Raw genomic sequence first — 60413 nt, 5'->3', positions numbered from 1 at the left:
CGGCTCCAGACATATTTGTTTTTTGTGTTTTTGGTCCAATATGGCTCTTTCAACATTTTGGGTTGCCGACCCCTGGTATATACGCTTACATTTTTGACCTATGTGCTATCAAACCTCCTGTGTGGGTCCACATTACTTTTATTGTTAAACTTGTCCATGCTTAACTGATCTGTTAACACATCTCTGCTTTTCTCATTCCTCGGTTGCTTTTCTTTAACCTCTCACTCATTTCCCCTGATCGTGGATGTACGCTATTATCTTGTCACTGTTGCTCTGAGTCAAAGCATGTTTGATCTACTTCCTCCTGTAGTATTTTAGTATTTTCAGGTTTCCCCTCTCTCTCTGCCTCTGCCGCTCTCCCAGAGTCTGAGCTCTGGGAGAGCCTCTCCTCTTTTGCTTTGGTTTTCCCTTTTTTTTTATTCTTCCATGCAGCCGCTGAGGTGGCTGTCTGTTCCCACACTGATCTGAACCAGAAAAGGAACAGAAAGCAGCAGAGTTAGCGTTTTTCTGCTCTCCCGTTCTCTACGTTCCCATTTATCTACCCTCCACTTCGTGCTACATGGAGAATCGTAGCACGTAGAGTCCCTTTAGGGAGGGGAATCCTCCCTCCAGGAGTTACGCAATACAAAAAAAAACAAAAAAAAAAAAACAGATCCATGTTTCTTTCATCTGTGGGATCTGTCTGTGGAAGGTTTGCTGAATGGGCATCATGGATACGCCGCTCAGGAGGAGTGGAAGTGTAGCTGAACACTGGCGTCTGGAGGTGATTAGAGACCATTTGTTTCTGTCAGAGCACAAAGCTCCAGGCTTCTCTCTCTGTGTGTGATAGAGGAATTAAAAGAAGTGAACTTGACGGGATAAAAGGGTGACGCACTCATCAATGAAATACTTTGACACGGAGATGCTCAGTGATTCAGCTACTTGTGTTGGAAAGTATTTCTACGACTGGCCAAATCCGATTTTTGAAGTTTTTTCTTCCCTGTGTGTGTTCTCTGTTCTCGAGGACGGCCTTTTCTATTTGTATCTCGTGCTCCTGCATCCAAACCTCTTCCACTCTGCCCCTTTGTTGATTACTTTTCGTTTTCTCTCTCTCTCTCTCTCCCTCACACACACACACACACGCACACACACACACACACACACACAGAGACCCATGCACATTTAGAATAAACATACAAGTTGATGACCTGGCTAATGCTTGTTCCTTGTCTAAAGAGTAGAGATAAAGCCAGAGGGAAGCAGCGAGTGGTGCAGTACACCCCCACCCCACCCCCACCCCCCCTCCTGTCCTCCCCAAGGGGATCGGATGTTCTCAGCCGTTATAAGCAAGCAAAGCTGGCGGCCGGCAGACCGTCTGGCTCCAGTGCAGCCCGGGCACACAGACAATGCCAGACCTTCTGTCATAAGGTTTGCTTTCACTGAGGTCAGCTAAACAAGCCTCCAGGCCCTAAACAGAGCCATGTGCACATGCCCTCCTCCGTGCTCGTACAAAAAGCACATCTGAACACATTCAGTTTAACTAACTTTTTTCTCCCACCCCAGGCGACAGTGTCAGTCTCTTGTTTGTGTTGTCCGTGTCTGTGTTTGCGGTGTCACTCTGTCCTGCAGTCAATGGCCCCACTCTCCCTCGTGAACTCAGAGCAACGGCCACCGCCGGGCCCACTCTGCACACTTTGCATAACATAATGTTTTAATAAATACATTACAGCACATCATGACTTGTGTTTTAGGTTGGTGTAAGAGAAAGTGTCAGCATGAGCTAAAATAGATAACATATTCCATGGTTGGCTTGTGGAACATGAGCTCTTCCTATAGATTTAACTAGAACATTATGCATGAGGAATAATCAATATTGATCCAGTTTTTATACAATTTCAACTCATAAAGAGAGTTTGCTATGATCCAAAATGACACATTCTATATACTGTAGGTAATATCTTCATTTTTTTAGTTTAAACACTTTATTGAGGCTGAACTACGTTTATTTTTGACTCGTCCAGTATTCATCCGACTGCTTTTTCCTTCCTGAAATGATCCAAAACATTTAGGGATCTGTATACAAACTTGAATCAATAAATCTCAAACCAGTTTCAGCAGCAAAAACAAAAAAAGACTATTGTAGCCGTATTTCTTAATTTCTGTCAAATTTGAAGTTTGCTTGGACAGATTCCTGAGCTGCCTGACGGCTTTGATGCTCCAGACGCTGACTTTGTGCAATTTATCCCTCAAGTGATGCAACCGCACATTCATTCTTGGTAAGAAAAGCAAGTTTGTTGCAACTGTGTTTTATGGCAGTCGTATTTTCCTTTGTGAAGGGATGGACAGAGGGGAGAGGAGGCCCGCTGGACGCTCTTGTCTCCCGTGTTCAGGGATGCGCCAGCCTGCCTGCACTCAGGAGAGTAACATTTTGCATGTGAGTCAATCCAGCTGGGGCTTCTTTGTAGCCTGCTGCTTTTGATTTCACAGTCCATCCCTGCTCCTCTTTCTCATTCAAGCATCTCAGAACAGACCGCCACCGCTCCCTCCTCCTCTGCCACCCCTTCAATACGTCACTCGCTCACCTCACGTTCAAATCTGGCGACATGCACCACGACAGGTATTTAAATTAAAGCAACAGACTTCAAAGTGTGTTTGGTGTTTTTCTTGTCGGCAGCTTCAACAGTTAGTGACGTGCAATTTTTCAAAAAGGATCTAGCAAAGTAAGAGCAAACAGACGCTTTCCAGAATGCCTGTGATATCAGGTGTAACTCTTTAAAAATGTGAGGAAATGTTTTATTTTATTTGCGGGGTAAAAATGGATCAGGAAAACATTTTTCAAACTTAATTTCTGAACCTCCTCCCCCACATCTCAATTTCCTCATAATCTGTCAAAACTATGAGGAGTTGAGAGTAATATGTGAAACAGTGCTGGAGTCCAAAAACTCTGCTCTAAATTTACAGTTACAAACACAATCTTGACACAAAGGATTTGGCTCGCAACAACAACCCAGCCCGGGCCATTAAAAAATCTGAAGTGCCGCTTCTTGAGAAGCCAAATAACCAACACACTCAACTGTTTCTTTTCATCCTCCCTCCCCTTCGCTCCACTCCCACCCTGCTTTTTTAGTGCATCTTACCCCTCTATATCACGACATCTTCCTCCCCACCCACCCTTTTTTTTTTTAAATCTCTGAATGAGCTGCCCTTGGATTACTGAGGCTTGTGGAGGTCTATCAGAAACATGTGTGGAGGGTTGGACGCGGCTGATGGGAAGTCCTCCGTCAAGCTGCTCGCCCTTGTTTCTCTCAAAGAGCCCGAGCCAGTGGGAGAGAAAAACTCTCAGCAAGTTCAAAGAGAGAAACTTATTGGCTTTTTACAGGATATTATTTTCCACTGAATGGATAAACAGGAAAACTTCTCACCCTTAAGCAGCTCTCTGTAAAATATGGGAGCCAGTTGGAAAACTGGATGGACCAACCCCGTCTTGGAGTCGACACAGACTGCTGCTTGTCTTTTACTCTGTGATTATCCGGCCTTCTGCCTCAGACTGATCCTGGATGTCTTTGCCTGCAAATTATAAAATCACAGTCATGACATGCAGTGATTTTAGATGATTGAATATGATTGGGTATGATGATAAAGACTAATCATTAAAATAAAAAAAGTACGGGACTAAAATATGCTCCGAGCCTCCTAGGACGGGGTGAGGTCTGCACACTGAATGTAAAACTATTGTGAGTATCTGTTGGTACTGTAAGTGTGGGATGTATTTCTGGAAAAGCACCCCCTTCTCAGACTGACAAGCACTCAAGCAAATCTTACATTGCCACCCTGTGGACTCTGACTGTATTAACCCCGTCTAAGTGGATTACGGTGAGGCTTAGTGGTTAGGGAAGTTTAAACTGGAAATAAATGTAGTTGTGAAAAATAACTGAGTCCCGTCTAAAAGTCTGAGAGCTTCCAGTGCTGCACCGAATATCCCCACTTTTAACATGAAACTCTTCCCTTGTGTTACTATAGCTGCAAGGAAAAACACTGTGGGTAAGAAATTATATGTATTTAATTGTCAAGAGGAATAAATTAGAAAAGAAAGAAGTGTATTTGGGTAAAATCCATCACTGAAAATATTGGACAAGAAGATAGTTTTTGCATCCTCTCTCAACCAACACACTCCGTCTCTGTTACTATGTGTACATAAACCCGGTAGTTACTTCTCCACGAGTTATAAAAAGTTATTTTAAAAAGTCATGTCCTTGTTTATTTAGAAGCATCCTCTGCTGGAAGGAGAAAAGTTCCTCCGGGTCTCACTTAGCTGCGCATGAGCAGCAGAACGGGCCAGGAGAGAATGGAAAAATCCACGGCATTTGGGTAAAGTCATGTCATAAAGGCAACACTTAGAGCCGGAGGTTTAGGGGAGGCGGTGGGGGAGGGAGGAAATGGTTTACATATGGATTTGAAAGAGCACAAGCATCACAGCAATGTTGCGTATTTAATGGAGCAAAGTAATCCCGGTGCACATTTCTCTCGTCAGCTCTCCTCCTCTGCTCAGTCTCGCTTGTATTTATCACCATGTTCACACAGGTAAAACTTCATTTATATACAAGTGGTTCATTCAATTTTAACAAAATGGTAAAACACTTTGAAGAGGCTCACGTTGAGGGTCATGCACCACTGTATTTTCTGATTTTACTAACATTAAAAATCTTTGTTTCCTGACTAATCTCATTTGTTTCTGTTTACCAGCAATTAGAGTTTTATCTGTGGCCACAGGCACTAAAGCTAATAATTTAAAATCTATTCTGTGGCTCAGCTGTAAAAGTTCAATAAACGTATGGTAACCAGAGGCTATGCATGATGATAAAACAAAACTCTTGCTGCAGATTACAAGAAGCCTGATTGCTTTGTTTTCCTTGAGCCACATTAACTCACATTCTCAGGCACATTAAACTTCAGCACCATCGCAAAGATAATAAGATTGTAGTTTTAATGAGTGATAGGTAATACCGAAAGAGAAGGATTATTCAACTGCTTAATTTCCACATAATGTGCAGAACCATTAGGAAAAAAACATCAGTCAGGGAAATAAAGACAAACACTGTCACTGCTTTGGAATCATGTAGGTATTCAATTTTAATAAGAACCAAACTCTAAAAATCCGATTAAATGAATCAAACCATTACGGGTTGTGAAGTAACTGCAATAAAGATCTCTCAGTTGAGGGTTTATCTCAAAGACACAAACGGGAAGCAGTGGGGACCAAAACCTCATTTGTATATTTTATTGGATAGTCAGCTAATTTATCTTGATTATTTAGTTTCATCTCCAGAGATTTTTTGAGAAATCCTACAGTTGAAAGTTTGTTTGCCATAGTTATACATAGTAGTCAATGTTTGAAATGGATCAAAAACAAATTTAGATCTCCTACAAGAATGTATTACAATGTTTCAATCCATTCTAAATGTTAAATTCTCTCCCTCTCTCTCTCTCTCTCTCTCTCTCTCTCTCCCTCTCTCTCTCTTACAGTCCCCTCTGCCAATATCTCATATACTTGCTTTTATAGTCAATTGACAGTTTTTTTTTTTTATCTATCCACTATGCATCTACTGTCAAGACAATGAAAAAGTCTAGACAGACAACAACCTGAGAAGAAAACAGAGTTAATCTGTTATTCGCTGTATTTAAAACACAGTTATTATGTATTATTTGTACGCTGTGTACTTTCTGCAAAAAAAACAAGTTTTTGTTGCTATACTTGGGCAATACAGCTGACTCTGATTAAGTTGTATTTTTCTGTTATTATGTCTCTTTGGAGACTTTTGGTTCTGTTTGGTTTATTTGTAAAGCACTAGTTCAAAACTAAAGTAATCTCAGGGCACTTCAGACAGAAAGCAAACAAATTCAATAATCATACAAAATAACATTTAAATTCTGTTATTGGTGTCAGTCCAGTTTATTATAAATGAGTTTATATAATTCCAATTAAAAAGCAACAGATGTCATTCACAGGGTTTTATTGAGATCCAATGCCGTTTATTTATTCACTTATGCCAAAAGCATGATGCATCATGCTTTTGCCTTTCCGAGCGCCAAAAGGATTATTTTCTCAAATGCTTTGTTTAATATTGAAGCTTTTTTTTCTTCGATGTTTATTACGCCGCGTTGAGAAAAGACCCGCTGACCATACTGCACTAATGTGTGGGGACACTCCAGCAGTCTTGTAGGACCACTTTGTCTCACTGGAGCTGCACTCCAGCGGCGCAGGAGCTGACACGTGAACTGTTTTGTGACATGCTGCCCCCGTGTGGTCAGAATCGTATTGCTACATAAAGTAGCTTTAAAACTTGTTTTTTTCCTCTGTCTTAAAACAAAAAACAATCTAAAAAAATGTCATCATTACTTCAATGTTTAAAAAGAAAATATTTGTCCTCATGAAATTTCCAAAAACCAACCATGAACTTCCCTTGCTGGCTGTTAGCAAGGTGCAGTGATTCTTCCACTTTTCAGTTAAACTTGTGACAAGTGATCTTCTTCTCAACGTGAGTAAAACAGCTCACTCAGTTGCCCCTTTTTGCAAATATTCCAATATATTATGCTGAAGGATGTTTCACCAGCTAGAGGTAAACAACACACTTTAAACAGACTCATTTTATGTAGCTCCTTTGTATTACAAAGTACATTCACCCAATCACATACTCATCCATAGCTCTGGTGAGGTCCCGTCCAAATCTGGAGATGTTGGCAGTGGGTTCTGAGTCAGGAAAGGTTGGATTTTGTTAAAACCTTTGATTCTGACTTTGTTGCAACCTCTATACTCTGGTTGTGCCATTCCTCAGTGTAGTGAGATAATACCTTAATGTGCATGTACAGACATGTACATAATCCTGTCTGTCAATGTCCACTGAACCATGTTCCCACAATTATCAACACTAAATACAGTATTTTGATTGATGGAAAAATATATGGAAAAAAAATACAACCAAAACGCTTTTTTTAACTCATGAAATCATATTTTAATGTCGTATAGGATATCATTGATGCGGTGAAGTTTTCCACACAATAGCAGCTCCAAGGAAATGTTCATTTTAAATGTTTTATTAATTTTAAAGTAATAGCCCATACTTCCGTTAATGAAACCCAATGTTCAGGATACAGTAAGAGAATCAAAAAGTTCAGGATTACTTGCATACTACTAACACCAAAAATAGTGATTAGTCCAATAAGAGCCCTCCACTGCCTGCAGCTCTCTGAAATAAGCAAGTTTTAATGTTCAAGAGTAATGCTTAATTATCCATACATGGCCATTTACGAGCACATCGCTACAGGGCTCAAGCTTCACAACGGTCCCCAGTCTAATAGAAAACAGCAATATTGCGTGCAGTCAGAATTATTCACTGCATTACCCACGATTCATAGCATGTATTAGTGCAAGCAATTTAATGCATATGGATACATGGTTCTTAGCAGGGGAGGTCCTGATTGCTCTGAAACTAATTTCACAATCATTAGTTTGGTGGTGATGTCAATGACAGTGTATTTACTGGGAAAATGACTTGTCACACAAGCTTTTGAGTAGGAAGCTGCAAAGATGAACGCCTGATGCAAAGCTCTGTGTTTTCAGGATGGTGTTCAGTAAAATATGCTGGTAAAGCAGGTATTATTTTTAAACTTTTCATTTCCATATAGGAAAGTATTACTGTTGTACTGAAGTTCATGATACTTAAGTTGATTAAGTGTCTTATCAGGTCCCCCAATGACACCTAAGGAGAGGGCTATTCAATATACAAGGCTTAGAGCTTTAGGTGAGGGCCGAACAGAAAGCCTGTTTTGCCTGGAGGAGGAGTTAATGACTCATGGCCAAGTGCTGCATTCTTTCCATATATAAGATAAAGAGGATATTTTGCAAAGCCTTTGAATCAAGTGTATGTGGTTATGGGCCATTGTGCACATTAAACATGTAAATTGTGTTTAGGGAATAGAATATTATGTCAGTGGGTTAAAGGTACTGATTCACAAGAAACTTGAAAAGGTACATGAAAACACAAAGGAAGGAGTGAGGGGAAACAGAAAGGCATAAATCTAATTTCCTACACTTTAAATATATTAAATATGTGACACGAAACTGTTGCACTAATAAAATACAGCCACTAGGTGAGGCTATAGTATCTATTTTCTTTGTAGAGCTGCATAAGAGGCCAGATAACGATTTAACATTTCAACCTTTTTGCCTCTGAGATACCTGAACTGAAGCTTTGGAAAATTGGACGAATAAATGTAAAATAGTTGCAGCATAAATCTATTTTAATCATAAGATCAAGCTGGTATTCTTCTTAAAAAATTAAAATGTTAATCGTGAGCTTTTTGGATGACTTTATAAAACAACAGTTTATGAAGGATGTATAACTTCTTGCAATTTAATATTATATCAAAACAATAAATAATTGAACGCTAATATGTTTTGGTTTGTGAATGTGTAAAAAAAATCCCTCTTGGTGGTTACAGTCCTCTGGCAATAATGACAGTAATAGATGAATTCATGTAGATTGTCTTTTTGCTATATAGATGCAAGAAGTCAGGAACATAAAAGCTGTCCTTTTTAAAAGCTGTTTTGAAAAAGCACAAGTGAATGTATCTCTGAACAGAAATAAAGACAAATTCTCCACAATGGTACATACAATATGTTGAAAAATTCTGAGAAAAGCTCCTTTTTTTTTTTAAAGAAAAAGGGGGGAAACCTATGAAGAAGAAGTGTGGGGAGACAGGCAGAGATGAGGATGTGACAGTACCTCACTTCCATATGCCTGAAGCCAGAGGAAGAGGGTTTGAAGGAGCTTTTGTTTGAGCCAGAGGGAGGGAGGCTGGAGGAGGTCGCTGCTGCCCCGGATTTGGAAGTGCCACTGTCTGGGGAGAGATTGATGGCTGCAAGCAACAGATAACAGCTTGCAGTGTGAAGAGATTAAAAAAGAAGGCAGAGATTGTAGGGGGAAGTGGACCCCACCCACATGGGGCCGTTCTGAACAGCCACGTGCAGTTTGAACAGGCTGCAATTAGCTGCTCAGGAAATTACAGGTTTGTGGAGGGTGAATATGACCTATTCATATTCTTTAATTATATAACATCGAAGTCCCTTCCATTCATCCACCAGAATCGGTATTTGTTCTGCAACTGTCATTGTCACTGCACAACTGTGCACTAAAATTTGAGTCACTTAAATATTTATATGAAATTCAAGGTCTCGTAACATTTTAAATGTCATGACAATTTGTCCATATGGATACCCAAGAGTATTTACTCCACTATTTGTTGAAATATCGATGAAACAGCAGCCCCCGAGCTGATTGGGCCCCTTTAACATCTCGTGCGTGTTTCCCACACTACCTCACGAGTGGTCCTTCACAATGCCATTGTTATCCATCAGATTGTCTGCAGTCATTACTTATTCAACCAGCCGTCATGCCTTTTGTCCAAAATCATTCTCCACTTTGTCCCTAAGACCTTCTCCTGCCCGCTGTGGCCCATCTGCCCCCCTGTCTGACACATGCTGCATGAACCCTCCACTTCCCTCACACGAACACGTACACAAAAGCACTCCACACCAGCTGTCCAGTTCTTGTACCATGAGAAATAAAAGATGCCGGCCATGAAGCAAAACATTATAGCTGTGTTCAGGGATCTCTAGCGCATTTCATCTATCAAAGGAAGTAACATTTTTAGATGGCAGTATTGTTTCAAGCTTTGATTTTACCTGAAAAAATACTATATACATTACCAAAACTGTGAAAGAGAAAACCTAGTATATATGTATAACCTCTTGGATGCTGCAGTGTCAATCTGATAAACTTCATACTTACAGAGTTAATAGTCTTCATGCACAGCGCTTGAAGTTTTTTCCCTCCTGCTTTAGATGTACTAGATTATCTTTGCACTTTTAAAACATAACTTTGGCTGTGAGAAACTAGTAAAAGACTTGTCAGACACTAATAAGTTGAATATAATCAGTTATACAAAAAAAACCCTACAGTAATACATTATAAAAATATTGTGAAATATCTGACCCTTTGTGCAGTGGTGATGAGCACGCCTGCAAGGACATACTTGATTTACTTGATGACTGATCCACAAAGAGTTGTGAAGGTGTCCTTTAATATTCATTTTCAGGTGACACTCACAAGATAGCTGTTATATTTATCTAAGAAGGAAGTAAGAAGCCATGCCAAATACACTCTTAAAAATAGAAGGCAGTCATTGATGGATGTTATAAATAGAGAGAAGGAAGAGGGGCAGGTCCTGGAAGGGGATATTTATAGCATGGGTACATTGATGTTTACTGGAGGAGGCAGCCTGGAGTACACTCATCAATACTACTATCAAATCCCCAATATCATCAAATGCAGAGTGACCTCCCACACATAGTTCTGAAATTATGCATTTAAAGTGCAAATGTATCACTTTTATGAAGGGATCAAAGAGATTTCACTTGCAGGGGCTCTTCTATTTATGGGTACAGTAAGTGCAGTAAAAGAGTTGGATCACTTTACAGACCTGACAGGATTCTGATTAGATTATTTGCGTCCTACATTTTATTTTTATTTTATGTTGAATATTTACTACTAGGCGTTACCCAGCATATAAAAAAAGACCCATTTAAGGGGGGAAATTACTCTAGAAGATCTTTATAGCGCAGATAAGTTGATAGTAAAAGGAAATGGCCATTATTAGTCATTGATACACAATCCTTTTATTTAACCCTCGTTGTTTTAGACATGACTTCAAAAAGGAATATGGTTGTTCACCATGTTTACCAGGGTAAAACATTATTTATTTAGCGTCCTTTATTTATTTAGAGTCCTTACAAACACCAGGAAACTGGACCACATTACACCGGTCATGAAATCGCTACACTGGCTTCCAGTGAGTCAAAGGATAGAGTTTAAAATCTTACTGCTGGTCTACAAAGACCTGAATGGTCTTGGACCAAAATACATGCTGGACCTGTTAGTTCCTATGAAGCTCCCAGACCCCTGAGGTTCATCTGGATCTGGTTTGTTGTGGTTCCCAAGAACCAGAACCAAGCAAGGTGAGGCAGCGTTCAGTTATTCTGCTCCTCACCGGTGGAACAAACTTCCTGTAGACCTGAGGTCTGCTCCAACTGTCAGCTCCTTTAAATCAGGATAAAAACATTACTGTTTACTGAGGGGTACTATTACATTAAATACTTACCTGGTGTAGTCTACTGCCCTTACTTTTTAACAACTTGTGCTTTTTATTATTTTACCTCTTTTCTTATCATTTTATTTGTTATTTACTGTCTAATTATGTTTTGCCGCTTTTAATGATGATGTAAAGCACTTTGAATTACCTTGTGTTGAATTGTGCTATACAAATAAACTTGCCTTGCCTATTGGCGGCGTTGCCATGAGTGGCGACGTGATTTCGTGAAGGATTGCCTGATACAGGTGGAAAACAGACCTGCTGACTTTTTTTCTTCTTTTTTCCCTTTTTTTCTCTTTTCTTCTTCTTTTTCCTTTCCTTTTTAATCTCAACATTTCGACTTTTTTCTCAACATTTTGACTTTTTTCTCAACATTTCGACTTTTTTCTCGAGATTGTACTTCAACATTAATCTCGACATTTCGACTTTTTTCTCAACATTTCGACTTTTTTCCCGACATTTCGACTTTTTTCTCAAAGTGCATAATGAAAAAAAAATGTAGCCCCAGTTATAACTAATATTATTATTATTATTATTATTATTATTATTATTATTATTATTATTATTATTATTATTATTATTATTATTATTATTGAGCTTTATTTCGAATATGCATACTAAAAAAGAGCAATACAAAAAAGTAAAAAAATAAAGTACAAATATATAACAATATAGATACATGCAGCATGTGTTGTCTTCATTCTAAGGCTTATACAAGACTTTTCATTTTTTGCGGCTCCAGACATATTTGTTTTTTGTGTTTTTTGGTCCAATATGGCTCTTTCAACATTTTGGGTTGCCGACAGCTATACAAATAAACTTGCCTTGCCTGGCGGCGGCGTTGCACATGTTAAATCGACGCAGAACTTACGGCGTAGGGTACGCGGGCGTACACTGTAGGCCCTGCGTCGGTGTAACGCGGAAGCATAAATCAGCCCTGATACAGGTGGACAGAGCAGCTGATCCGGCAGGAGGAGGAGCAGACACAGCCTGGCTGGAGCTGCTGCTGCTGCAGCTGCAGCCTCACTCCCGCAGGCAGGACTACACAGAGCTGCTGTCCGCTCCTCTGGACCAGAGCCTGGTGGGACCAGAGTCCCGGGTCTGCTCGGGGAAGCAGCATGTCCATCCTGCCGTTCACCCCCCCGGTGGTGAAGAGGCTGCTGGGCTGGAAGAAGGGAGAGCAGAACGGCCAGGAGGAGAAATGGTGCGAGAAGGCTGTCAAGAGTCTGGTGAAGAAGTTAAAGAGGACGGGGCAACTGGACGAGTTGGAAAAAGCCATCACGACCCAGAATATCCACAGCAAGTGTTTGACCATCCCCAGGTAAAGATCAACCTTGTTGCCGGGTTAGCATGAGCTACCAGCCGGCTAGGCTAACCGGCTAGTTACCTTTAAGCCTGATTTATGCTCCTGCGTTAAATCGACGCAGAGCCTACGCCGTAGGGTAGGCGGCAACGCGCGCCGTGTGGTGCGTGGTTCTGCGTTGGTGTAACGCGGAACCATAAATCAACCTTTAGCTCATATAATCAGTTGAGTTTTATTATTTAAGCTACTTTTAGATATTTTTAATCATTTTTTAAATGTTATTATAGATATACGTATTATATTTATATCATAGTTATATTATATTTATGATAGAGCTTATTACATCTGGTATTAAACAGGTTATTTTTGTAAAAATTATATATATTTATACAAATTAGTGTATAGTATAAAAAGTAAATACAGACATATAATTTATGAAAGGGGGTGGGATTAAATAAGTTTATACTTCCCCCCACTCCTTTTCGAACATGTAACTGAAATATGTGTTTTGATGTTGTTTATGTGGTGGAATGCCCACCTGTATTTGTTTTCTTATCTTTTTTCTTGTTTTTTATACATGTTCGAAATAAACAAAACGAACGAATGGTAACATGAACTAATGGATCGACGAATTTCAGCTGACTGCAGTTTAGTTAATGTTAGCTCCACATAAATAACCTTAGTTATTTAGTGTAAACATACAATTATTGGTGCTTTTAGGTCTTCAGTACACATTAACTACGTTACTTTAAAAATAGTGATGCGTTTTCACCTGTAATTCAATTGTGTGCTGTTTTTAAATGATACTGTCCACACCGAGGACGACCTGCCGACCAACTCTAACCTGGAGTGATATAATAATATAATAATAATACACTAATCATGTGTAGGGTTGATAAGTCCCTGAGAAATAAATAAGGGACACTTCATCGGCAGCCTTCACCCTTCCTGGCGTGGGGAATGTTTTTTAGCCCCTTTTTTTGTGAGTGAAACAATTTTTTAACTCGACCCTGAATTGAATTAGATGCATATTTTTGAATGTCATGAACACATGGAAAACAAATTATTATCCAGCAATTCACTTTAATACGAAATAACAAATTGAACTGAATAAAATAAGTATCTTTCTTAAACAGAAACCTGTCCTGCTTAACTTAAAATTGTATACATTAATATAAAACAATAGAAAGAAAGCAGAACATCCATTTTGTAATAGTGCACATTTTTAGTGCAATAACAAAAGTGCAAACAGAAAGTCTGTAGAAAACTTGTAAACATATTTGTGCCTCAATGGCCATGACTGTAGACTACAGTTGTAGTAAAACAGAAAAAAATAACTTATGAACTCAACAGCTCAATGCCATTGTCATTTTATGACTATTTTTTTTGACTCTCACAGTAATAGTGGACAAAGTGCGTCCCTTTTCAGCTCAATACGGGGCGCATACTTTAGTACATAAATACAGGACGATTCAGTTTTTCAAGGGACGGCAACCCTAATCATGTGTATCAGAGAAAATATGATGAAAAGCATTAATATTATTGAAATAATCAAAGCCTTCTTTTGAAATGTTTAAAGGTTAATGTGATTTTTTTGAATTGGTTTAAGTGCACCCGTTGCTGCAGGAGCATGTCAGCAGTTCACGTGTGTGGTAAACAGGAGTGATCTGACAAGGCTGAACTCACTGGGGATGTTTACACTGGAGTCTGTACACTCTGGGAAAGTTGTATTAGGAGTTCAGTTTGGCATTCCCCATATGGGAATAGTTTATCAGACAGGTGGGGTGGACGGAGGTGCAGAAATGTGCAAACATAAGCTGTGTTCTGACTGTTTTGGAGGAATGAACAGAACTGTGAGCTGATAAATTAGGTACTTAGTCTTTATTCATCAATAATTTTGAAAATAAACTTAATCCAGTACACAGAAAAATACTCTTCTGTGATCCCCCATGAATTTTCACACAGTCTATTTGTAGAAATTATTGTGAATAGAACTGGGATTTTCCCATAATGGCATGCATAGGTCAGAACATGAGTAGTAACCTACATTAAAACATATTCTCACTTCTTAGGAATGTGATCCAGGCCTTTGGGAGGGTGTTGGCCACTTTTGGGATTATGGTTCAGTCTCAGTGGCTTCTACATGTGGCACCTTTAGAGAATAAAAACCGTTTTATCTGTGGGTGAAATATAATTGTGATTAATTTGTATTTTTTTATTTTATTGATTGATTTATTTTTCCTCCGAGATATAAAGCTTGTCATCTATTTAAGAGTTCAAGTGCATGATTGAGTTATTTAAAACAGTTTAACCAGCAAGACATTTGATTTTTCCATGGTGTATTATGTATATGTAAAATTGGTCCTCCTATAAGACAAGTAAATTAGTGTCTTTGTTAAGAGTATTCAAATTTCAGCCATTTATCAAATTGCAGAGCAGGTAGTTGATCCAGGATTCAACATAACACTAGAAATATCAATACCTTTCAGTTATTTAAAAAAAAAAAGAAATATACTTATTGTTTATCATAACTTATTGTCTTAATATGAACAATAGTTGGTTTTGGCTGTCAAATTCCACATGTATGCCTGTACATATCTATATCGGGGTGTATTGATAGAGGTCCCTCAGTAAGTAGGCCAGCGGTTGCCTTGTAAAAAAAACTTTTTATTCTGTAGATATTCTTTGCATATGCTGGGAATGAAAACTGCACAGTGTTTTGGTTGTTTGTTGAGCTCAGTTTTTGCCACTGTTTGCTTTCTCTGCCCTTCAGGATTTTTATGTTACAAGGGTTGCTGGACTTGCGCTGGGATGCTTATACATTTCAGGTTGGCATTTGTTTTCTCTTTCTGCTGAATAGTAAGGTTAGCTAAGTAAAGCTGTATGTCAGGGTGACAAACTAGAGGCAGGACATAGCCCAGGGAAGATTTAGCAGTGACATGGGAATGCTGACCTCAGTTTACCCTGTAAAGCATCTTTGCTGGAGCTGATGCTGCAAGATGAGCTTGAACCTATTTCTTTTGTATGGCCACTGATGAAGTCAGAATGCCTTAAATAAAATATTTGAATATAAGATCACTATGGTGTCTGTGTTCTGTGGTGTTGGTTTGTAGCTTTGAAGAGAAACAGGATTTAGGTATTGTTTTAAAATGCTTGTCTAGAACTAGAGATGCCTCAATTGACGAGTTTGTGATCAGAAACAGACCATTTTTTTCTGATCAGTATTGGCCAATATTGGTTGCAGAAATCGGCCAGTACCCGGGGTTTTTTTTGTTTTTTTTTTCTTCCCATTTCATTAATTTATCAGATACATAGCTTTGAAAATCTTTGTTTATTTCAGTTTTCAGTAAGTGCCTTAATTTAAAAGCACAGTACGCACAACTTTCTAGTAACAAAGTCACTAGAAAGTTGCTTGGAGGACATTTTTCACTGAGTGCAGAAAATGTGAAAAAATAAAAGTAATGTTTTACTCATTAATTACTTATTTCTTTATGATCATTAAAATAAAGTAATTTGTACAGGCTTTTAGAAAACAACTTACTTTTTGAGTAAATCAAAACATTTGAGACAACAAACTCAGGCGCTGCTAGCCTTCGATTCCTGAAGTTATTGCGTGTTGTTAAGACAGCATGTTTCAATCATTTTAATCATACTTTACATTGCATGAGCTTAGCTAAAGGTGTCTATGCAGGGATACTTGTTTGTTCTACTACCTTTGTACTTTTATCAGTGAAGCATTGTAGAGCTGTGGATTATATCAGATCTTCTGCAAAGTGCTTTAGAGTTTTAACTACTGAACTGCCCATTTAATCAAGACTTTTGATAACTTCAGTTAATGATGTCAAAGTGCATGAAAAATGAAACTAACACTTTACCTGCAAGTGAGGGTTACCAGAAAGACAAATTTGCTAACTAAAAGGAACATTATACTAAAGCATTTTCACAGTGAACCCATGGGCAAAGACCAGGTATCTCTCTTAAGAAGTTTCTCTGAAGAGAAGAGATTTTTTTTTTACCCAGGACCAATTTTTTTCCCTTGGAAAAAAATTATGAAGTAAAATATTGGTTTGTACCAAAATCTTTGCAACTGAGGTTATGCTGTGGGAAATGTCTATGATTGGTAACTGCTAATCAGATGAATTAAATGTTGAAAGCGTATGCATACATGTGTATTTATCTTCTATGTGTGGGGAGATGGATTGAATATGAATTATAGTGACATGACCCCCACCCCTAGTCAAATACAGACACTGTTATTTTACGTATTCCAGCCTCAAAACTGTGACTAGAAGAGGTGCAATACAAATGAAAAAGATTGGTTTCTATTGTCATCTGCTGTGCCAGTTTCTAATAATGATGAATAAAACTGTTAGTTATTATTTTCGTAGGCATCCTCTTTCCAGATTAAACTATCATAAAAGCACAATATTTTACATGTCAGAGGGCTGGAACATGACAACTGCATGGTTGTTGTCTAACAGCTCAAAGTGAAAATGAGATTTTATTGGTCATTAGTTCTTGGGAAAATAAGGAGGAAAAAACTGAGACTAACAAGTTTCTCCCATTAAAGTCTTTATTTGTCTTAGATGGTCATACATTGTACAAACATACAAATACTTATATCAGATTAACTTTTTATGTGTGCACCAATTAACACTTGATCCACAGTGACTCCAGTTTCAGCTATTTAATGACCGATATGTAACATAATCACAAACATGCACTGTAAACGTAGATTTCTGTCGGCAATGCTTACATTATGTATCAGTAGAAATATCAGTAGATGTTGTGCTGTGTCCAACATAACCTCTGTAAACTGGGTTTGGGTTGCACAAAATACATTTTGTGATGCATTAACTCCTTGTACATGTTCAAAAAGCTCACCCTGTAATAGGGCTGTTCGATTTTGCCCAAAAATAAAATCTCGATTTTTTTCTCTCAAAATCCGATTTTCGATTACGATTACGATTATTTTGTGAATTGACAAAAGGCAAAGAAATGATTTCAAATATGCAGTTTTTTTATTGAACATTTGCCCCATTGGGCTTTAAGTGCAAACTTTGCTCTTATTAAACCAAAAATAAATGAATAAAGTGCAAAACTCTGTAAAATAAGTTGAAAAAAAGTTTTAAAAAATATAATAAAATATAAAGTTTTTTCTCTGAAAAAAACAATCAGCAAATCAGCACTTGCAAACATACAGTAAGTTATATTTCCAATTAAATAAAACAAGACATTTTCTAATTAAACTAAACTGGGTCTTTGCATGCTAAATAATAATGCAACCCATGAAGGAGGTAGAGGTGTGTAATGTCAGTCATTACATTTGCTATTCACATTTGCAAGTTTTTTGCAAGGAACACGAGCCGGTCTACCGCATCTGGCTTGAGGGATGCCCGGTGGCATGTTACAACGCCCCCTCCTACACTAAAGCGCCTCTCCGATGGGGCACTTGTCGCAGGTATTGAGAGGTATTTCCATCAATCATTAATATGGTATCAATCATTAATATGTGTGCAGAGACAAGGTTAAAAAAAAAAAAAAAAAAAAAGTGAAAAATCGATTTTACGAGTTTCACGTTTTAACATCGTTCTTTACATAATCGCGATTACGATTTAAAATCGATTAATCGAACAGCCCTACCCTGTAACCTTTTACAGATCTACAAACCATTTACAGGTCCTGTCTTATAAGTGTTAACGAGGTTTAAGTAAAACTGTGAGAAAAGCTGCATAAAACGATTATATTTCATCAGGATTTGCTGGTGGTGTATTTCAGGTCTTTAGATGGACGCCTCCAGGTCTCCCACAGAAAAGGACTTCCTCATGTGATCTACTGCCGCTTGTGGCGTTGGCCAGACCTGCAGTCTCACCATGAGCTGAGGGCTGTCGACCACTGTGAATTTGCCTTCCACACAAAGAAAGATGAAGTGTGTGTCAACCCTTACCACTACCAGAGGGTGGAAACACCAAGTCGGTGCAGTTGGTTCCTATTTTATACATATTATTGGAATGCGTTGATAAACTGTACAGAGCTGAATTGGTCCTTTGTTTGTCTCCAGTTTTGCCTCCAGTTCTAGTGCCCCGCCACACAGATATTCCCACTGATTTCCCACCGTTGGATGACTATAGCCCATCAATCCCTGAAAATACCAATTTCCCTACTGGCATTGAGCCTCAGAATAACTATATTCCTGGTGAGAGAAATGTTACATCTCATTTTCAGTCTGATAAATCTTTTTCTTAGGATTTATTTACATTTTGGCTTATGTGTATCGGGCTTGTACTTTTGGTATGTTTAATGATGTGCAATTAAGATGGGGACAGTTAAACAAAGGGCTTGGCTTTAAGCAGAATCATCTGTCTGTCTTTTTAAATACAGTTCATACATTCATATATTCTCTTTAAATGTTACCTGTCTTAAATTTAGCCACAAAAAGTATTTTTAAGTTGTTCAAAATAATTTTGTTGGCAGTTTTTAAATGTTATTCTGAAAAATGTAGTGTGACCTTTAATCCTAGTACATGTTTGAAAATTGCAGAAACTCCCCCACCAGGCTATCTGAGTGAGGATGGTGAGACAAATGATCACCAACTCAACCATAACATGGACACTGGTGAGTCACATGCCCGTTCATATCGCTGAAGAGCATACCGCTCTAATTACAGTTTACCATACTCATAAACTATCCCTCTATTACCGCTTTCTTTTCCAGGTTCACCCAGCCTGTCACCCAATCCTGTACCAGCCATAAACAGTAATCTTGGTAAGGAAAAAAAGAAAGGGTCAGCTTTTTCTACTAATCATATCTTTCTTTATGCACATTTATCTGATTAGTAACAATGATATAAGGCAGTGTATGTAATAAAATTATAAATATTAGTCATAAATTTGTAACAAACTAAAGTTTATGTTGCATCTCAGGTTTTGGTGCTTAAATAACATGTGGCTGCAGTCCAAACATTTAACAAGAGAAAGGCCTACGCTTGTGTACCAACATAGGGCTGTACTGAAGAATGCTTACCAAGTATAAAGTAGAGTATATATCAAATTGTAAAATGAGTTTTCTTTCTGATGTCTAAGCAAAGCATTTAACTTTCCATTTTGTCTTAACTGCCATTCACTGATGACTGCAGTCAACTTGGTTGAAGCATCTACTCTGATATGACCAACTTGAGTGATGTGCTCAGTACGAGGTCTTGACTGTGTGCTCCTCTGGCAAAAATACCATTTTTATTTATTTTATTTTTTTTTCATACAAGGAAATTTGTTACTAAAATGGTCTGAAATTTAGTGAACAGCACTAGAAAAAGATGCAAAATTGGCAGGTTTTGCATTGTTTATTATCTGCATGAACCTTGAGTCATAACTGACTCACTCATTGAGTCAGTTATGACTCAGTTAGAGCCAACACTGCAGTGTTTTGTTTCAGCTGGCTAAAGCACACAGTGTATTCATATATGTATTTGAATTAATCAGTGCAGTGAGCAAAATGTTTTTTTTCTTAGTGAGCTTGTTGTGAATGTAAGTCCGGAGTATAGGTTTACAGTATTTACAGGTGAGTTAATGACATGAATAAATGTGAATAACAAGCAGTGAGTGGGTGACGTCTGAGAGGCGTCAGGCAGGAACAAGTGTGGTGTAAATGGAGCCTCTGTCTTAGGTTTGTCCACGTCTGTGGAAAATGAAGAGTCTTGCAACCCTAATAGTAATAGTAAATATCTGGTTGTGAAATTATTCTGTCCTTGTGAACTGCCCACCAAAAGGTTATCATTAAAAAAATTGTCTTTTTAATTTCTCTCTGGGATCATCAGCATTGTGGAGAGAAAAAAAACCTTTAGAGAGGAATTCAAGTGAATGTTCAATTCCTGTTTGTGTCCTTGTAATAATTTTTTACAGACCTAACTTGAGCTTGCACCTGAAAGTGTTTTATCTCCCCAAAATCCAGATTTACAACCTGTGACATACTGTGAATCTGCCTTCTGGTGCTCCATCTCCTACTACGAGCTAAACCAGCGCGTTGGAGAGACCTTCCACGCATCCCAGCCTTCCCTTACAGTAGATGGATTCACAGACCCGTCCAACTCTGAGCGCTTCTGTCTGGGATTGCTGTCCAACGTCAACCGAAATTCAGCAGTAGAGCTCACACGCAGACACATAGGTACTCATTTCATTTTAGGGGGATGATATAACCTGATTAAATTTGCCTTTTTATATTTTTGTTTGACATAATCAGCAGGTTGTGTGCTGAGTTACAATCTTTTTCTGTTCCCTTTCCAGGACGGGGTGTGAGGTTGTACTACATTGGGGGAGAGGTGTTTGCAGAGTGTCTTAGTGACAGTGCCATCTTTGTTCAAAGTCCAAACTGCAACCAGCGCTATGGTTGGCATCCTGCCACTGTGTGCAAAATACCTCCAGGTCAGTGCAAAATTGATGCATAGAGACATCTAAAACTCTTCAGAGGTAATATGACCAGAGTTTGAGTTCTAACAAACCAGAAACACTACGGTAATTATCTTTCTGCTCTGCACTTATAAGCCTAATTATAAACCTTTTGTCAGGCTGCAACCTTAAGATTTTCAACAATCAGGAGTTTGCCGCCCTCCTCGCCCAGTCCGTCAACCAGGGCTTTGAGGCCGTCTACCAGCTTACCAGGATGTGTACCATTCGGATGAGTTTTGTTAAGGGTTGGGGAGCCGAGTACAGGTAAATATTTTGCAACAACTTTACCCAAAGTCATTCAGATACCTGAAGTTGTAAGCCTTTATTCACAGTGCAGACAGGAAGTGGGCATAGAGAGAGAGAGAGAGAGAAAATGGGGACGACATGCAGCAAAGGGTCGCAGGCCGGGACTCGAACCTGCAACCGCTGCAGGAGGACTGTTAGCCTCAGTACATGGGGCCCTCGCTTTAACCACTGGGCCACCCAGCAGCCCAATAATTTAAAGAATTCCTGAATTATTATTAATTAATTGCTGAGTAGAAATCCAATTAGTCAAAATAGGGTATTTTTCATATATATCCTCAGTTATACTGTATCTGGCAGTGATCATGTCAGTCCTGTGGTTGTGTAATAACAGACTTGTTAAACATAAGAGGGTGATGGGGGAAGGTGCAGCTATGAGTTGGCAACAGAGAAGAATGCTGCAGGCATGCAGGGCTGTAAGGGACATGAGTAGGAGGGCGAACATATTTCAGACTCCCTTTGCAAAGGGGGATTCCCACTGGACTTTGAGTCGTGCGTGTTATATTTCTGGCACCAAACACTTTGGAGGAAAAGACTTGAATGACTTCAGAAATAGTCTGCACAATTGGCCTAACTGTTGGCTCTACAGACGTTGAAGATTCCGGGTGTGCCGTTATCTTTAACAATGACATGTCCGGCCCCGGATAGCTCAGTTGGTTGAGCGGGCGCAACGTGTTCAGAGGTTATCGTCCTCATGCAGGCGGCCCAGGTTCGTGTCTTCCCCCCTCTCTCTACCCAAGTTTCCTGTCTAGCCAGTTTAAAAAAACTAAATGGAACAATGACATATCCAAAAGTGATTTAACAGGGGCAATAACTAATGTAGCAATTAAGAAAATATCAACAGATGGATTGATCTTGTGCTTCTGTTTACCCTGCAGACGTCAGACGGTGACCAGCACCCCCTGCTGGATAGAGCTGCACCTGAACGGTCCCTTGCAGTGGCTGGATAAAGTCCTCACACAGATGGGCTCTCCCAGCATCCACTGCTCTAGTGTGTCTTAGGAAGACAAGTTCTCTTCACATAACTGAATGCACACCACAAAGGAAAGTCAAACATTTTTCTCTGATAGCAAAAGCAGACGTTGTTCATCAACACAACAACCTTCTTCTATGTGGACAGTTGGTTATGTTCTTAAGTTTTTATGTGCTACATGATATTTGCTGTAAGTTAAAGATAAGCAAATTTTCCTCATCACCTCATTATGCCTACACTTAGTATGTAGCTTTTATTTCATAGATTGAAATGTTTGTTCCCCAAGTTGAAGCTATGATATAGTTTCAGCTTGACCATTTTCTACGACTTTCAAGAGACTTGATTCTATGAATTGAGATTAAGAATATGCTTCTTCCCAGAATCTCTTCTTAAAGGCACTGATTTGAAGGCTCGTCAATTGAACCATAAAATATCAAATACAAATGTGATGTCCTCTATTAACTTCATAGAATTTAATACTAAAAGTACAAAGTACTTTCCTCTTTAGTGATTTACCTGCATTACGGCAGGTATCAATGATGTAATTGATCATTTAATTGGTATTTTCTCTACATGAAGAAAAAAAAAAAAAGCACCATTGTTTCTGTAAGAGAACCCTTGTATGAAAACTATTTTCTTCAGTGAAAGAGGCATTTTATAAGTTATTTTTGGATATTGTTCTGCATGGGAATATATTTTTATTATTGCCTTAATATGGTTGTACATAAATATTTATAGCCTGTAATTTCATGTATATGCATTGCTTGAAATAGTGGACCTGACTTACCTCTGTTATGGAGCTGACTTGCAATATCACCCAAATCATGGCCTGCTTATACAGGTGTTTCTAACTCAGGTCGACTGGTTCTACAACGTTAAATACAGGAATACTGAATCGGCCATTACTGCTACAGCCTAAATTTAAAAAGTTGAAATAGTATGGGGAAATACAAAGGAAAAAGGGTGTGTTACATTTTCAGATTTCGCTGCCTACATACGTTTTCACAGAGATGATCCATCTCAGACACTTTTAAGCCCAGAGTAGTTCACCTCAGGACAAAGTTAATCCAAAAAGTCACTTATTTTTCATGGAAAAGTTTGAAAGAGCATTTACAAATGTAGCTCTGTGTTGTCGGACTTGACAAAGGTTTCTCGAGTTGTTTGTAACATGTGACCATTCAGAAATTGATATATAAAAAGAAATGAAGTTGAGACAAAATATTAAACATCTTGTGTTTGTATTGTCTGGAATTAAAGTCAATATAAATGTAAGAATCAGATGTATTTATTTTTATTTTTTGTATTCTCCACACTTTTTTTTCTGGTTGTACAGTATGCATTTTCACAATAAACTGATTGGACACCACTTGACTTAAGTGTGAAAGTATAACAATCAAGGCTACAGTTTATCTATCAATGGGATGTGGAGAAAGAGGAGAAAAACATTTTGCATTATTAACAATAACCAATGTTAAACCATGCTCCTGTGTAAATGATGCACCTCCACTTTAATGTGTTGCAATGCTTTAGTTGTAGTGGTAACCTGCTTGTCCAATAAGCACTGTATTATCAAATGTACATTGTTATGATATATGGCATGTGTAATATGCTCACTGTCCATGCTCACTGACTGATGCAACATTGTTAATCCTGCACTTAAAAGTACATAAGACTAAGTCACCAGTTGTAATGCTCATCATGCTAATACTGTGTACTACAGTACATTTAGGTGGTAGATCTGTATCAGTTCTTGTGTTCCTTGATGTTGAAAGTCAGTTTTCTGTTCTAAGTCTTACATGACCCCCACCCCCCCCCCCCCCAATGTAAGCCTAATATTTGATTTGCTCTCAAATGACCACTGTTTTAAATGTGAAATTTCAATAAACTGCAACAGACAAAGTTTTTTTTTTTCTCCTAAGTCTCTTATTCACAGTGACACAAATCAGAAAAATCATTGAACCTTGGATGCAAAGTGATATTAGTGTCCTCTTATGACTGCTGCCAGAAATTCATCAGGTGAGTCACCCCCTCGTTCATCCTCTGACACTGGCGTTTGTGAAACACCCCAGCTGTTTCGCTGCTGCTCTACAAATCTAGAAGAGAGTATTAGAAATACCAACATGCCTGAATTACTTGAAATTCTAATTCGGCATATGTGTATATCTTTTATTTGACTAGAATAAGTCGATTCATATTCACTTATCGAGGGCCGAAGAACATAACCCTCCTATCTGAAAATTTAACTTTTTTGGGAAAACACAAAAAACTGTTGTTTTGTTGTAGAATGCTATTTTTTGTTAAGGATACCTCTATACATATGGGTGGAAATAACGTACAGACAGGCTGATTAGGTGCAGCCCACCTTGTGATGTCATCTAAAGTGAAAAACACCAGTCAGACAATTTTGCAGATAGGAGGTTATGTTCTTCGGCCCTCGTTATGTAGTACGACAATGTTCACAATAAATACACCACTCTCACTAAAAAGCCTTTTAAGATAAATTACAAAGGTTTTACGTTAATTCATTAGAATTTGCATTAAATCTCTTTGAACTCTAAGGATAAGGCACATATGGAACAAATAAAAACACATCTGTCCACTGCACCTAAAGACACACAAAACTAAAAAAATTATGTTTTCTTTCCCACCTGCATTATGATCATATACAATAGTTCACCTGGGGCTAAAAGGTGAAGGATGCAGGGTGGAAGACTTAAGAGTAGGCTCACTTACTGGCTTCTCCGTCGTCATAGCATCCATTAGTTTTTCTCAGTACACTGATTGATTATTTGTAAGTATCATAAGTTTGTAAATGCCACTATGCTAACAGTACCATCTGTAAGCATTTCCACTTCCCGAGCACCAATCGGTCATCGACTGGTGCCGAGTGTTGTGCAAGCCGCAGGAATAGGAGCGATTCAGTCTTATGTAGCTGCTTTTAGCTTTCCTCACCCGATGATATCCCCTCTACTTCATCTTCATCGCCACCAATGGCCATCCAAAATGCTTTTGCCACCTGGGAAGCATAAATTGTGTCAATATCCCATACAAGATTTCCTATAAAATATGCTACAGCTCCACTTGTTGAGTTAAATCAAAAACTAGGGTTGGTTCTTACTTTTTCTGCATGAACTTTTCTTTGCTCATGTGGTAATGAAGAAGCTTTATCTGTAGTAAGAAAATGACAAAAGACTATATCACACATCAGATTTACATATATCTAAGATCCAAGCCAAGAAAACAACCAATACATGTGAAAATGAATTCAAAAATCATAAACTCTTCCCAATTACCTTTCATCTCTTTCAATTTAGTAAAGAGGCGCTCAAAATTATCCACATCTGAATCTCCTGTTGTGAGATTGGCGAGCTCCTGAATGTCTAAATCAGTCATTGCATCTACAAGGATCAACACAATAAACAGATCATGTACATGGTGTGGCAAAAGCACCATAAGACCGGAGAAAATGGCTTGACAAAATGGAATTATAAAATAAATTGAAAAAAGCATACAACATAAAATCACTCACCCACTACTGACTCCTGTGTGCCTGTGTTTTTACTACTGTCTGTTTTGTCGGTCTCCTCATTTGTGAGCAGGCTTTCTGCTGGCAAGCTGGAGGACTGCCACAGAAATTGAGTAAGAATTCACACACTTTTATCAAGCTATCAAATTCACATTTTCATTTAAATAAAAATGATACAAGTTAGCAAATGAGACGTTACATAAGCAAAAAATTACAACATCACAATAAGTGGGAAAATAAGTATAGCAAAAATAAAAATAAACAAAAAAATCTACTTACTGGTGGATCCTGGCTGTTACGTGGGTTGTTATGTCTGGCAGCCACCAAACTGCTCATAAGACCGAAGCCCTGATTGTGCCCTGTTATACAGATATAAAAACTGTTAAATGAACTCCATATGTAAAGATAAACTATATACCCAAGGGAATAAATAGTAATTTCAATTCACCATCCTTCATCTCCACACTGGACCACACATTAGCATTCAGAGCCTGCACAATTCTTTTTACTCCTGTAGATTCTGGAAAGTCATCTAGTAAAAGGAAACAATAATTATTAGTGAAAATCAACAAAAAATAATAATAAAATAAAAAGAAACAAAATATAAACTATGTCTTATATCTGGTTGAATTTCTGTTTTCTGTAGAACTCACCATCCTCATCCGGCAGCTCCTGTGGATTAAGCTCCACAAGCTCAAACGCATGAGCCAAACACCACTGTTGTGCTTCGTGTCTAGTGACACCTATAAGATGAATAAAATGTTACATGATTTCTGAAGCAGTAGTTTGTAAATTTAAAACACCATTTTTTTTCTGCACAGCAGCATACTGCACATCAATAACTAACCATCTTCACAGACTCTGTCACACACTAGAATGAGCACCTCGGGAGCAAGGTCTTCCACCACTGAAATCCACGGTTTTACCTTTTCCAGCCCATCGTTCTGCAAACACATATTAGTTTCCAGTGTGTCACGGGGCATGTGGACATTGTCGTATAGTACAACAGATGCTTCAGTTACATACCACTTTACTATCAAAGTAAGCAATGAAAGCCTGCATAGACTGGGCAATCTCTGCAGACATTTGAAAAGTACTTGGCACAGCACACAGTCGGACATCTGCTGTATAATATTTGTTGCTGATGGTCCAAGGGTACCAGGACACTGTTCCCTCTTGCTTGATCGGCTCAGGTAAAGTCTTCGAATTGAGGATTTCTGAATCAAAAACACATTTTATTTATTTTGTTACCACTCAATCAGCCACAGTAGCACAAGTTACTCCCCCTTATTGATCACGTACATTAAAGCAAGTAAAACACTGGTCTGGCAATATTGGGAATTAGTACTTATTGTTAACACGCAGGCATTTCAAAACATTTGTTGCGTTAGGAGGTTTGTTTAGGCTACATTATGCAAATTGTGCGTTACTCAACTCACGTTTTATCAGTTCTTCTTCTTTAATCTCACTGCCACAGCTGGTGACAAGGACACAGGGGAGAATGCTCTCGCTGGTTTCCTCCGATGTTGACATTTTGGTGTTATTTGATGGTATTTGAGGGACTCCTCCAGCTGCTAGCTAGCCCGGTAGCTTAGCGACTAGGATGACCTTTCAACTCTGACAGATACTTCTTCCGGTGCAACGCTGCACTCACACCGTAATGGCTGATTTATGGTTCCACGTTACACCAACGCAGAGGCTACGGCGTACGGTGCGCGTCGCCGCGTACCCTACGCCGTACCCTACGGCGTAGACTTGCGTCGATTTAACACGGAACCATAATTTAGGCTTAAAGAGCTATGATATTTCTTTTTTTTCTTTGTTTAATTGGTTAAATTTTTATTTTTCATTTAAATACATGTTTATAAACAAAAAAAAGTTTGGAGAAACTCCCAGATAGCGTTTGAAAAATATGTACAAATTTAGCCCTCTACGTTGTCTTTCAGGCTATACAGACGCACTTAATGGTATATTTTTTTATAGATTTCCAGAGAACACTAAAGATGGTCATACGGTAATAAAAATAAGGGAATTGTAGGTGTACCAAACGCTTCTGTCAGGTGTTGCAAGCAGGCGGCTGCCTTAAAGTAAATTTCCAGAACAAAATGAGCTCAGGAACCTGTCGTCGTCGTGGTTACAAGTACTGTTTCAAGAGTTTTCATCGGCGATAGTTTGTTGCCATGGTAACATTAGTTGACGCGCTGTAAAAACTGTCAGACCGTAAGTAGAAAATGTCCGACCCAGATAAAAATGAAGATAAGGCGGGAGCAGTTTTAGCTCAGGTAATGTCTTTATGCAATATTTATGCAATATCTGTCGGTCTACCTCACACTCATTCTACCTGCTTTTTTTCAGTTTTATTTGTCTTTTGCACTAGTTTTATTTCCATTGGAATGCGCATAGGAATATGCATATGCAATCCTATACTGTCTATATCTTGTAATTATATATATATTTAATTTTTTACTTTTTATTTTTTACCCCCTTCCCTGCATGTGTGTGTTAAGTGTACTGCTGCTAACATGTGAGTTTCCCCATTGAGGGAGAAATAAAGGATTATCTTATCTTATTATCTTATCTTTAGGTCCATTAGATGACCTAAACTAACTTCAGGTTAATGTCAAATTATATCTCAGAACTTGTTTTGATCATTTCTCGAACTTACACTACAACAACATCCAACTAACATGTAACTAACATGCAACTAACTTAGGGTACTTGACAATTCTGATCTGAAATGTTAATTATTCAGACTCATACCTGTATTGCAGGTACATAATGATTTGAGACAACTCAGATCTAGTCTTGAAAGGATCCCAGTCAGCGAGAGAGGCACAATGCTGGACTTTGAGGCCCTGGACAATGCCATTTGTAGGATCGAGAGCAGCATCCGGGTGAGAAAACTGCTTGCTTAATACACACTGACTGCAATTGTATGAAACAGACGTCAGACTAAAACATATTCTTACTTTTAAACAGAAACGAGCAGAGGATTATTTGAAAATAGAGTATAAACAGCATCTGGTTCTTCCAAACATTGAAGACTTACAAAAAGAGACAGTGAAAATGTCTAATTGGTAAGTGAGGAGAAGCTGAACCTCAGTTGGCACTATTTACCGAAACCATTATATTGATTTAACTATAAATGAATGTGTTGAGAGTTGTTATACGTTAAGATAATGGGGGATTTTGACCCTCAAAGAAAGACTTTACACAGGGAACCTTCCCTCAAGAGTATCCCAGATGTGTATCGACAAAAGGAGGGCCTTCCTGAAGCATCACCTGGAGAAAAGGTAGAAGCCATTTTTAGTACAAAACAGACACATCAGATAGAAAAGGTAGAAATTCAAGTATTTCAGTTTGTTACACATTTAGTCATCCATCCATCTATAGAGGGAATGCGCATGACGTCACAGATGCGACTTCACAGCTGGTTACACCCACTGAGTGGCAGAAAGACTGAGTGGCAATTTCAGTTTGAGCACTTGAAAACATCTAAAATGGGAAAGAGCTGTTGTGGGATCGACTGTACTCATAGATTTAGACAAATGGATCGCTGCAATTCGCATAAATAACTGGATTCCAGGCACCGAAACGTGGATTTGCGTTTCCCATTTTGTATCAGGTAATGTTGGATTTTTGGGTAGCGAACGTTAAACGGTCAAATCATAAAGTTCGGTGTCCTCATCACTTTAATTTCTCCAACCAATCCTGCCTTGAAGTAGGACTAAGCGTCAAGACTTTTGTATGCCTTCAAGCTTTGCTTTGTATATTTCCCCGGCGTAGAACTTAAGTACATATAAATATCAGGAAACTCGATTCGTGGCCAAATATTAATGTCCATGGACCACTGGTTCTTGGGGTAACTGTACGGGTCTCTGTCAAGTCCAACTGCCTATAATTTAAGCCCATAATCAGCTGTTATCCCGTCTTCTCCACTAGTTGCAGCTGTTTTTGCCACTCAATGCGAGTAAGGGGGCGGGGTCCAGTGGGGAAGTGACGTCAATGCATACCCTCTATTCTTTACTTCCACTTATTCCTGTTTAGGGTCACGGGATACTGGAACATGTAGGTTAAACAAAAGTAAACAATGTAGAATAAATAAATAAATATTTCTTTGTTTCAGAGAAATACAATGTTCATACTTTAAATCATTAAATTAAATGTTTAAATGTATTTTTACATGTAAATAATTTAAATCATTCAGTTTAAAATGTGATGCTGCGTAAAATGAAAAGCTTTTTTTTTTCTCACTCATCTTAAATGAGCTTTGACCGCATGGCTTATTTTCTTCATATGGTCAACTCATAACTTTAATTTGGAAATTATACAACTTATTTTGATGTCTGACGGTAGCTTTCAGAAATGTTCCTGCGTACGTGCAGTTATTTCCACTTGTAAATCATGTTTATTTTTAATGGTGTGGTGCCTGAGAGCCTGAAAATTATGATCAATCAATATTAGTATTCTTCCTTCTTGTGTAATTATCGACATTAGCTCGGAATTCCTGTTAATTACAGTAGTAGTAGTAGTAGTAGTAGTAGTAGTAGTAGTAGTATTAGTAGTAGTAGTACTGTACCATCTTAAAGATCAGGGATGATCTTTTTAATCCCAGTTTTATTTCTGACCTGTTTCGAGTTAACCCAATGAAATAAAAATGCTTGAAGTGTTTTAAGATCTTCTTACAGTGCTTCCTTCAAATACATTTTTTTTATCTGTATTGACAGCACAAGATAAATCCGCATTTGCCACCTATTCCTGCTGACTCAAACAACAGAGACGATGTGCATCAGAAATGTGCATTATCATTCCCTGATGTCCTTAAGTGGGGCCCCAGTGCAGTAAGTGACCTTCCATAAATGTGCGTTGATTTAACTGTAGATTCAAATGCATGTTCTCCATTAACACTAAATTTAACATGGTGTGTAAAAACAAGGTTCCATTTATTGACCATAGAAATGTACTATCTGTCCATATTCTTTTTATAAATGCTAAAGTTGTGATTTATTAGTCTCTCCAAATTGGTTCATAATAAACTTTTGGAACTTGCAGGTTCAATCACATCTGCCCTGGAAGCAGTGCAACAGATTTAAAAAAAAAAAATCATACCAGAGTTTGTAATAATGAATATTCTGTCTATACATGGGATGGCATTTAATTTGCATCAGTTTTCTAAATCTGAACTGCAAAGAGGCAATTTGTGTTTGGTAGAGTATGTCTTTCTTGTAACAATGCTTCATGGCCTCTTTATTTCCCTTGTAAATGGTGACACATGAGTAAGGATGTGCAGCAGAGCTGAGGAAAAATGGAAAATTGAAAGATTTGCCAAATCCTCTCTATCAATGCCTAACAACTTGTTTTGCCATTGCTGCTTGTTTGGTGTTTGGTGCTTAGATGATTGAAGTTTGAAGAAACAATACATATTTGGCAAATTAACAATGTATCCACTTAACAAACCGCTGGTCACACACCACTGTGAGGTGGCATCCCATTCTTCAACCAGCATTTGTCAGACGTCAGCCAAAGTGTTTGTGTTGGTCATCCTGGCATGAACAGCACGCCCAACCTGATCCTACAAGTGTTAAACAGGTTTGAGGTTAGGACTGCTGGCAGGCCTTTCCATCTTCTCCACTCCCAAATTCTGGAGGTAGTCTCTGATAAACCCTGCTCTGTGGGGGCGAGCATTATCATCTAGGAGGATAGAGTTCAGTTCCAGACTGGAGATTAGGGATTTACATTCATTACAGAAACTAATCTCAATATCTCTCTGCATTGAGATTGCCTTCAATGATGACAAGCCTTCTTTTTCCAGTGAGGAAGATGCCGCCTCACACCATCACGCTGCCTCCACCAAAAGATGTTACTTTATCAGTGCAGCAATTAGCATGGCGTTCTCTGGGCCTTCTCCACACTTTGACCCTACAATCCAACTCCTGTAGGCAGAATCCGGACTCATCGCTGAACATAATGTTCCTCCGCATGTTCAGGTTCCAGTGCACGTGTTGCAGACACCAGCAAAAATAGGCCTGATGGTGAAGGGCAGTCACGCAGGCCTCCTGGCAGCCCTTTGAGACCAGAGATTGGCTGGCTGCAGTCTGTTCCAGATTGTCTGGACAGAGTCATCTGCCATATTGTTCTGCAAACCTTGATTGCAACTCTGTAGAAGGCAACCTACGGTACCTAAGTGCCTGATTGGCACCTGATTGGCACCTGATTGGCAGCAACTGGGGTTACCACAAGCTCAAAACAAGAGTCAACAGCAACAGTAAAATAAGTTGTTTGATATTGGCAGAGAAGATTCGGTAAATTGTTCATGGGTGCAACCCACATCCTCAGCTCTGCTTGTCATCCCACAAATGTGAGTTCCTTACTAATGTGGCACAATTTAAAAGGGAAATAAACAGGCTTTCCTGTATAAGAATTATTGCCAAGAAGCATTGTTACAACAAAGAAGTAATCAACCAGGCACAAATGTCCTTACTTTTTGTGCTAAGTTTAGTTTAAGTGTTTGTTTTTTTTTAATTGTTTGTCTTATATATTTTGGGACAAATGTTACCCTCATGCATATATCACTGCTTCACACAAATGAGTACATGAAATATTGAACTGTAATGAGGTTATCAGGTCCTCCAGTTATTTCTTTTGTTCCATCAGATTTTCATCACGGCAGTTAGAGTCTTTGTTGATATTAATTCTATCCATCCATCCTCTATAACTGCATCATGCTATTGAGGGGTCACTTGGGGACTGGAGCCTATCCCACCTGTCCCAGGGCAGAAGGCTTGTGGGAGAAAATATTTGATAAGATAGGCTTAAAAGTTTCTTGTATAGCTTTATCATTTTCATCACCCTGATTCTAACTCCCTTAATCCTCTGAATAGCTCCTCTTTACTGGAGTGAAAAGAGATGACACTAGCCTGCATGGATAGATGCTTCAAGTCTCATGCTCAGACAGACTGCGACATAAAGGTCACTTGGCTTAGTGATGCCATCCAGCACTTATCACAGGAAACAAATTAATCTTTGCAAAGGTCGACATTAGTTTTAGATTTATTTTACACACTTTCTTTTTCAATATGTTTTTGGTAATCTGTACCTGACATGTGAAATAGAGGCCAAGACTGTCACTCTGATTCAAGAGAGATGGAAATGCTGGCCGCAGAGAGAAGAAAGCACCAGATTGCAGCACATCAGCATTCTTCTAAAGAAACAGGCGCCTGATTGCTGTGCTATGGGCTACTGGTTTACAGCTGTCTCAAGACAGAATCGACTACCTGGTCCAGCATGCCAATAAGACAGCCGTAGCTTCCCCAACTGCTAACCACTGGCTCTCTGCCTGCTGCCGCCTGCTGCAACTCAGTCTAGCTCTTTTCTACTCCATACTCGTGCCAGGAAATAAGCTTTTGCATTTTAGCAATTTTATAAAAGGTGGCACCTTTTCTCAGCCCCATCTGAAACAGATGTGTGCCTTTGAGGGGAGAATCTAGCAGCACCTGGCTCCTACCTTTGGTCTGTCAGAGAGCTCAGTGGTCTGAGGAGAACGAATGAAAGGACACGACGATGTCCGGAAATTAGTCTGGAGGAGTTTTATGAGTTGTGAACCTTTTGAATATCTTCACGGCTTTAAAGGCTTAGACATCATTTTTATGATATTTTTCAGTATATGCCACTTTTAACATGTAAGTTATAGTTTACAGATCTTTTAAGAATAAAATAAGAAAATAATAATTTTAACCCATTCATAGTAAAGTATCCATAATATTGATAGTATCTAGGTTTTTATTATTCATCTAGAATTTTTTTTTTTTCAAACTCATGGCTGTCTTAGTTTAAATGATGTTTAGTGCCTTCCTAAACTCAAAAAATACAATATATTTTGAGACAGGAAAGAAAAACTCAAATAAAATGCTAAAGCTCTCAAGAGACCTTTCATAATAATGACTCATACAATTACAATTATTTTAATTCAATTCAATTCAATTTTATTTATACATTGTCTATTACAACAGAAGTTGTCTCTGGGATCTTTTCAGAGACCAGAACATAAACCCCCGAGCAATTATTACATAAACAATGGCAGGTAAAAACTCCCCTAGTGGGAGAAAAACCTTAAGCCAAACAGTGGCAGGAAGAACTCCCCTTTAAGAGGGAAGAAACCTGAATCAAGACCTGGATCAGAAGGGGGGACCCTCTTACTGAAGACCAGCTGGGCAGAGCAGGAAAACAGAGATCAGACGGAGAAAATTTGTTTCGTTCCTGTCAACTGCTGACTTCATTACATAAGTACTGTGAACCGTTTTTGATTGGAAAGCCTATATAGCATGAAGTCACTTTCTTTATGCAATATTTATTTTTTTTAAAGAAAGGTTGTTATACCCTATAAGGTTAGCCACAATGTTAAACTATCAGTGTAAGCTTCTTATATTAAGGTAAAGCTTTGAACAAGAAAATAATTAATCGTCAACTAAAATGTTAGTATCTTGACGGGGTCTGCTTATTTTTATGTGTCAGGCCTCTGTCACTGTAAATAACATCAATATATGCAGGTAAAACTGTTTGGGTTTCACTTTTGTGGTATGTACAACCTCTGTCCATGAACATCTTCTATTTTCAGGTTAAACACCCCAGAAAACTTGTTGGTTCTGTCAGTCTGGCGTCGGCTGCCAAACCAAAGGGACATTCCTTGCTGTCTGTACCTGACGATGACACTGGGACAGGTTGACTGGCATTTCACCACCACCTCAGCTCTTTTACACTGCGGACAAATACTCATGACTACTTGGCATTTGTTTCCTATTTATGGTTCTTTTGTCAATCCAATACCTCCACATTAGTAGCAAACTATAATATCAATAGGAATCTCTTTTATTAATGTATACACAAGGAAAAGCATAATGTTTTAATCATTTTCGTGTGTCTTTTTTGAATTGTTATTTAGCTACACAATCAAACATGGTTTGTATGGCAGTCCAGCAAAAGTCTGTTTCTCTTCAACTCGGGGAGGATTCACACCCTTATAAACCAGGTCAGCACTCTAAAGACACTGCCAGAAACTATACATTATGCATGACTTTATCTCGCTGATTTATTGGGGGAAATATGTCACAAAGATACTGAAGGTTAAAAAATATACAGATGTTACTGATTGGTATTATTGTAGATAATTTAATGTTTCGCTAAATAGGAAAAAACGAAATTGCAACTTTATTTATTCACTTGTTTTTTCTCCTTCGTCTGTTTAACTCTCTTGCTGCCTCCAACTGTTTACATTGCCATTTGTTTTAACTACCTTATTCATTTTTGAAGAATAGAGACAGATTTGACTGTGGATACTATTCATCAGTCACGTACCTGTGAACCTGTCTATTTTTGTCTCATAGGATTAAATTCCAGGTACCACAAGCACCCAAAATGGCAAAGTGACTCCCAATCCACCTGTTTGAGGAACGTTGATGAATGCAGGCTTCTCGGGATCAGCAAGGCACTTCTTCACTGCAAAGCCTCCAAGCACATGGATCAAAGGAGCAAAGTGAAGGACACCAGCAGTGTTATCCCTGAATGCCCTCAGGTAGGACAACTCATTTTAACGAGTTAAATGGCTTTTAAAATGAATGAATAAAAGCAGACAAAAAAAAAAACAACATACATCTATTGGTATTGCTGTGAATTTGTTTCCCTTTCCCTTGTTTCATGTGTGCTTTGTAGAATACACTCAAGGAAGTTCCTGTAAACATCACCAAATACCCCTTCACAGTCATAAAGGGACACATCGACCCAGTGGCCACAGATTTCTGTCACTTCAAGCAGAGCTTTAGTTTGTGCTGGAGCCGTGTTGTTCACATACTGAGGGCCCTGAAAGAACTGCTCAGGGACTATTCTGTGCCTTTAGCTAAAGTGAGCGGAGAACGGCTTGTGGAGTTAAGCCATTGTTGGGATAATGGTTGGAGAAGGGCCCCTTCAGTTAACACTCTCCTCTCAGTGCTTGAAAATCAGGAGGAAGTATTAAGTCTAATTTCACGCCCCGGTCAGCGGTACAAAGGAGAGGGAGGCGTTGAGGCAGCCGCCATCCGCGTCCAGTCCTGCTGGAGGCGCTATTTAGCCAAAGTGTTGAACCTGAGCCTCCGCAGGCGCAAGTGGGCAGTGGGCGTTATCAGCATCTCATGGTTAATGCACAATCAGACGCATCGTGTCAGGAGCGCCCTGAAGGCCCGCCGGTTGAGTCAGCTGGAGAATAATCGAAGCAGAACACAGGTGATGTTTATATTTAAGCTCTATTCTGATGCATTGCCAAAGCTCTATACACAGCACATACTGTATCCTGTCTGAAAACTAACCGTACGTACTCTTAATCTTAGTAAACTAAAATACTTCAAATATAATGGGCTAATAAAAATGATTTCCTACATTTACATTCTGTTTTCCACTGAGCCACAAACTGGAGAATCGGTTTTAGGTGCTGCGTAAAGATTTTCAGAAGCACAAAGTCTTTAATGCCTCAAGAAGTGTTTTAAATTGATAAAGATGCCACAGCGACTGCTTTTAAAATACTTTAAAATAGAGATGAGTGGGAAGATATCTCAAAACACTTTGCCCAATTAGCAGAGGTGTGTTAAAACATGTAGTTGTGATATTCAATCTTAAAATAAAAAGATGATCAAAATTCTTCTTATACATCTGAAACCCTTAAAGATAGCTACAGAATCCATGATTCCTAATAGAGTGCAAATTACTCTCTACCAAGGTTAATTCAATTTAATTCAATACTGTTAAATATCACTTTAAAAAATGCTAGGTTAAAAACATTGTGGGTTCTTAAATTGTATGGCTTTTATTAATTGTCTAAATTGCTGCTAAAACAAAAGCAATAAATTCATCTCTAAATATTTAAGTTGTTTCTGTCATGACAAAATATATAATATAAAGTAAATTAAATTATTTGCATTTTGTTGCCTCAGACAGAAGGAAAGTATGTCAGCACAATTGTGTTGGATGTGTAATATCTATTCCCATTCAGAGTAGGTGTCACGTCTGTGCTGTCATCTGGCCTGAACATCTTTTAGAGCATTGACATAATATTAATTAGTGTCTACAAGTTCATTTAGTTTTAACATCCTTGCATGTGTATACATGCACTAAATCTATGTTCTCACTCTTTAAACATTCATACCCTGTTAATTAAGCCTGCTAATCTTCCCCTGGCAAGAGCATCATGTACCTTGCTGATCGAATTAATTGTGAGAAGATGTTTTCGAAGTAAACGCTTAATTTAATTATGGTGGTATTTTATGCTTGGTTCGTTTCTGTGTGCCTAGAGAGAGATTGGTTTGGTGTGTTTTATCTATGCTGCGATGTGATGATTTGTGCATGTGTGCATGTGTGTGTGTGTGTGTGCTAATGTGTATATGCTCAGCCAGTCCCCTTCCTGATTGTGCCTTTTCTCTGTCCCCAGCATCTGGCAGCCAACTGGAAACACATCCAGTCATCCAAGAGGACCATTATCCACATCCCTTCATTAGGTAGCTTTCGTTGACTGCCGCACACACACACACACACACACACACACACACACACACACACACACACACACACACACACACACACACACACACCTACACAGACACATACATTCGATATCAAAGCATTCATCCCCAGTCTCACCACTTTGCTGCCCCAGCCTGTGGCCCTGGTGCCGACACTCTGTCTTGTTCAAACGACTCTCTGCAGGAAAGCACTCACCGGATGATGACGGTCCCTCTGCCAGGGAACTGAACAATTTAGTCTCAATTGCCATTTAATTTGCAGATCAAGCTAATGAAAAACCATTACGTTGAATATATTGAATATTTACAAGAAGCAGAAAGGTTTTTTTTTCACAGCTGTAAAAAAAACCACAGGCAGGTAACGTACACATACAAAAGAGAAAAAAAAAGAGCTGCATTTTCATCTAAGTGCGTAGTGCAAGCTGTGATCAGTTTTTGTTCTGATTTCTCCACAGCACTCACATTTACGCTGTGATTAGGCATGTGCATTGTAAATCATTGAGCGATTGTCTAAAATTATTAAGGCTAATTACTAGCAGATGGAATGCTTTATTTGCACTTGGGGTGGCTACAGAGAGTGCTGTGTGAGCAAGGATAATTAGAAAGTTGAACCCCATTGTTGTTAATTAGCATGAATCCAATCATTTAATTACCTTGATTCAGTAGAGGATTCTCTCTCAGGCAGAAATCCAGACATGCATGGGCTAAAATCCTGGTGGTATCACAGGATGTAGTTCAGTTGTGGCTGGACATGGTGCAACAGGACTCCCTGCACATGACAGCCGGTGCACCTGCTAGTTATTAAACTGAATTAATCATTGAATTGCTATACAGTGTGATTAGACTTAACTCCCTTACTCCCAGGTCTACTTACATGTTTGTGAAGGTGGCTGTACAGACTTGTAGATTTGTATCCAGTTAGAGATGATTATAAGTTTGTGTGACCCTTCTCTCACAGGATACTCTCAGAGCCAGCAACTGAACGTAAGGACATATGACATCCTGCAGAACCTCCAAATAGGCCGATTGTGTGATGTTAGAGGTAAGAAGTTCTATTCAGAGGGGTCTGCCTGATAAATATGCATTTTTTAAAGGTCTCATTGTTTAATTGCAGATAAAAATGTGGATGTAATCTTCATATGCCCGACTCGTCTGGGGGATGACATTGTGCAGTATTACACCAGGCTTCTAAAGTGTGGTGAAGCTACCTATGGAGCTGGTACCAGCACCTCTCAGGCTCCACCCTGCAAGAGACGCTTTATCGTTCTCACACCCGAGGCTGTAGATTATTTCCCTGTAAGGCTGATCACATCCACTCATTTCTTTGCAAATAGCAATGTGCAATGTGTACTTCTTAGATTTGCAGCATGCCACAAGCATTTGTAGTTTTGATAAATCTCCTCTAGAGGGTAGTAGAGCGGGGTGTTCCTGGGCAGTTGTCTTAAGGGACCTACAGGGTGTTAAATATTTTTCTGTGCATTTTAGTACCTTTGAAACTAAACTTTTGTGTTGTTTTGAAGTAAACACAGTACAGCTGTATTAAATTATAGCTAATTAAAACATCTGTAATTGCCTGGAGCTGGTGTTCAGAAAATAATTAAACTTTAGCTGGTTTATTTAAGTATTTATTACATCAGGGTTGTTTTGTTTACCTCACTACAATAAAACCATAGAGTGGCTATATTGTATTTTTACATCCAGCTACTCTATCCATCCTTTTAGATCCTTATGTGCTAGGTTGAATGTGCTACATGATGTCCTCTTCTTCATTTCTCTTTATTGATTTTCCTGCTGTTTTGTTGTTAAACTGTTCCAGAGTTGTTGCTTAGATGAATCACTGCTACCCCTGGCTGGCAGCGCATTCTGCCAGTTGACAGAAGGGATAATTCCATGTGGATCAAATAAATACAGATGTGAAGTAATTAGTTGTATTCCCAAGGAGCTCGTTGGTAACACACATTAAAGATGTGAAGGATAGGGGAGGCCTCCCACAGGCAGCTTTTATCAATTCAACCTGCTGGAATACAGGAGAGTTCAAAACCCTGCTGGCTATCTCCATAATAGATCCGTTGTGTGTACAAAGTGATAAATCAGGTCAAGAAACAACCCTTTAAAGACACAAAATAATGCTTAGTTCCAGCTGTAATTTTTCCCCCTTTTTTCTCTCAGACCCATAACATGTGTCTGTCCACGCTGCTGAAATACAGTCCATGCACCCTGAAGCGTATCAAAAACCTGATACTGGGGAAGCAGGCCTACATAGTGGGTAGAGTGGCACATGCGGATGACTTGGCAGTGGCTAATGAGTTGGGTGTGCCAATCTTGGGTCCAGAACCAGCTGTTTCACAACTCTACAGCTCCAACTCTGAAAAGAGGAGGATTTTTGCTGGGGCAAAGGTTGATGTACCACCAGGTCAAGGAGATGTCTACTCACTAAATCAGGTCAGACACTAAAATGGACAATGACACGACCATCCTACTGCAGAGTAAATGTATATTAACACAGAGGAAGACTTTCTTTTTGTTTCCCCTAATTTGCGATTGTACTATCTGGTTTGTCATCACAATTTCCTTTCTTGGTTCAGCTTCATGAAACACTAGTGAAGCTTTTGACTGAAAACATCACTGTCAAACGCTGGCTCTTTAAGACGAACTCTGACCACGGAGGCCGCGGCACAGCATACTGTGATGTTTGCCATCTCAGCTGCTTTAACTGGGCCCTGCAGCAGTATCATCGTTATAGTCCTGATCTATGGGCCTCAGAATGGATTCAGGTAAAACTGTGACTTCAAGGCTCATGCATATCCTTCCTTGGCTTAAGATATTGTAAAATTCTGTAAAGCACATTTTATACAATTACATCTCACCAATTGTATATTTAATTTACTTAAATTTTGTGTTTGTGTTCATACTGTTTCCATTTTTTATTGTCTTCCCTTATTTCTCCTCCTCAAAATGTTTTTATTTTTTATTTTTAATGCTATGTCTTTATGGTTACTTCCAAGTTACTCTTGTGAGTAAAGTAAATTACTACTTACCAATGTGACCTTTGATACTTTAAAACTAGATATTTATATAACTAGATACGATAACTTTACAGTAATAGCTATGTATTAAGACTGATACAGTGTTCTTTGTTCCAAGAATACAATTAAAAAAGAAAAAAAAAAGTTCACTTCTAGCAATAAAAGACCAAAAGTGCTGATCACAGTGGGCAATGGGATGTTATTGTTTGGCCACAAATAGCTGTATCAGTGTAGCAGTTGCACTTTTTGGCTTTGTAAACCCTGCTTTGAGTGTCTGTGTTTCAAAAGGCCATTTTCTACTCCTGAGACGCACTTAGAGTTAGTGTGTTGGGGGCAATGAAAGCATAACCACTGATGGTAATACTAAGACCGAAATAGGCCATTTACATAAGTATTCAGAGCCTTATAACACTCTTAATTAACCTCTGGTAAATTTTATGTCTGTCAGTGGTCTTTGTGATGCTTGGGCAGCTTTACTGAACCCACAAGTTTCTAGATTACATGCTCATGTCTATATAAATTAGTAATTATGCATGTTGATCTCATTAACTCATTGGCAATGTCAATTAAATCGAAGTAGATGCAATTGGTCAACAAAGGATTTCCTATATATGCTATATTGAGTATAGACTTGTGTTGTGAAAGTACACTGAAAGACTAACCTTTTCATCTTTATGAGTAGATGTTCTAGTCTTAATCTGCGGTTCTTGCTTTAAACACTGAAAACTATATTTTTGTTTACCACCTGAACACTCATTAGGTAGGTTTGAGTCTTTTACATGCGTTAACACTTTTTCTCCACAAATAATGCATTTTAATTTAATTTCAGACCTTCTCAAAACAAAGAAAACATATCTAATCAATGGTAAACCATTCATTTGTTTCAGATGCAGTTTGTACACCGCTTCCGAGCCCCTGGCTCTTATTTCTCATATGCTTACAAAGTAGCCTTTGATTTTCTGTCATGTGTTAATTACCGCATTTTACCATTTAACTAGGAGCTTTGTGTAAACTAATTACAGGCTAATGATTGTGGGCTTGGAGCACAACGATTTTACTTTTTATTCCATTTGAAAGAACAGCACTCATCTCAAGCTTCTTATGGCTCACTCTGTTTCATTCCTATTAGCTTGCTCTTTGATTCGTAGTGTATGCATGGTGCGGGGCTCTAATTGTTGTAGCTTTGGTGCTGTTAATTATGGCAGAGAGTGGCTGAGCCACAGCCAAGGTCCATAATGGTGGATGAGGCTGCACAGGAAAGTAAATGGTGTTTTTTTTCACCAGCTGGGGTCCCATAGAAAGGGAAGAGTGCCGAGTCCCCCAGTGCAGGCCGACAGCCTTAGGGCTCCTGGGCCATATGGACACAACACTCTCACTGGCCTTTATTCTACACCTTGCTCTTTTAATCAAAGCAAAGCCCACATCCTGTGCTCTTCATTGCACAATTTATTATTGCAACTCTGTTTTCTCCTAAATTGTATTGAATACATTATGTTGCCCTGCTGTTGTATTAGTTGATGCTTAAGATGCCAATATGGTGTTTTATGCTGAAAGAGAACACAACATATTACTGTGTCAACAGCAGACAATATAGACACTTGTTAAAGCTTTTAAGTATATTTTGACATTTAACACTCATTAAAGTTGCATTCTACAAAAAAGAAACCCTAGTTACAATAATGATACAAATTGTGAATAAGATAGACTCACACTTCCAAATATTTGAAAATGTATTTCTAAAAGCTGTGTTCATAAAACAAGTTGTAATTTGGTGATTAATTGTAAACAAATGCTCACGTGAAACATTGTAATATTCCTTCAATTATCAGTTATTGAGGAAAAATAAACATTTACCAATAAATAACAAATGGTAATGATTAAAGTGAAAATGTTTAAATACAAGTGGTAGTTCATTCACTTTCAACGAATCATTTTAAATGCGGATTAAAGAATACAGTTGGTCCGTGTGCATCTTTTTAATTACTGCTTGTTCTGAAGGGATCAGTATGAAAAAGCCAGATTCATACAGATACCATGTGGTCTTTCAGAGTAAAAATCAACAATAAGATCCCTTCTGGCCGTGCAAAACAAAGCCCAAAAGGATACAAAAAGGAGGAAAAGCTATTTCATCTGCATTAATGGCACCTTCCACAGTAGTCCATGAAAACATGTGTTTCTCAAAATATTGAGAGGCCCACAGCTCCCGGCACAATGTTTCAGCCTGAAGAAAGCCCCCAGGCCTCTTTTAGCATTTACACAGAGAGAGGTTAAAGACATGTAGATCTGCAACCATGCAAAGCCTAAAGGGGGCCATACACACACTTAAGCGCTCACACAGCTTGCATATGGATCATTAGGCACAAGAGGGTAAAAATTACACCTAATAGCTTCAACAGATGGAGTATTTCTTTTTTTCACGCTGTGTACAAACAGATCTTGAGCAACACCTTATTTAGGTTAGGTTTGTCAACGAAATGGGTCATTTAATAATCACTAACACTAAAGAGATAGATATATATTTAATACAGATGTTTTCTGACTTAATATTGTGCAGTCTTTGATTGCATACTGAATTTTAAATATCTAATGACCTGCCTTAATAGAGTTAACTTGAATTTAAGTATTTTTTTTCTTCTTTTGAGGTAAATGGTCTCTTTTAATGCTTTGATAGGACAGTGTCACAGAAAATAAATATTCATGCAAAATGTTTAACCAGCCAGATTTTATCCTCTTGTTTCCTTGGACTTATTGTATTTTCCGAATTGCTCCACTATGCAATGGAGAGATGAAAAGGTAATCAAAGAGGCAGGGGAACATCTGTTTTATTTATGATCAGATTGCTCTGCTTGATATGGACACCAAGCAAAGGCTGAATCCTATCACAGTGCAGCGTACGCAGTTTAAGTCCAAATAATTTATTGCAGAATGCCTCTCTTTCTCTTCTTCCTGCCCCGCTGTTCCTGTGGACTGCATAGGCAAAGTCCTGGGGTGAGCTTGCTCTTCCGTTGAGAATGACAACCGTTCCCTTACATTTTTTGCCGCACCATTGTCTGCTTTATGGTTTGTGTAGTGGGAATCACGGTGTAGCATTTGACCTCGCCTCTTACAGTACTTGAATATGATGATGACTGTTACATGACTGGAATATCAACAACATAATCTCTGGTCCTGTCTCCAGTGAAGCCAGACAGCATATTCTCAAAACAAAGTAATGCTCTAGTTGGCTCAAAGAAAGAACAAAAATGTCATCTAATTTTGGATTTTTCTCATATTTCACAGATTTTTATTTATTTTATATTCTATGGGTAAATTGGATTTCTGTATAGATTTGGTACACATTATTACATAGTTAAAACTCAGAATTTATTTGAAAGAAGTAGTAAAGTTAACTAAATGTCACCAATTAAAGGGTATGGACCGGCAAATAAATACATACATTTGAAAAAATATCTTAAAAGGTTTAATGGAGGATGTGTAATTAGTGAAACTACATACGACATTGAATGAGAAAAGTGTGTACTGGAGTTACTAAACTGTTCAAAGGACAACTCAAACAAAAGTTAGAAATTAACAGCGTAATTAAGAAGTGAAACCATTATTGCATTTCGTAGTTACAGAAACAAGAGTGATATCGATCCTAGTCAAGCCCTGATTGATCCCCAGATAGATGGGGTTAGCTTAGGTATTCATCAGCTGCCCAGTGGAGAGAGTTGTTATTGAGGGCAGGTGCTTCAAGGCTGTGAGTTAACGCTATTAGGCTCCTGAGGCCTTTTGATAATAGGCTGTCACTCACAGATAGACCCTCCTGCAGTATCTATCAGACACTCACACAGAAATTGAAGCAGCCACCAAGGTTTCAGGGATAACAAGCAGTCACCAGAGTCATCCGGATAACACAGAATGTTCTGCTAGTGCGGTCGACACCGACAAAGCTTGATAAAGGGGGAGAATTAAGTAAATCTCACTTGTTATTTTGAGTCAAATTATTAGAAAAAAAAAAACATACACAATGTCCAAGTATATATTGCTACTGGGATTTCAACTAATAACTAATGTGTACACCCTGGCTTTGTTTCAATAGGAGTCTGTACAGCTCAGATTTTTAAATGTGCTTCCAGAATGGCTGGCCCGTTACGCGCAGCCAGCTAAAACCTCCTGCTATCCCACTTGGGCCTGCTTCCTAAAGTCCTTCCTCAGGCAAGGTCAGGCACCTATTGTCAAACACTGAATACTATTCACCTGCAACTCCAGCTTCATGGAATATGGGTTTTCTATGTGCTTTGTAGTTCCCAGTTGTCGCTTATGTGAACTAAAATGAAAGAATGTTCCTGGTGGTTGTTAACCAGATGTTTTATGAGTCCAGGTTGAGTGTATTTTAGCTATCTGTCTTCTGTCTCTCCTTTTATAGGTGGAGTGCTGGAGGCAGCCCCCCCTTCAGAGAGTGTCACCTATCTGACAGTAGATTTGCTGCTGGAGCCAGGAGGTGAGGTGACCATGGTGTCGTGTGGAGACCAGCTCCACGGCTCCTGTCACCTGGAGCCTGCAGGGTCCACCGTCCCTCAGACCTCTGTACATGCAGAGCAGTTGCACTCCATCTGCATGCGTGTGGGTCAGGCTTGTCTGCAGCGTCTCATTGTAGGTTATGTCTCTGTGGGCCTTGCTACCTTTTTGGACCACAGCACCCTGGAACAGAAGGTGAGATACAAACATTAAAAGAGAAGACCTTAGCTTAGGTGGCCTTGATAAATAAGACCTGTCCTGATGTCCCACATGTTGTGAGAGCTCTCTTTTTCATCATATTGTTGGAAAAGATCAATTTTAAGCTGAATCAGAGATACGTGTCTCCCATATATCCTGCTCCCTTGGGATCCAGAAAACAAGATAAGGTAAACTGTGGACACAGGGACCAAATGTGTCACAAGGCCAACTAATAAACTGTCAGGTCTTATTGTGTCGATACACCGATGCCACCATTTATAGCTTGCCCCTTAACCCTACAATACTGAAAAATTCAGAAGCAGCTATCTTTCACACAATAGGCCATTCTAAAGTGATTTGACAGCTTCACGTGGAAACACTGTCAGTGTTTAACCCCCAACTGGTTACCTGTTCAATTGTATCATGTTCTGAAAGCAAGACGCCTTATCTGCTTTGTCAGGATTAAGTTTGGTTGAAAGCTTCATGATTTATGATATTTGAAATGGATTGGTTTATGATGGTTTAACCTCTGCTCCCAACATGTGGCTACATTGACTGCCTATTGATCCAGAGCTGGAAGATTAAATGCTTTGTTTATAATGAGGTTTAAAAAAGACTAAAAATGCAGACAATGCAGAAGGGAAAACTCTGGAGTTATATAGTTTCACAAACGTGTAAAATCTTTGCTAAGGATGTTTTTTTTTTTAAAGGAAAAAGTAATACAGCAGTCTGCAAAGCCTATTGAAACTTTATAAGTAACTGAATTCATCATTCACTTGCAGCATTAAAATTGTACTTTCAACTACAAGGTAGTATCTTCTGAATTAGATGATAATTTTGCAATATGTACATGAAAATATTCTAATCTTAGCTTAACTTTATTTAGATCTTAGGTCTTGCTAGATTTAAAACCCAGAAACGTATCTCTTTCTTATTGTACGTACATGGACAGGAATACATTTATTTAAAAGGAAATTTGTAATAAAATTATGTCACTGTTTTTTTTTAATCAAACCTAATTATTCTTCTATTCACTAAGTTGTCACTTCAAAGTGGAGAAAGTGTAATTTCTTATACAGGTGAGGTCAGAATCCATCCCTTTCTTTAACTGTTGCAAATGATATGACAGTCTTAAAAATTAATATTCATCTCCAGTACCGACACAAAATTGAAAGGGATTCACTGACAGCATAAATACGGATGGACTATCAAACAGCATGTGCTTCAATAGAGGCAGGGACATTAATGACAGATTCTTAACCATCTCCCAACACACACAAAGCTGAGACGGGGGAGAGCCACACGGGCAAATGTGTCTGGATTTAAACATCAATTTAGATTCAAACCTGTTGCTAAAAGCTGCCTACTTTATTTGATGGGAAGAAGTGGGTCACATATGTTTGCCCTTGCACTCACTCCTCACATTGTGGAAGAGTGGGGCCCCAGCTGCAGCACCAGGATTTTTAATGAAAATGCAAGGCAATAGAAAACAAGGTACAATCCAGGCTTACATTTCCCACCGCTTTGTTAAGAGCGACAATGGGACATAGGAGTATGAGTTTTTCTGGAGTTGAGTTGAGTGGAGTGTGTCCATAGCTCAGACCCAGGTATGCCCGATACATAAAAACTTACATCTACCCAGTAGTGGCTACTGTACATCCACAGTACAGTAATCTGGCTGAACTCCTGAATGTGCAGTATATTTTTGCCTTTATGTGTATTCATTGCAAGACTTATACCGTTATAACATCTAATATGCACTGACATATTTGGTTGTATACAAAATCATGAAAAACTATAGACCTGTAGTTCAGAGCATAACCTCCTGTAAACCACTTTACCCAAAATGAATCTGACATCATCCTTACAAAATTGTCATACATCATTTTATTTAGTTTTTTCATTTTTCTTCATTAAATTATACGTTTTTGCTGTATTATAGCGCTGAATTAAAAATGATGATAATTAGAACTATTAACTGTAGGGCTGCGCTGCACAATGTATTTAAATTTAACATGAAACAAATTAGAGAATTTTAGATATATATGTTAAGATGTCCATGTTCTGGTGGAGATAAAGCACTTAGATTACACACGCTGTGGGTTCAGTCATGCAGCAATTTGCATTCAGTGGCAGGAGCGTTTACTTTGACAAATAGGAGCAGCTAAAGGAGGCACCCAACTGCCACTTAGTTATTAACAACTCTTTTGCTGGTGATTTATTTGTCATTTTTGAATAAAGGGCACGGCTATTAGGTTATGCTGGCAAAATGAGCCCCTTTTAAGGAGAAGGCTATGCCCATATTTGACCCCTTAATATACTTATAATGATGCCATTTACTATACATATATGAACTTTACCTCTCATCAGACCAGAGCCACGCAAACTAGCCCAGGGCCGTTTGAATCCACAGGGAAGGACTTGAACACACACACACACACACACACACACACACACACACACACACACACACACACACACACACACACACACACACACACACACACACACACACACACACACACACACACACCGCTTCCGCCTTACCCACACTCCAGTAACTTTGTTTTCCCTTTGCCCGCCTCTCAACATGGATAAAATTGTAAAGATCAACAAGTGCTGACCCCTCTCTGTACAAGGTTTGGTGGGTGAAGTGCTTGATTATTGCATTTTTTAGATTAAACTGGAATGATTACATCCACAGTCTGTTTTTTCTGCGTTCTGATACAAAGTTCATGATGTCATGTTGGCAGGTGTGGGCTATTAATCTGGACATTGCATACAGTGACCAGTTGACCATGACCCAGATCCTTCTCATGATGACTGGAGGAACTCTGAACTGGCAAACAGGATGTTTAGAACTGCCAATACCAATCAGAGAAAGACGCCAAGGTCGAGCCAAAGTATGACATTTTTGATTACGTTATTGTTTTTAAAAAAAACCAACATTGATTTTAAATGTTGTTTCTTAAAGTATGTGTCTATGAAGATTTACTGCTTGTTTTGTACTAGTTTTAGTCTGCAACAAGAAAGAAAACGTCCAGTTTTTTATTAGTCTGTGTCTTAACAGAGCAGTTGCACTACTACAGTAACTAAATACTGTAATTACGCACTGAACTCCAGTGGTGTTAAGGTTCTGAATTCATTATCATTTTGATAGATGAGCCTAAATAATGAACACATTAATAATTCATACCATTTTCATTATGCATGTGTATGCATGCTTGAACACCTCATCAACCCGGTGCCGGGCCTTAAACAATAGAGCCCTTTTATTAGCAGGATGCCTGAGTTTACGCTTGTTAATCTGCGACTTGTATTATTTTATCAAACATTCATTTAGTTGGTGGCCTGGTGCTTCATTGCAGCATTTGAGCCACTGCAGTTGTTAATGGCTTTAGCAGTGGCCACCATCAGGGACCTGCATATTACAAACACAATTAAATCCCTGCTGGACACTTTTATTGTTGTGTAAGGGCCCTATATTTGACGAGTGCAAACACAGAACCTCTACAGCGAATTATGGCCTATCTCCTGAGCTTGCTGTGGCTTAGGGCTGCTCTTTCTGTTTCCCAAAGGTGGCTAAGACCCAGCAACATTTTTATCCTCTAAAGCCATGACACTTTTAAGTAATCAACCTCTCTGGTGTTACTTATGATCAGAATCCCTCCATTATAGCAAAATATATTGTGCATTAGGTAGTCCTTTTGTGTTTTCTCAAGTTAAATGCAAAACTTTACAGTTTCCAAACGGTTGTGTCTTTGCTCGGTGTCTGACAATCAAGCTTATTTTATGTCTGGCGTGTCATCTCAGCAGCGTCCCACATGTTCCTCGTGATCATCATTCAAAATATGCATGCACGAACGCATGAGTGACCCAAAGGACGTGTGTGGATTAGCCACTTCTACTCAACTATTATAAGAAATGTATTACCTTTAATTCCTAACCCACAAATGTTTTAGAGTTAAGTATTATTTTACTTGGTTTTGATGAATGAAAAAGACCAATTCCAACAATCAACACCTACATTCAGTGTCTTTATTTTCTCCAACAGCATTCTGTGGTAAATTGTTACGCAGTCATTGGAAGCCACTTGTTTCATACAAACCTTTCCATGTTTTACCATAATGTGTTCATAAAAAAATGTGAGGATCATGGGATTGCATTCAACGTGAAGGTAAATTTCCGGATTCATGATTACATTTTTTTTTCACATTATTCTTAATTGTTCATTTTAAGTCCAACTAAAGTGTTTTACTTGTGACAGACAATGGTTTCCATGGAGGACACTGTATGTAGTTACTTTTGCACTGAATACACCTGATGTTTTACTCACTACTGGATCCTGTGTGCGGTTCGGCAGGGTTGCTGAATACAGAGCAATGTCTAAAGTAAAACAGGTGTCTTTTTCAAAGCTTCGAGTTTGTCATTTTGTTTTTAGGAGCCAGAGTCTTATGTTTGCATGGAGTGTTTATGTTGCCAGCATGTAATAGTCATATGTCTCGTCCTGAGAAAACAAGTGCCCTAAATATGACATTTTCACTTTACTGCACTGTCAGATAGCAGTTCAATAGCTAACACCTCTTCAAAGTCACGTCATACAGTTCATATTAAACTAAAGTCACATTTTGAGATTTTCTGTTGGTGGACGCCATCCAGTCGTCATATTAAGCATGAATGTTTAAATTGTAGTTCACAATCTAGCAAGCAAAACAGTTTGTAGCGCAGCACAGTTCCCAAAACCGTCATCACAAAACCGCCACTGAGATAAGTGGATTTTCAGAATGTGGCTGTAATGTCACCTCATCTGGTATGAGAGAGGCTTTAGACCATTTATCAGCTCTTCATCCATTATCTGATCAGGATTTGCAGAGAAGGTTTGAAATCATAGCTCCATGATACACACAAGTAGGTATTTAATACAAATAAAAGCCTCACCATAATAGTAAAAATAGACTACCCAACCGTGCCTTGCAGATGTGTATCTGAGTGTTAACAAGCTAGCGCTTTTTGTCATCTTGCATCCTCCCAGAGGCCAACATTTTACAAACAAAACTCCAGAAGAGTGTTGCAATAAAGTATCTTAAATGATGTGAAGACCAAAGTAAAGTCATGGCACTCGCAGAGAGCTGCACTTCAGCACAGAATCAGATTCATTCTGGGTGGATTAGATGGACATGTTTTTGTCAGAGCCATATTAATAGAAAAACTGAAAATGACAACCAGCACCTGCCTTATTTTACCAGTAAAGTTGAACAAATCTTCTGTGGAGACACATGGGATACACGGACATACAGTATGTCTCCCACACTTTATTATTTCAGGACTGACTTCTTGCCCCATTAGTATCTTACATTGACCTCGACTTTAGGTTTGTCACATTAAGACATTGGAATGCACACTGCACAACCGAATAATATTTACATCCTAATCTACAGCTGGAATGTCACTAAAAGGTTAAGTATCTTCAGTGCACATTACTTATTGTTTCAAACATAACACACTAAATTGGTCAAGTAGTTCAGTCAGTGGATGTGTAGTACTACATGACATGCCAAGTTTGTGTACATCCTTTGTACACATTCAGATATTTGACAGGTATTTTCATGTTTCATTAACCCTTGGTTTATAGAGTTGTATTTGTGTTTATGTTGATGTTACTGTTAGGTATGAAAAACCTAACTCTTAGTTCATCATGCTGTGCTCTGATTTTAACTATTGTCTTTGACCAAATTTCAGAGGAAGCAAGGCACCGTTTTCGCTTTCTATGACAGCAGCGAGCGATGCAGCATTGGAATGATGTAAGTATTACTTATTGCATCAGATTTACAGTTTATTGTGTGAAGAAAAATATGTGAAAGCAATAACATGCCAACAAATGTAGAATTGTATCTCTGTATTCAAATAAATAATAGATGATCTCTCTCTGGATGGACCTTTAGGATAAATGATAGTCAACTTTCCTCAGCTACTATAACCTCAACAACTGCATTTATTTGCTTTCACTAACCTTTTATTAACACATACAGCTGTAATGAAACTGAGGGTTTCTCTGTAAGAGAAAGAACACAGAGATTATGTTGCTTTACCCCTTGTTCAACCAGAAAAGCTGGTGCAGAGGACTGTAGACAGTGAAGTGGGTGGAAAACTTCACAAGACTGGGAGTAAAAAACAGTTTTTAACAAGATTAAGGTGCCACCTCTGGTTTTGTAAATATCAAAATCTCTACAAACTGTTAAGTGGAGCGTAATTTAACAAATTTATTACAGAAATCCTTCAGTTTACATAGGGTTGGAAAAGTTAAATCAAGCTGTGCTTATCACCCTGTAGACTGAAGATGTTATCTGCTGAAGGTTTCATTTACCCACCAGCATCAGATGAACAAAGTGATTGTTTCTTAGCTGGCAACATGGGGATCACTAGTAAACTCATTTGTTTGGGATGTGGTTAATAGGACGGTCTCTGAGGATCTCCAGCAAGCCTTGGTGACCTTTGCTCAGAATCTGTCAGTCATTCATCAGGAGATATCTTCCCCTAAAATCCAAGGAGAAACCAATTTCAAGGTAGCACGTTAACTCAATGATTTTCCCTCATCTGTACCATGAAACTTTAATATTTATCGAAGCTGTTGTCAGTTAGAAAGGGCTTCATTTATTGAACACAATGAACAATGTTACTGATTAAGTTCCAGATGAAAGATAATGCTTGCATGGATCATTCATTTATATTTCTTTAAATTCACTGGGTTTTTCTTTTCTTTTCTTTTTTTGGAGGAGCTGATCAAGAACATAGAAGAAGTGCTGCAGATGACTTTTCAGAATAAGAGACAATTAAAGGACAAACCCACTGCTTAGACGGCTAGTTCAAAGATAAACTTGCCATATTCTTGCCGGACGAAGTGGTAATTCCAGATAACACTAGTAATGAATCAGTGACGTTAAAGGAAGCCTGAATATGCCTGCTGCTGGAGAGGAAATGCCCACCGAGTTTCCACAACGAAGGCTGAAACCTTTTTTTTTTTTTTTTTTTTCAAAAACAAATTTGCCTGATGATTGAAATTTCTAATTAAACAACTACATCTTAAAATGATAGTGTGGAAGCAATTTATAGTACATAATCATGGGTGTATACTGAGTGTGTTTTGGGGGCTAAAAAGCACATGAGGATCTGCAATAATATGCTTTTGAATGAAAACATTACATTGGTTGTAGAGTGACAGCGACTGTAACTATTACTGCAGTTTGTTTTTTCTTCCTAATGACTTCTTCTGTAAATAGACACTATCAAAATTGAAATACTGTATTTTATAACAGACAACCAATTATTCTAGCTTTCTACAATTTTATTTGTCTCATTATTGTTATTCATTTTGAATGGTGATTATTTTGGGATTACTTGTTTTATGTAAATGCATAAAACAACACAGACACATTACAGAAAAGCTGTGAATAAAGGATATTGCTCCTTTCAAAGGCTCTTTAATGTAAAATGGTTCAGATAGTATTGATGGTTATAAAGGCAAGAGACATGAACTGGATTTAACAGCATCTTTTACACAACCTAACATCTAAAAAAAAAGGGACATTTTGTAACAATGTGAAATATTTGAGAGTAATGATTAAATCATTTTACACACCACTTGCCTTTGTTTTCAAAAGTAATGTATAAATTCAAATGCAATACTTTGAAATGAATTTAATCATATATATCTATGTATGCTGGAATAATAAGATCACATTAACGTGAGAAAATGATTTAGATCTATAAATTTGATAGCAGCACAAGATAATAGCAGAGATGTTTGTTTTTGTTTACTGCATGTGCAGCACAGAATTTGGTTAATTCAGCAGCCCCAGGTGACTTGTAGACATATGCCTATGGTGTTGAACTGCAAAAAAAAAAAAAAAAGAACCTTGGAAATATTATAGAAAATGGCATGGTACCTTTATCACCACCAACAACAAACGCTGGCATATGTGCATATGAGGTTTTTTTTTAATAGCACAGTGTTTCCCCACTACTTTTACGAATTAAAAGAAGTGGTTGTATTCGTAATGCTTGTATATTGTGGGAAAGAAAGATGAGTATATCATCATGTGTATAGATTTTCATATCGCACTCGTTTTTAATGAATCGGTGAATTACTACCATGGATGTATTATAGAACGATTACTACTGCTGACAGGAACGATTAATTATGTCGTTGTGTTTCTAGCCGGGCGAGTTTAGGCGCAGTACCAAGTTAAAGGCAGAAACAACACATTGGGAGAAGAAAGGTTGGTTTTGCAGGTCTGTAATTTTCTTCTAAAAAGTGTTTTAATTATGACAAGCAGATGTGGAGCAGAGTTGTATTAATGTTGAAGTAAACCCGGATTTGAGCGTGTTTGTTGAACGTCACCTGAGCTGCAGGAGCTTGTTTCTGTCCTTCACGTGATCCGTGTTTACGTCCTGTGATACACGTGGGGACGATCACAGCTACCGGCAAGCGGTCCACATGCCGACACGCCGACACAGTAGCCGAGGGGAACACTTCTGCTGACCGCAGAAGTCATGAAGGAGTTTTTGAGGAGGATGCACGACGTGTTTGTCAAGGTGGCTCTGTTTCCGAGCCGCCTGGGCAGGACGGGTGTGCGGCCAGCGGCCTCGGAGGTGTTGACCTGCCACCTGCTGCAGCGCAGACTCCCCCCCTGGACCTCCTTCTGTGTCCGCTACAGCTCCGTCCACAACGACCAGTTCGGACGGTCCAACTTTAACTGGACAGTTCAAGGATGCAACTACCAGATACTGAGGACAGGCTGCTTCCCCTTTGTGAAGTATCACTGCACCAAAGCGCCTGTGCACGACCTGGACTTCGAGGACAGGTTCTTCACCATGCTGAAAGTTATTAATCTGGGTCAGTACTGATGGTGTGTGTGCAGAGGTGTCAAGTTAGTATTCACATTCATTATTCAGGTAGAAGTATAGATACTAGAGTTTAAAAATACTCTTGTAGAAGTTGAAGTATCGACTCAAGTTTTTTACTCAAGTAAAAGTATAAAAGTACTGGTTTCAAAACTACTTAAAGTATAAAAGTAAAAGTAATGTAAGGGGGAAAAAAGCCATTAAGGACAAAAGCCATTGAAAATGAATGCATCTTAGTATAATGCAAATATATTAAAGAAGCATATATGTGTACTATTGAGCATTAACATGTGTTTCAGAGAGCAGAAGATATGATGATTAGTTGCCTATAAGTATTGTAATGGTGCAAAAAGTCAAACTTCAGACGCATGTTATCATTTATCCTAACCTTTATTGGAATGTACATCCAAGTTTAGTTGCAAGAATCTGAGGGAACGAATGTAAGAACAAAACTGGACAAGAACATCTGAAACAACCACAACCAAATTCACTCTATCTGGATGGAGCAATTTGACTGGATAGTTGTTTTTTTTTAAAGGCCGAAATGAAATAGAGTAACAAGGCTGTTTTTAAAATATAAGGAGTAAAAAGTACAGATAATTGCATGAAAATGTAAGGAGTAAAAGTAAAAAGTGACGTGTGTGTGTGTGTGTGTGTGTGTGTGTGTGTGTGTGTGTGTGTGTGTGTGTGTGTGTGTGTGTGTGTGTGTGTGTGTGTGTGTGTGTGTGTGTGTGTGTGTGTGTGTGTGTGTGTGTGTGTGTGTGTGTGTGTGTGTGTGTAATGGAAATATCACCAAATGTAAATGGGCGTGTCCTGTGGTTGCAGGTATCCCTTGCTTGGCCTATGGGATTGGCTGCTGGATGGTGGTTGGAGCTAAGGAAACAGTACAGACAAGTGTTGGACCTGTCACTGTATATTTTGCTTACAAAGAAGAAGAGGGTGCACAGTACTAAAGCTTGAGTTATGGTTCTGCGTCAAAACGACGCCGTGCCTACGGCGTGTGGACGCTTCGACGCAGACCACACCCCGTCACTTACGCGCACCTCCCGAAAATTGTAACTACGCGTCGAGGCGACGCAGACGAGAGGGCTGTAATTGGTTCGCTTGGAAGCAACGCATTTCCGGTTTCCGGTTTGAAGCAGTCGTGAACTTTCAGCGCTCTTTTCTTCGTGTGATTTTTTTTTTTTTTTTTTTTTTTTTTTTTTTTTGCACAATAGTTGTCCTTATCTCTTTGATTCACTGTGACCGGAAAAAGTCGGATAAACCATTCAGGAAGAGATCGCAAATTAGCGGTCACGGGGGGTACTGCACCGTGGCGAAATGGAGTGACGGAGAAGTCCGAACGGTTCACGACGGCGTCACGGTGACGGCGTGTGCTCTGCGTTGGTTTGACGTAGAACCATAATTCAGGTTTAATACAGAAAGGGGACTATCTTGAATGTCGATTAAAGAACGTTGTCTCTGGAGCTACTGCTCTTGGTGAAGTTTTCCCACGACTATTGACAACAGTGCCATCCCATGTTATTCGCAGTCTTCTTAGACTGCACAGGTTGAGTTGTAGTATATATTTAAATATGCAAATATTAAATGTTTAAAGATTAATTTAAGGACTCACCTTTATTGTAAAATGTTTCTTGCAACCGTAATAAAGTTTAGAGTTACAAAAAATCATTTGTTTGTCTTTTGTACTTCCATATGTTTTGAGCTCTTTAAAAAAGCATTAACAGTGTAGAAAACTTTCAAGAAAATCATAATTTAAATGTGGCGAAGTGGTATAATTTGTTATAGTAGTGTGTATTTTGCTTCATTTTGTGTAACAAATATAGGAATCTAAATAACCCCTGATTATTTGCTTGAAGCTGAATTAGTGGTCACCCTCCTCTCACAAGATAGTCAATAGTGTTAAAGAAGAATCAGTGACAGGACAGATCTGATCAAATGGGTTGTAATTACCAAAATGTGGTCTTCATAGGGAGATGCATGCATCCTTTCCTTCAGGCCTTTTCTGGCCTTTGATTTCTGGTAATGTGCTTTGCTGACAGGGCAAGCTTGCCTTCGCTGCAGAGTTTGTCTCCCTCTGAGAGGCAGGTTGACAAACTGCCATATTGATTTCCCCCCTCAGCACCTCCTGCTAATAGCATTTATCAGCGACCTCAATTTTCAGGCCTTGGCCTCTTCATTTTTAGCACAATGAAACTGAACGAATAATTTCTTGTTGAACATGGAAATCAATGCACCTTCTGACCTTCTGTGGACATGAAGGCTACAGTATCGCCCCTACATGCTGTCTGTGAGTTCCTGTTTTGTAAAACGTGGTAGTCTCGTGCATGAATATGTGACCAAACAGCCTAATCATACTTGTAACCACGACGAGCCTCCAAAAAGAATAGAAAAGCAGTTGCACTTTGAAAAGAAACTGGTTTAATTACAGATCCTCAGAGTGAATGCTCAGGTACTTGCACGTCACCTCAACCGAAGCACACTGGGTTAAGTGTTTTTAATGTAAGCAGTGTGACCTTTTGTTGTGTGTAAAATGCCTTAACTTCATGCAAAACACACGTGAATTCCTCTTAAAGACCCTGATAACACCAGACTACGTCTTTAATCATACTAATTGCTTTAAACAAGGAACATTTAGGCACACTTACGGAAATCTGATCCTTCGTATCAGGCAGCACTTAAATCCCCCTCCTTTCATTTCCAGCTTTTCATCAGGACTGAAAGTGTGCATGGGGAATGCTCAGGCAACCATGTCTTAATTACTCATTGACCCTTTGACCCCCAAGCTGCATTGATACCGGCTTACAGCCCAACACAATTGAGTGGGGTTGCAGCTGACTGCAGCTCTGTATGCGGCTATTAGAGGATGATGTGAAATCCAAACTGTGGACCATGTGAGTACATTGTATTTGTTTTCAGGGCTTCACCTCTGAGTCACTCCAAGCTGCAGGGGAGGGCACCCCTTCAGCTCGGGCAGAGGCTTAGTGTTACATATTGAACCTTAGTCACCACCTCTTCAGGTCTAGGGTATCTGGATGGCAATTGGACTTCTGTAAATTAACAAAATGTGTCTGCATTTAAAATGAGAGCGATGCTTTTCAATGGCCCGTATTGAAGTGTCTAAATTACCCAACACACATCCACTGCGTTAATGAGAAAACAATTAATGACAGTTTGTCGCATTTAATTGCATCCTGCAGTTGGTAATAAGTTTTGTCAAAGGGAAATCTTTAAATACTTGGGCTGTTTAGAGTTTATGTAACTAAAGAAAACAATGCTGAAACTGAGGGTGGTGTTGCGATAAGTTGTTAATGTTCAGCCGTGAAACTGCAAGTCAAATTGCCGAGACGCAACAAAAAGAGATGGAGCAGACCGTGTTTATCTCCTTGAGATCGCTGATGGAACCACTCTGTGAATAAATAATTTAGCAGGAAAATCACACTAGTGTTTCCTCTGTCATATAGATATATGGCTTGGCAGAAACAATTATGGCGTGAACAACCCCTGCAGCTAATGCTGCTGAGGTTATCATTATAGAGCCTGTGGATCGGCCACCAGCATCGTTTCTGTGTTTTCTCCACGAGCAGCGGGGGTACCTGAGCCATCACTCAGATCACTTCTAGGATTACGCTGGAATTACATCTCGACGCTGATGCGACGGCCAACATTTTCACTATATCTCCAGTGAAATGACACTTGCTGAATTACAGTGTGACTGAATCAAAACGCCCAGAACATCCTCAGTTTGTCGAGATCTACACACTCTGAAAGGATTGTTTCAAAATAAAACGTAATTATTAAGAAAAATCCACTTAGTATGTTGACACTATTAACATCTTATCAATGACGTTTGAAACTGTCATGTGGACGACCATTAAAAATCAATTTAATTAAGATGTGTTTTCTCGTGATGTGATTTTTTTTTTTTTTTTTTCTCCTTTTTTCTATTTATTTGTGTTTCTCACAGCCCTTTCATGTGTGTAAATAGCGGGCCGTGGGTGCTGAAAGGCTACGCCCTCTGTGCCAGTGCTGAGCGGCTGCTGTCGGTGGGTGGCTCCAGTGGCTGCCAGTCTTTGCTCTCCTTGTTTAAAGGCAATTCACGCTGACATTAAGCCTGAGCTGCATCTTATGAAAAAATTAAGAAATAAAACAGTTTCCTCAGGATTGATTATGCTGTTAAAGTTCTGGTTCAGTTTTAATTTGCCGTTGCTTTTGCATATACTCTGTTAAGTCAATGGCCGTAAGCCTCTGCACTTATCTTCGTGCCGCGGCCCTCCTTTTCTCCCTTTTCTAGTTTAACTTGGTGATTATTTTGCTTTCCTTTCTTGCTGATGATATTGAACCACATTCTCTTCATTCATACTTAACGCTTACACTGTTGACATTAAGAAAGAAATGGATTTTAATAGTTTTTTATTTCAGGAGGGTGAAATGAAATATCCATTTTTATTATATATTATGCAGTATTTAAAGTTTCAGCTCATTAAAAAACAGACGCCCTCCACACCCCCCCAAGGCTGTCTTTTACCCCCCACCAGCATGCAGTCAGGCTCCTCTAGCCACAGGCTCTGCTTGATCTGTTTTCCCTGAGTCAAAATTGAAACATTCAGAAATATTTATTTATTTGTTTATGCATTTTTTCCCCCACTATAAACGAGGGATAATGTCTTTTTGGCTTAAAGAAGCCACATCAGTGGATCTGAGCTTGGGAATAATGTGGTTCTGTTTTGTTTTTGTTTACTACGTCACGTACGTGTTTTTTAGCATTCAAAGTCTCTTCAAATACAAATTATTTTTCAAATAGAAAGCAACAATTTCTAAACAATTTACACATTATATTAAATTAAACATTGTGTAAAGCCATCATATATGTATGTGTGTGTGTGTGTATGTGTATGTGTATGTGTGTATATATATATATATATATATATATATATAAAGTCAAACTCATTTTGATTTTCTGTGCCTCTTACTTCGTTTTGCTGAAATAAGCAATGTCTTCTCTGTAAAAGACGAAGTCTGGACAGCAGAAACTGCTAGAGTACCTGTTTTCAAAATACATTAACATTTCTCAGTTTCTGCATTTCATATTTTTTTGAGGAGTTTTGTAATCACATTTACATTATTATTGAGTGACAGTCATTTAGAAAATGCCGTTCTGTTTGATATTTACATAAACACAGAGACCCAGTTTTTATTATTTAATATTTCATATCACATATAGAGATATGCTGCACATACCTCAATTTTTCATCCAATAGTGCCCCTTTTTTGTTACTCAAATGCCCCGCTTCTTACTTGCACAATAAGCAGCAACCTCCACATCAGCTCAACACAAAGTTTGGGGATTTACATTAAATACACCGGTACTGATGCTGCATACAAACATGGAAATGGAATAAATCAATTTGGTTCTGAGAAACGTTTCACATGCTTCTTGATGCAGTGTGATCTCCAATCTTTCTGCAAATGAGCTGCGGTGCCTGGTAATGGTTTCTGCTCCTCGTGGGAGGCCAGCGTCTCAGAAAAGCTGCTGATTGAGGGAGAAATGTAATACAGGTGTAAACCAGATTTGATAGGGGTCTTACATGAGGGTTATGCATTTTAACAGTGATATACATACCGTTACATATTTATCAAAGAATATGGAATTTGCTGGGTTGACTCTTTCCGGCCCACAGAGATTTGTGGTTTTCTGCTAAAGTGCTGTTAATTCTGTTGGAGAGGGTGGCTATTATGTTGAATTAATAGGAATTAAGGGTTTAAATTGGTTAAGTAAGCACTTCATTAATCCTAAATGGATTGCTGCGTGTGGAGGTTTAGAGGAGGTGGCGAGAACCAGTGCAACCAGTACTAAGAGTTCTGTGCAAAGAAAGTTAGCCGACGCTCAGAATAGAAATGTATATGTATATATACTGTAAAAAAGCAGCATTTATGCTGCGTGTGTATGTATATAATATATATTATATACATATTTTCCAATCTGAATTTGGTTGATAATCAGTTGTTTCGTGCTTCGCTGACCAGAGTCATTGTCGCCACGGCTTTGTGTTCGTCTTCTGAAGACACACGCTTGTTGTTTTCCAGCTTTTCCGACCAACAGCTTATGATTTAGTGTTTTACTTTAATTAAAAGTGAAGCCTGAATTGTGAAGCCTTGTGGAAATGCGTTTGAGAACAAGAACCTTGACCTTCAGTATGATCATGAAGAGATCTGCTGAAGATGAACATGGGGAACCTCCCCACACAGGCCTCGTGCTGTTGAGGCGGACTAATTGAGGTGTGTGTTTTTATCTTGGCCTGCTAATGATGATGAGGGTGCTCGAGAAGTAGTCTGTCCCCTTAGGCTGAGGAATTGCACAACTTAGCCAACCCTCTGTACTTATTGTCCAGCAAGGGGGGAATTCGCTTAATGCAGTGCTTCAGAAAAGTGGATAATTGTGGCCAGGATCAATAAAGTAACAGAGCAGAAAATGAACGGTGTGCGGCGGTAGCTGCGTTGTAGATATTTGCTAG

The 60413-nt window shown here is 38.7% G+C and overlaps 4 protein-coding genes across 5 annotated transcripts; 3 read left to right on the top strand and 1 right to left on the bottom strand.

The window, feature by feature from the left end:
* The first annotated feature begins 12243 nt into the window (after positions 1-12243).
* smad3b (SMAD family member 3b) lies at positions 12244-24066 on the top strand. The gene is made up of 9 exons (XM_061721768.1): positions 12244-12508; positions 18269-18462; positions 18552-18686; positions 19031-19105; positions 19205-19255; positions 20438-20650; positions 20770-20907; positions 21051-21195; positions 22113-24066. The coding sequence occupies exons 1-9, from the start codon at positions 12306-12308 to the stop codon at positions 22234-22236; spliced, it is 1278 nt and encodes a 425-aa protein (XP_061577752.1). The 5' UTR covers positions 12244-12305; the 3' UTR covers positions 22237-24066.
* On the bottom strand, positions 23483-27341 carry aagab (alpha and gamma adaptin binding protein). 2 transcript variants are annotated; one of them, XM_061721770.1, is made up of 11 exons: positions 27173-27341; positions 26760-26950; positions 26581-26677; positions 26387-26476; positions 26182-26265; positions 26013-26092; positions 25737-25830; positions 25501-25605; positions 25326-25375; positions 25160-25223; positions 23483-24300 (listed from the first exon to the last, which is right to left on the bottom strand). In XM_061721770.1, the coding sequence occupies exons 1-11, from the start codon at positions 27264-27266 to the stop codon at positions 24293-24295; spliced, it is 957 nt and encodes a 318-aa protein (XP_061577754.1). In that variant the 5' UTR covers positions 27267-27341; the 3' UTR covers positions 23483-24292. The 2 variants fall into 2 exon arrangements, with proteins under 2 accessions (XP_061577754.1, XP_061577753.1); XM_061721769.1 differs by having other exon boundaries at positions 23483-25223.
* A 510-nt stretch (positions 27342-27851) lies between these two features.
* iqch (IQ motif containing H) lies at positions 27852-52293 on the top strand. The gene is made up of 20 exons (XM_061722782.1): positions 27852-28015; positions 28505-28627; positions 28713-28810; positions 28951-29026; positions 34348-34450; positions 34672-34758; positions 35114-35301; positions 35439-35984; positions 37183-37249; positions 38232-38315; positions 38388-38569; positions 39443-39715; positions 39859-40047; positions 44381-44501; positions 44708-44994; positions 47751-47900; positions 49052-49174; positions 50737-50798; positions 51452-51560; positions 51771-52293. Exons 1-20 carry the CDS (start codon positions 27965-27967, stop codon positions 51849-51851), a joined length of 3000 nt encoding a protein of 999 aa, XP_061578766.1. The 5' UTR covers positions 27852-27964; the 3' UTR covers positions 51852-52293.
* A 935-nt stretch (positions 52294-53228) lies between these two features.
* c5h15orf61 (chromosome 5 C15orf61 homolog) lies at positions 53229-55549 on the top strand. Its single transcript, XM_061722612.1, has 3 exons — positions 53229-53890; positions 54724-54851; positions 55315-55549. Exons 1-2 carry the CDS (start codon positions 53548-53550, stop codon positions 54849-54851), a joined length of 471 nt encoding a protein of 156 aa, XP_061578596.1. The 5' UTR covers positions 53229-53547; the 3' UTR covers positions 55315-55549.
* Positions 55550-60413: the final 4864 nt, after the last annotated feature.

Source organism: Cololabis saira, chromosome 5 (assembly GCF_033807715.1).
Source record: "Cololabis saira isolate AMF1-May2022 chromosome 5, fColSai1.1, whole genome shotgun sequence".
NCBI lineage: Eukaryota > Metazoa > Chordata > Actinopteri > Beloniformes > Belonidae > Cololabis > Cololabis saira.
The sequence above is the reverse complement of the archived record's forward strand: the minus strand, read 5'-3'. Positions and strand labels throughout refer to the sequence as shown.

What these genes read in the sequence shown, in the direction of transcription:
- smad3b (XM_061721768.1), top strand. Translation starts at nt 12,306, where the DNA reads ATGTCCATCCTGCCGTTCACCCCCCCGGTGGTGAAGAGGCTGCTGGGC. An exon ending in AAGTGTTTGACCATCCCCAG is followed by an intron (nt 12,509 to 18,268) that starts GTAAAGATCAAC and finishes GGTGTATTTCAG; the next exon opens with GTCTTTAGATGGACGCCTCC. An exon ending in CCAGAGGGTGGAAACACCAA is followed by an intron (nt 18,463 to 18,551) that starts GTCGGTGCAGTT and finishes GTTTGTCTCCAG; the next exon opens with TTTTGCCTCCAGTTCTAGTG.
- aagab (XM_061721769.1), bottom strand. Translation starts at nt 27,266, where the DNA reads ATGTCAACATCGGAGGAAACCAGCGAGAGCATTCTCCCCTGTGTCCTT. An exon ending in CAGTGTGGAGATGAAGGATG is followed by an intron (nt 26,093 to 26,181) that starts GTGAATTGAAAT and finishes TCTGTATAACAG; the next exon opens with GGCACAATCAGGGCTTCGGT. An exon ending in CACACAGGAGTCAGTAGTGG is followed by an intron (nt 25,606 to 25,736) that starts GTGAGTGATTTT and finishes TGATCCTTGTAG; the next exon opens with ATGCAATGACTGATTTAGAC.
- iqch (XM_061722782.1), top strand. Translation starts at nt 27,965, where the DNA reads ATGTCCGACCCAGATAAAAATGAAGATAAGGCGGGAGCAGTTTTAGCT. An exon ending in CGGGAGCAGTTTTAGCTCAG is followed by an intron (nt 28,016 to 28,504) that starts GTAATGTCTTTA and finishes CCTGTATTGCAG; the next exon opens with GTACATAATGATTTGAGACA. An exon ending in GGATCGAGAGCAGCATCCGG is followed by an intron (nt 28,628 to 28,712) that starts GTGAGAAAACTG and finishes ACTTTTAAACAG; the next exon opens with AAACGAGCAGAGGATTATTT.
- c5h15orf61 (XM_061722612.1), top strand. Translation starts at nt 53,548, where the DNA reads ATGAAGGAGTTTTTGAGGAGGATGCACGACGTGTTTGTCAAGGTGGCT. An exon ending in GCTGAAAGTTATTAATCTGG is followed by an intron (nt 53,891 to 54,723) that starts GTCAGTACTGAT and finishes CTGTGGTTGCAG; the next exon opens with GTATCCCTTGCTTGGCCTAT.